The sequence below is a fragment of the Cyprinus carpio genome, chromosome A25 (assembly GCF_018340385.1).
Source record: "Cyprinus carpio isolate SPL01 chromosome A25, ASM1834038v1, whole genome shotgun sequence".
NCBI classification, from domain to species: domain Eukaryota; kingdom Metazoa; phylum Chordata; class Actinopteri; order Cypriniformes; family Cyprinidae; genus Cyprinus; species Cyprinus carpio.
Window position 1 is genome coordinate 14,023,810 of NC_056596.1, and position 72,089 is coordinate 14,095,898.

Below are 72,089 nucleotides of genomic sequence, written 5' to 3' on the forward strand. Positions count from 1 at the left end.
GTAAAAAATTACAATTTAAAATAATTATTTTCTTTTTTTCAAGTATTTTAAAATGTCATTTATTCCTGTGATGCAAAGCATTTTAAAATGTCATTTATTCCTGTGATGCAAAGCTGTTATGTTTTCATATTTTTGAAAATAATGTTTGATTATTAATATAATAGATTTTATTTCATATACTTATATATATATATATCTATATATATTATATATATATATATATATATATATATATATATATATATATATATATGATTCATTTTTTTTATTTTAATATATATAAATTATTACGTAAATCAGATTATTTTTAATTACTAGAAGAGAGAGAGAGAGAGAGAGAGAGAGAGAGAGATAGAGAGAGAGAGAGAGAACTATTTCTTACCACATTTCTTATTGTCAATATTGAAAATGGTTGTGCTGCTCAATAATTTGGGGGAAATCAAAGTTTAAATGAACAGCATTTATTTGAAATATAAATATTTGTAACATTATAAATGTGTTAACTGTCAATGCATTCTTGCTGAAAAAAAAGTACTGAAATAAAATAGATTTTATATATAAAAATGTATTTTTATATTTATATATAAAAACATATAAATTCAATAAATAATGGCATTAAATTAATACAATCAAAGGTTAAGGCTGTGTAAGTGTGTGTGTCTGTCAGTCACGTCCAAATGAGTGTTTATCAGTGCTAGAGACACATTACTCTCACGAGACAAGAAGCAATACTGCGGCAGCCTGAGTCCAATAACAATATGCAATTAGTTTAGAACCAAAACAGCTTTGTTCTGAAAAAAGACCATTTTTGAGGCAATGATTGCTATTGTTCAGATTTTTCATATTTTTAAATTACATCCATTAAAAAAAAGGAGAAGAATTAAATTGATTGTTCCCTCTAACTTTTATTGCTATGGCAACATGGCAGGCCAAAGCCCATCAAGAGCACTGTGGAGAATTCCTCAACCGCACAAACAATCGACCGCGTGAAAACTGCTGCCAGTCAGATGAAAAATAATAACAGACCGTATGCATCAAATCTAATCCAAACATGAGCCTTATGCTATTCATATGACAATGTGCCTTATTTCTTTTTAATTAATAAAAAATAATTATATGTCAATTTGTTGATGTCTGAGCAAGTATTTTGGGTGTATTTTAGACCTCAGACATTCCTCTGAGGCTTAAAATATTAGCCATCATAAGCAAGATCTAATAAAGTAAATATTACTCCTCCAAAGCGACTGCTTTAATTCCTAATGAATTATTCACTCTGTCCTTGCAGCTATATGCTTTGAAAGAGGCGACGACAGCATCCTGCAGTTCAGAAACCCTTCATTTCACATTCAGAGCAGCAGAACTATCTCTACATCAGGCTCAGCCGAGATCTGATCCGTTTCCGTCAGTCCGGGGCAGATCGGGACAAAGATGTGAGGGGAGAGAGACTGACAGATGGGGTAAGAGGGCTGTGACACCAGATTGGCCGGTGACTGTGGTGTGTGGTACGCTCTGTGCTGTCTTTTTTATGACAGCATCAGTATTCAGCACACAACCTACTAAACACAGCAAATGGGGCTTCAGAAGACTGACAGGACTTCTCCACACGGAGCTCAATTACCCTCAGAGCAGGACGACGTCTCCTGAGTCTTCTTCACCGACACGCTCTCTCAGACTCCTTCACTTCATTTGTCTCCTTTCCCTCTTTGGTTCCTATTTTTTAAATATATTATATTCTTTGACTTAATAATTGAATACCTTTTAGTGTAAAAGGTAACGTAACACAGTCACACCAACCCTATATATATATATATATATATATATATATAGATATTATATAAATAATTTAATAATTGTAAAAATAAATGGTTTAATTAAAAATATTTACTTTATTTTATTTATATTTTACTTTTTTTATAGCAACGCATAACCTCTATATGTAAATGACCCGCGTTATGAATTGATTAACCATACAGTATGTTAATTTCCTCATGGTTCTGACATCATATCCTGATTAACCAGCAGCCTACAGTTGTTTCAGAAAATCTCTCTAATTCCATTATGTCCTTTTAAGCAAAACCTTAATATTCAGAGTTCAGTGGTGTCAGATGATTGTCTAATGATTCATGGTGGTGCTTGATGAATATTAATATGCAGTAACCTTTGGCATGGGGAGAGGAACACATTGTATTTGGAGGCGTACAGGTGTCTTGCTGAGCTGACAGTCACTCGCAGAATAAGGAACAAGCTCCTCACAGCATGAGCACAAGCCATTAGCACTCGCTGCTCATCAATCTCCAGACCAAACCAGAGCCTTTTCAGTAAACAGGATGGTGCCCCTTTAGGACAAAACAGCTATAATTCAATATTATATATATATATATGATATATATATATGTGTGTGTGTGTGTGTGTGTGTGTGTGTGTGTGTGTGTGTGTGTGTGTGTGTGTGTGTGTGTGTGTGTGTTTGTGCGCGTGCTTGTTGTTTTTCTGGATTCACATGCACACTACTGTTAACATTTTTATTTTATTCTGATTTCCAAAGGATCTTGTGACACTGAAGACTGCCAGCTTTGCATCACAGGAATAAATTACATTTGAACATATTCAAATAGAAACCCATAAAACAGATCATGTCTGATTACAACTGACTAAATAATTGTAATTTGATTTGAAATTAATAATTTTATTCATACATTTATCATTATCATTATTATTTTTCTACAATGTATCTATGAGAACTTGATCAACATCATAATTGTGTGTTCTGTTTAGCAGCTATTAAGTTGCTAGGCAGGATTTGTGTTGTGGAAACCCAAGGTCTGGTTGCTAACATAGTCAGAGCTGTCACTTCATCCAGCCATCCGTTCAGCTGTTTAATATTCCTGTGAAGAGCTCTGAACCATCCAGCCTCATGCAGAACTCAGAGAAACCACCGGATGAACCTGCGGGCGCACAGGTAACCTGCCAGCAGACTCTGCAGCTCCGATGTAATTTACTACTGACCATGCTGTTGAAACTACAGCCTGATTTTCAGCTATCGCTACTGCTTTTTGTTATTAAACATACTGTTTGTTTTTCTCTCAGATGGAAAGGGATTCCTATGATTTGCCGTCACATGACGCTCTCTCAAAGATACTGCCAGAGTATCTGCACCTCCTCAAAAAGCCTAAAACTCAGACCAGGACAGAATCTATACCACAGAAAAAGTCTCAGCTCAACCGAACATTTGATGTTCATTCACCTCTCAAAAGGTAAATGAGTATCACATGATGTTTACTACACTTATCAATTTGATTTGAACCTATTATTACGTTTATTTGTTGTTGTAAATAATTACTTTTCAGTCCACCAATACCTGTTTTTGAAGATGCCCCTCATGCAGGTGAAGACACTGAACATCAAACTAAAGTGAGTAACAAAACTGTAGATTTCTATTGACTATTACTGCTAGACGTTTCCCAGAAGTTCTGCGTTTCCACAAAAAGATTTTCATTCTTCAGAACCAGACTATCAGCTACTGGCACAAAGTCTGGTTCACTTTCCATCTTTAAAGAATAGTTCACCTAAAAATGAAAACTTACTCACCCTCAGGCCATCCTGAGGCCTAAGTGTGAGTACATTTTCATAAAATGTTCCAGTGAACTCTTCCTTTTAGCCCAAAGCATCCTTCACATTTGACGTGACCACATATGCATAGCTTTCTTCAAAGTGTTCTCCATTCAGTAGCGTGCACAAACACAGGTGCTCGACACGAGCATTTGAAAGATTCATTCTTGTTCAGTGTTTGCGCTGTTTCTCTCCAGAAGTTATGAGCGATTAAATTGTCTTTGTACTCGTTTAAACTAGAGAATAACAAGAATCTCTTAACTGATTCATCTCTTTTGTTGCTATTTTGATTGCGAAACAGTAGGCCACTAAGTAACTAACTAATTAGTTAGTTGGCTTTTCTTTTCTCATCATGACTGAATCATCGCAAAGCATCCCGCAGAGAAACAAAGAGAGAAAGGCAGGCCGGCCCATATGTGCTTTTATAATGTGATTGTTTGGAGCAACAATACAGACTACAGAGGGTTTGCAGGGACCAATCTCTCTCTCCATTCACTCTTTCATTGGGTTGAGATGATTCCCTCCGTCTCGTCCCCTCCGAGGGGCCCATCTCATCACCGATCATCATTCTCACCTTGCATGTGTGCCCTTTCAATTAAGCGCTCAATTTCTTTCAGACGACCCCAGGGAGCCACTAGCACACTGGCCCAGATTGGAATCGCCTAATCGGTCCCTCTCCCGCCCCTCCCATTTCTGCACACCCGACCCCCCATGTGTCTCTCTGACGGACCTCCTTCCTGCACACAGTGACCCTGAGCGAAAAGCAGACGCCTCGTGGCATGTTACATGACGTGCGACATATGACTATCACAAAAGCACAAAAGGATGCTGGGAAGTGCGGCACATCCCACAATGCCCCTGGTCTGCTGTCTGTTTAGGACAATGCTAATGTCTCAATGCCATTGTTCAAATAAAGACATGTCGACAAATTTAGATGTGCCAAAATGACCCATTGATCCTAATTGTGTGAGTATACCCTTGTGAAAAAGAAGTACACTTAGCATACTTTTAAAAAGAGTACTTATTATGGAATTAATATACTTCAAGTGTGAACTGAATGTAATGTTTTCAGGCACTTAATTGCATGTTAATTGAAATCGCATGACATGTATTAGAGTTTGAATTTATATAAAATGCAATTAGTTGAACTCAAGAGTGTTTTTTGATATACTTAGAACTTTACTTTATTGTCTTAGAAATATTGTTTATATACATTTATAGTAAACTAAAATATACTTTCATGTAATTTCTGTTTAAACGTGTATGTCATGTATTTATTATAACACTAACATTTTAAATGATAATCAATATACTTTAGTATGTTAGTAAACCAATCAAATTAAGTAAAGCACAATAAAAAGATAATAAAAGATAAGTAAAACTTTTGCTTTGACATTTACAGGGTGCACTTTTTAAAAGTGTACTTAAGTGTGTTAGAAGATATACTTAAGTGTGTCATGAAAGTGTGTCTCTTTAAGTATTTAAGTTTTATTTGTATAGCGCTTTTTACGATACAAATCATTACAAAGCAACTTTACAGAAAATTAAGTTTCTACAATATTTAGTAGTAGCTTATCAGTGGTGACTGTCAGTTCATGTGCATATAGCAGAAATGTTCAGAAAAAATCCATAAAAAGACGTAAACAAACAGACGATTAACACTATTAACAGCAATTATGCAAATCAAACTTATAGCAAAATGTGGTAGTTCTGTATGTTGTCTCTGGGTTAGCATCATCTGAGGTCCTCTGAGGGGGCTGGCATCATCTCTTCTCAGGTGTTCTGGATCCAGACTGGAGCTTGTGTAAATCCTAGTTACCACGGGATGTAAATCCCGTGGCAAAGCAGAGAAACAAATAGACACATAATTAGCGTAGCTGCTGTTCCAGCCAAGTAAAATTAATTCGTTTAACCCAAGCTAAAGAATAATGAGCATTTGATCAGATATAACTGCAGTCCAAAATTATGAGATGCATTATTTGAATGCTTGGCCAAAGAGGTGTGTTTTTAATCTAGATTTAAACAGAGAGAGTGTGTCTGAGCCCCGAACATTATCAGGAAAGGCTATTCCAGAGTTTGGGAGCCAAATGCGAAAAAGCTCTACCTCCTTTAGTGGACTTTGCTATCCTAGGTACTATCAAAAGTCCAGCGTTTTTTGACCTTAGGGAGCGTGATGGGTTGTAGCGTGGTAGAAAACTAGTTAGGTACGCAGGAGCTAAGCCATTAAGGGCCTTATAAGTAAGTAATAATATTTTGTAACTGATACGGAACTTAATAGGTAGCCAGTGCAGAGACTGTAGTATTGGGGGGTAATATGATCATATTTTCTTGACCTGGTAAGGGACTCTAGCCGCTGCATTTTGGACTACCTGTAGCTTGTTTATTGAGGATGCAGGACAACCACCTAGCAGTGCATTACAATAGTCCAGTCTAGAGGTCATGAATGCATGAACTAGCTTTTCTGCATCAGGAACAGGTAACATGTTTCGTAGCTTGGCAATGTTTCTAAGATGGAAGAATGCTGTTTTTGTAACATGGGAAATAAGATTTTCAAAAGACAAGTTACTGTCTAATATAACACCCAGATTTTTGACAGTAGAGGAAGTAACAGTACATCCGTCTAGTTGCAAATTGTAACCTTAGTTCAATAAGTAATATCTCTGTCTTATACGAATCTAATAGGAGAAAATGATTGGTCATCCAATCTTTTACATTTTTAACACACTCTGTTAGCTTGGATAATTTAAAAGTTTCACCTGGTCTTGTTGAGTATCATCCGCATAACAGTGGAAACTAATCCTGTATTTTCTAATAATATTACCAAGGGGCAACATGTATATTGAAAATAGCAGAGGACCTAGGACAGATCCTTGTGGCACTCCATATTTTACTGGTGATAAATGAGATGACTCCCCATTTAGATAAACAAAGTGGTAGCGATCGGACAGTTAGGATCTAAACCATCTTAAAGCCTGCCCTTGGATACCTGTATAGTTTTGTAATCTATCTATGAGTATGTCGTGATCTATGGTGTCAAACGCAGCACTAAGATCAAGTAAAACTAGCAATGAGATGCAGCCTTGGTCTGATGCAAGAAGCAAGTCATTTGTAATTTTAACAAGTGCAGTTTCTGTGCTATGATGGGGCCTGAAACCCGACCGAAATTCTTCATAGAGATCATTTTTTTGCAGGAAGGAGCACAATTGAGCAGACACATCTTTTTCTAAAATTTTTAGACATAAATGGAAGATTTGAAATGGGTCTGTAATTTGCCAGTTCCCTAGGATCTAGTTGTGGTTTCTTAATAAGAGGCTTAATAACCGCCAGCTTGAATGGTTTTGGGACGTGACCTAAATATAACGACGAGTTAATAATATTGAGAAGCGGTTTTTCTGCTACAGGTAACAACTCTTTCAGTAATTTAGTGGGTACAGGATCTAATAAACATGCTGTTGGTTTAGATGCAGTGATAAGTTTATTTAGCTGTTCCTGTCCTATAGTTGTAAAGCACTGCAGTTTATCTTTGGGTGCGATAGATAAACCTAAAGTATTAGACGCTGTAGAATCTACATTTGTTATTGTATTTCTGATGTTATCTATTTTATCAGTGAAGAAATTCATAAAGTCATTACTATTTAACTGTGAGGGAATATTTAGATCGGGTGGCGTCTGGTTATTTGTTAATCTAGCCACTGTGCTAAATAAAAACCTTGGATTGTTTTGATTGTTTTCTATGAGTTATGCAAGTACAACCTTTTTAAAATATACTTTTAAGATTTGAAGTACACTACAGGTACACATTCAATACAATAGCTTATTTTTCACAAGGGTATATGACTGTGACGGTATGATTTTAGCTCTATCTAGCTCTGTTGTGATACTGTCTGCCTGCACATTTTGATCAATGTCCAGCAGTTTCAGAAAAGGGATTCTGGGGGAAAAAATACCTTTGACTCGGTGGATTTCATCCTAATCCCGTCTATATCCTCTGTGTACCACTTGGGTTTATATCTGCCAGAAACTACAGCCCCAGGATTGATTTCTTTCTACTAGCATGAAGCCTTTTCAGCCTGACTGATAGTAGGACACCGGCTGTTTTAACCCAAACACTATTTAAAGTGACAGTTTAGGCTATTTGTCTGGCCTTTTAAAATGATTAAATGGTTTAAGCAAAACATTCAAATGAATGTTAATTAGGCAGATAGTCGAGTTCAGACAAATGTCACATACAAACAGTCTGATGTTAATTCTGTTTTGACGCTGTGAAGCCCTCAGCATCTCGACTGAACATGTGACTTTGATTCCACCTAGTGGTGGGAAACTGCTAGGTAGCGCCATATTTAATTAATATTATTTTTATTTTTAATTTTTTTTTGACAGGAATGAAAACGTGGCTGTGAGGGACTGAAGTACAGAGCGTTCAGTGGATTGCACTGTTGTTTCAACATACGGATTGTTCAGCTGACAAAATGTCTTACAAAAAAATAATAATAATAACATTCAGTGGACAAAAATCCCTAATACAGTTACAATACAATACAATACAATACGAATGCAGGATCTTTAAACTTGTTGATGGTGACCCCCGAATATCATGGTTACCTTGTGATGATGAACACCCTTACCAAAATATACAGGCAGCTATAATTCATTTATTTTAATTAAAATTATTCATTAAAAGAATAAATATTAGCGAAATCTGGGGAATGTAAAAAAAAAAAAAAATCATTAATATTTTAAGTGTACATTTTACCTTTGAGAACCTTAAATAGTAATTGTTTTGTTTTAATAGTATCATTATTTTATTTATTTATTTTATTTTATATTTTATTTTTATTTTTATATATATATATATATATATATATATATATATATATATATATATATATATATATATATATATATATATATATATATTATTAATTTTTTTGCAGACCCCTAGCACCACCTTCATTAAGGAATCTTGAGTATTAAAGCTTTCAAATGTTGTCATTATGAATTAATAATTGATGATTAAAAAATCTATTGCTCTTATCTCAATAAAGTCAATGTTAAGATAAACAGCAAAGCACATGAAAGATCAATAGCATACTTTGAGCCATTGTGGAGTACAAACTGAGAAAAAACTGTGGTATATACAGGAAATACCATGGTATCTCCATCTGATACCATCCTAATTTCTAGGGCTAGGTTTCTTCTGTTCTTGTAATTAAGGCTGTAATATACTTATTGGAATTTGCTAAATGGAAAGTAATTGAAATCCATATTTGCAGGTCATGTATGTACAAATCCATTTTTATTTCTCCTGCAGGAGCTGGAAAACTATCGCATGGCGATGCATAAGATGGCGGATGACATCCTGTCGCTGCGCTCTCAGGTGAGCACACTGGAGTCTGAGAACAGTCAGCTGCGGCGGGACCTGTCCCTGAAGCAGGACCTCACCCTGCTGGACGACACCGACATTGACGTCATGACCAAGACCGAGATTGCTGACCGGATCGGTATAATTCCTCCCTCTATAATCTCATTTAAGCATAAAGATTAGTCAAGGCATTGTTCTAATGCATATACACCTCAGCAGTTAACCTTAGCTGATCACCAGCCACAGATAATGCTGCCATTTCTTCAGCCCTTTTAGTAAACTCTTACCACCACCAATATTAACTAGCTGGTAACCAGTCGAAATCATCCCAGGTAGAAAACCCTTCGACATAAGATTTTCATTTCTAAATTATAAGGTTCCTCACTAAATGGAAACAAATATTACTGGGACAGTTCCTGCTTTGTTTGTTACTACAGTTAACAGGGAATATAATGCAATTATTATTATCATTATTATTTTATTATTATTGTTAGTATTCTTGTAAGGTGTTTAAATATTGCTGGAACACTTTGGCTGAATGTGTTAGATAAAGTGGGATTCAGGTAAAGTGGGCTGACCTTTAACCTTCAGTAATTATACTCAAATTCATAAAATAAATAGACATTCACTGGTTATTTTACAGATGACGTACAGTATAATTAACTTTTTTAGAAAACAGAAATGAGTCTGCAGTCAGGAAATTCAAGTTAGAGATGGAAGAAAGGAAAGAGAGAATAGAAAGAAAGTCGAGGCATTATGTTCAGTTTGTGGAGTGAAGAAAGGATGAAAGGAGCAAAATGTAGATGCAGAATATAAAGCTTGTAATATTTGAAGACAATTAAAGTCATTTAAAGTGTTTAGAAAACATAGACAGAAAAACATTTTTACATATGGTTACCATTTTAAATGTTTTTTTACCTATTTATTGTTGCTTGTGTTATAGTCACAATTTAATATATTGTAGAGTTCATGTTTTATCAATATTCTGATTTCTGAATTTTCTGATATTCAGATTTCATCAAATGTAATGTTCTTTCAGCTCTTTGAAATTTCACGTGTGAAATGAGACGAGGATTTACACATAATTTATTTTACTTATAACCTATAGGTTATATAATTTTGGGTTTGTTAAATACGTTTGTCTGATAATATGTGTTAAAATATTATGTGTTTTTAATTAAGATGCAGAATAATTTTTGATAAATAAGGAATGTCCCACTTACCTGAAAATACATTTGCAAAATGTTTATTGGTATATAGCTTGCAAATTACACTTTATATGAAATATATTCAAAATGAAATATTAAAGCTGGACCTTAAAGTATGAATTAGCAATAGTTAGCTTGCTTGGCTAACGCCACTGTTTCTCATACTGATATTATGGAGAGATGGCGTATACATTTGTACATGCAAAAAGAATTAAAGGCCATCAGACAAAAGTTACTATCACATTATAAAATTACAAATATAGTATGTACATACCAGAACATAATTTACTGACGTGATTTGCACAGGTGTCATGTTCTCACTGAGCCGTGCTGAGGACTGATAAGACTTCTCATTTGGCAAAAGGAAATCTGATAAGCACTTACTGTCTTATCTGCTGAAGGACAGTTTGTGTCCCTCACACACTCACACACACACAAACTCAAGGCTCCGCTTGAAGGACACGTCAAATACCTTTGAGGCCTTCAAAGCAAATGCAGGCCTTAATTTCCTCTCTATGGTGAATGCACTGCGTGGCTTTCAGGGGTTTAGATAATGTCGGGAATGTTTTCTCAAAAAAAATCTCCACAGTGTCATGGTCACACCATTTGTTGATGTTTTTGCAGTCCTCCGAAAGTGACATACAGCCAAGTATGATAACCCATACTCAGAATTCGTGCCATGCATTTAACCCATCCAAAGTGCACACACACAGTAGTGAACACACACACACCGTGAACACACACCCGGAGCAGTGGCCAGCCATTTATGCTGCTATATACATTAGACAATGCTATATCTATATATATATATATATATATATATAAATATATATTATATATATATATATATGTTCTCTATGGCTTTTTTTTTTTTTTTTTTTTTTTTTTTTTGCAGCCTCTCTGAAGTTCAAACTGTCCAGTGAAAGCAGCAAAGCAGTCGCCCAGAAGGACAGAATCCAACAGCTTCAAAATGAGCTCATCAGGGTGGGTCAATCAAGACTACTTTCCCTCAGATCATTTAAAGTTTTTAATAAAGGCAGCAGCAGTGCTCAGAGACCATCTGTTTCCTCTTTGAAACTCAAGGGGTCCATTGACTGGCATACAATTGTGATGTTTGCTGGCAGTAAGGAGATGCTGTATCAAATGCATTAATGGTTTTCTCCCAAGATCATTGATTGTATCAGGTCATTGAATTTGTCTCCAGACTGCATGGCATATTGCTTGTTGCATTTGATACAAATCTGAAAAATACACAAGGCAAGCAGAAGTCCTATTAGACCCCTGGCTATTGAGTTAACCCACTGCATGAACTCATTAGGGTTGTGTGCAGAGTTTTAGCTCTTTATTTTAATTATTGCAGAAGAACGACATTGAGAAAGAGTTTGTCCAGCTGCAGAGAGCACATCAACAGCAGCAGGCTGTGCTAAAGAAATATCAGGCCCGTAGCGGTAAAATATCTGCACTGGAGGATACAGTCCGCCAACAAGAAAAGGTATTTGGCTGTTCTGTACATGTACAACATGCTGGGTTTTTTTTAAAATTAATTTTATATTTTATTTTGAACAATCAAGCTATAAATACACTTCTCGGTTTGTTTGAGCATCCCAATCAGAGCAACCAATTTCACAAGTTTGGGACAAAAGAATAATAAAAAAATAATAATAAAAATAATTTTTCATAATTTCTCATTCCAATGTAATTCAGTGGTGTTATTTTAATATTATTTGTATCTTATTAAAATATTTATTACAAAAACAAAATTATAAATGCAACACTTTTGTTTTTGCTCATATTTTTTATGAGCTGAACTCAAAGATCTAAGACTTTTGTTCACAAATCTGTCTAAATCTGTGTTAGTGAGCACTTCTCCTTTGCCGAGATAGGTGTGACATATCAAGATGCTGATTAGACAGCATGATTATTGCACAGGTGTGCTTTAGGCTGGCCACAGTAAAAGGCCACTCTAAAATGTGTAGTTTTACAATGCCACAGATGTCGCAAGTTTTGAGGGAGCGTGCAATTGGCATGCTGACTGCAGGAATGTCCACCAGAGCTGTTGCCCGTGAATTGAATGTTCATTTCTCTACCATAAGCCGTCTCCAAAGGCGTTTCAGAGAATTTTGCAGTACATCCAACCGGCCTCACAACCCAGACCACGTGTAACCACACCAGCCCAGGACCTCCACATCCAGCATCTTCACCTCCAAGATCATCTGAGACCAGCCACCCAGACAGCTGCTGCAACAATCAGTTTGCATAACCAAAGAATTTCTGCACAAACTGTCTCAGGGAAGCTCATCTGCATGCTCATCGTCCTCATCGGGGTCTTGACCTGACTGCAGTTCGTCGTCGTAACCGACTTGGGTGGGCAAATGCTCACATTCGATGGCATCTGGCACTTTGGAGAGGTGAACGGATGAATCCCGGTTTTCACTGTACAGGGCAGATGGCAGACAGCGTTTATGGCGTCATGTGGGTGAGCGGTTTGCTGATGTCAACGCTGTGGATCAAGTGGCCCATGGTGACGGTGGGGTTATGGTATGGGCAGGCATATGTTATGGACAACGAACGCAGGTGCATTTTACTGATGGCATTTTGAATGCACAGAAATACCGTGATGAGATCCTGAGGCCCACTGTTGTGCCATTCATCCACGACCATCACCTCATGTTGCAGCATCATAATACACGGCCCCATGTTGCAAGGATCTGTACACAATTCCTGGAAGCTGAAAACATCCCAGTTCTTCCATGGCCAGCATACTCACCAGACATGTCACCCATTGAGCATGTTTGGGATGCTCTGGATCGGCGTATACGACAGCGTGTTCCAGTTCCTGCCAATATCCAGTAACTTCGCACAGCCATCGAAGAGGAGTGAACCAACATTCCACAGGCCACAGTCAACAACCTGATCAATGCAAAGGAGATGTGTTCCACTGCATGAGGCAAATGGTGGTCACACCAGATACTGGCTGGTTTTCAGACCCCCCGTGACCCCCTAATAGAGTAAAACTGCACATTTTAGAGTGGCCTTTTATTGTGGCCAGCCTAAGGCACACCTGTGCAATAATCATGCTGTCTAATCAGCATCCTGATATGCCACACCTGTGAGGTGGATGGATTATCTCGGCAAAGAAGTGCTCACTAACACCGATTTAGACATTTTTGTGAACAATACTTGAGAGAAATACGCCTTTTGTATATATAGAAAAACTCTTAGATCTTTGAGTTATGCTCATTTCCATATTAAATTTCTATTTTATTTCTATTTATTTTGTATTTTTAATAGTAATTTTTATTAGTTTTAGTTTACAACATTGCATTTAAAAAAAAATCACATTCTACTTTAAAAAAATTATTACATATATGTTTTATAAAATATAAAGTAGCCGTCTCAGCTGCTTTTCTTCATAGAATGAAGAACTCTTTAAAAAAAAAAACATACAGACAGCATGAAATTAATCCATGCCCTCTGAAGCTATATGACAGCTTTTAGTGAAAAAAAAATTGCATTTAATAAAAAATAATTATTATACATTAAATATATTTATCTTCTACTTTGTTCACTTATGTGGTTCATGAAAAAATCTCGCATTTACTTGGTTGCTTTAAAAGAATGGTTGTTTGAACTATTCCTTTACATATCTAACAAGTATCTAATGCATAATGTATTGTATTTGTTTAAATTCACTGAGCAGGTCATTGAGAAGATGGAGAAAATATTGGATGCAAAACTGAAGGAAAGAAATAAAGAGAATTCAGAGAAGAAGAGAGCAGTCGTGAAACATAATGGTGTGTGTCTTCTTCTCACCTGCTTTTGGTGTAACTACACACACAAACCATATTAAATCAATTTCAATTTTAATTAATTAGGCAAAGTCATTAGCAGTTGTAGTGCTCATCCTGGAAATTTGGGTTTTATTCAGGCCTGCGTCAAAAGCCCACAAAAAAATGACTGACAGGTAAACATGCTGTGTTTGAATAGATGAAGAGAAGCTCAAGAGGAGAGAGATCGAGTCTGTGCTGGCGGCAGAAAACTCTAGACTCAGAGCAGAGCTGGACAGACTGCGTAATCTACCGCCACCTGTCATCATTCAGCAGCCTGTGCAGGTAAACCCGAGACCACCGCTCGTTACACCCTAAACATGCTGCATGAACAAAACTCTTTATTGTATTAATGCTTCTGATCTCAGTCTCTTCAGCCTTTCTCAGACCGCGAGAAGCTGGAGTTATTGACACAGCTGGCGAGAGCTGAGGGTCGAATCCAGACACTGGAACAACAGGTTTGATCTTTAATGCTGTCAGAAGACATTTCACTTCCATACATAGTGTAAATTATGGGATGGGCTGTGGTGCAGTGGTTGGTGCAAAAGCTCTTGACACATTGAGTTGTGGTGATCGTGTTGGTGATCATGTTTGTGCTTTCTGTTCCCAATAAATTATGTATCACTTCATGAAATGCTGAAATTTACACAATCAGCAGTTCCCTTTTGAAGCAAATTCAAGTAAAGTATTCAAGTAAAGTAGCCACAAACTGTATGTTTTTGTTCACACAAATATTGGAATAAGACATTCCATGCAACACAAGAAATTGTAATAAACGTTTTGTGCACCTTTGATTCAGCTGAAAGAAAACTCCAGACAGTGGGGGAAAGAAAAACAAGAGATGTTGACCAGACTCAGTGAATATGAACATGGATTCGCTCGAACATCAACCATGATTCTTCATGATCTGTCCGTGGTATGTATGACTGCTTTGTGTATTTAAACACAATAATATTAGTAATAATAATAGTAATTCGACCTAGGAAATGTATATCTATTTCAGTTATGGAACTCTAGTTGGTTGAGGCTTTCAAGTTATACAGGGATTTCCAGCCTCAATGTCTGTCCAAACTTGAAAAAGGCTTCAGTGAACATTAAAAGGCGCATGGAATAACTCAAAACATCTGATATTTGATCACCGAAGCAATTTATTGAAGATCTTCCACAAAACATGTTGATCTTCTTAATTCATTTGCTTAAATTCAGTGCTTAATTCAGAGGTTTAGCTTAATAACCAATCCAGAAAAACACGAATCATACAAAAATATTATTAGGCCTATATGAGTTAGCACACACAGTTTTGAGATCAATAAATACATTGAAAAAAACATTGTGGCTTTTCCCAGTCGGCCTCCAATTATTTCCACACAAGGTTCCAGCTTCTTTACTTCTCCCACGTTGCACTATGTGTTCACAACCAATCGTTTTCATTCTTTTGATCTCAGGGCTAAATTCATTTTATCCAGTAGATTTTTTCTTTAATTCCAAATTTGGCTCAACAGGGGCTGATATGCCCTTTACATGCAATCTGCTAACAATTAATACATGGCACAAGCTGGTTGATCTGATTGGTTGATTCTGCAGCCAATGAGCTTGCTTTCTTAACATTTAAATAAACAGTTTTTTACTGTAAGCTGGTCCTGCAGCGGTATCAGTTTATCTGAAACCCTCCACCTCCCCCAGCACCACCTGTCTAATGGATTTATGAATGCCTATTCATGCCTATTCACAGCAGCATATCTTACTTGCTCACAGGAGCATGTCTGTGTATCTATAAGCAGTAGCAAGTCCATACTTGCATGCGTAGCATGTCTAGTCATATAAAACCAAATAAATTCACATTGTCACATCCATTAACATGCAGTAACTATTCTGAGAGTTGTCATGATTGAACTATACTATACTAATGGTATCATCTATTGAAGAAGTCATCCTTTTTTATTTCTTAACAGAAAAGTTTGACTGATTCTGAGCTGGGACATACTCGACACAGGCAACTGGAACCTCTAAAGTGACCACATCTCATCAGTGTTAGTATTGTAACAATTACTGTGGAAAAGAATCTGTGTATTTCTCTACATAAGAAAAATTATAACATTTATAGTAATGTAATTTATTTTCTTTTATTCATTCAAAACATTACAGAATAGTTTCAAGTCATTTTATAATATATATATATATATATATATATATATACTTTAGAATACTTGGATTTTTTTTTATTATTATTTGCTTTTCTGAAATACATATAACAAGACAGCCTAGTACCAGTCAATAGTTTGGGCACACCTTCTATACTCACTTTTATTATTAATATTTGAAAATTATAGAAATGTAAAAATACCAAGAAAAAAATCGATTTTAGGTTCTCAAAATATTTGACCTTTTTTGTCATTTACTCACCTTCAAACCAAAACTTTTCTTTCTTCTGTGGAACACAAAAGAAGATTCTTAAAAAAAAGACTTTCCCAGCATTCTTTAAAATATATTCTGTACTCCACAGAAGAAGAAAAAACTCATACAGGTTTGAAACGACATGAGGGTGAGTAAATGATGACAGAACTTTCATTTTTATTTGAACTAAAATCACAAATAAACAAACTGAGTCCAAACATTTGACAGGCATTTCATCTCAGAGTTAAATTTTTTTTTCATCTTCAAAGCTCAGTGTTCCATCCAGTTCTGTCTTTGACATCATTTCCTGTTTACAGCTCCGCTATCTGCTGGCGTTCAGCGGTTTGATGGTGAGCATGATGGGCTTCTCGGGCAGCAAGATGAGCTCAAACGTGCTCCTGACCTCCACCTGCCTCTGCTTCTCAAACCTGAAGTTCTCCAGCATCTATAAAGATGACAAAACAACAAATAATAAAGAAAATCCACCAATATTGTTTTAACAGTTAAGAGGATATGATGTTCCTCCCTTTAGAAATCCACATACGTGAATAAGGAAGAGCTGCATCTCGGTCTCAGCGATCCTGCGGCCCAGACACTGGCGTGGTCCGAAGCCGAAGCTCAGGCTCCTGAAGTAGTGGCTCTGGGATCGGAGCCAGCGAGAGGGACGGTACTGCTCAGGGTGCGGGAAGATCCGGTGATCACGACCCATAGCGTAGAGACCCAGCTGAACTAAGGTCTGATGCACACAGAAAGAAGAACCCATGAAAACAGACACACAAACAATTGAATTCTGTCAGTGATTTCCTCAAATTCACGCTCACCCCAGCTGGAATGTGGTAATTTTGAAGGACAATGTCTTCAGTTATGTATCTTTGTAGACTCACTGCTACAGGATGTAACTCAAAAGAGAGTTAATGATTTTAGATAAGATAAAGCCAGCTGCTAGACACATTTTTTATTTGATTTGTGGGTGTTTATGAGTACTTTTGGCCTTGTAAACTAATGAACTCTCTTACGATATAATTTTTACACACTATTTAATCTAAGCATGCTCACCAGTCTGACACTGTTTGTATCATTAGTAACTAAGAAAACTAGCAAACTTTTTGAGAAAGTCATTAGTTTCATAATTGTCAGTTGTGGTGAAATTGACAACAATGAACATTAAATATTGAAATGTTTTTTTCGTTGTCACTTTAAAAGACTTTTTTGAAAACATAATATTTTTATGATGGATCTTTGTAGTTTAAGATTGAAAGTCTGAGTCTATTACACATGTAAATCAATAAAATCTATGTGTTAAAGACATTTGAAAAAGTTTTAATCAAAAAAGGTGATGATGATGATGATAGCCCAGGTGATAAAAAGTAACACAAAAGTAATGTAATGCATTACTTTCCATAAAAGTAACTTTCCCCAACACTGAATATGCTGACATATTATTATGAAACAAACTGTAAAAATGATTTTTCAAAGTAAATAAATATTATTGAAACACAATTTTACAAGACAATAATGTTTCACTCTTTCTACTTCAACATGTCATGTTTAATTCAACGTTTCTTGCCATTTTCTGTAATCATTTGTGTAATTTACTAGAAGTTTCTGAGTGAAAATTGTTTCTACACTTATTTTTGTTTGTTTTTTAGTGTAGTGCAAATGTGATGCATTTGTTTTCAGGATTCTTTGAAGAATAGAACATTCAAAGCAACATCTATTTAAATAATAATTTAATATTATAAATGCATTCACATACATTTAATGCATTCTTGCTGAAAAGAAGTATTAATAAATTTAAAAAAAGAAAAATATCTTACTCACTCCAGACTTTTACACAGTAAAGTGTTTAAGATATAAAGGTTTCCAAGACCATTTTACTTTAACTTTGAAGAAAACAGAAAATAGAAGGCACACCTAGGCTCTAGAAATACAAAAAATTCATAACAGACTATCACACAAGTGATGTTTCGAGCACCCTGTTGGAGAATTTTTTCCAGTGATGTGTGTGCTTTTACTTTGATTTTGTTTTTACTTGAACAGAAATTGTACCTCAGAGTTTCCTTCAAGGCTCCTTTAAGCAGAGGAACCATCTTGAGCATCTGCACCACGTCTCCTTTAGAGGCGATACGAGCGGCTGAGATTTCGGCCCGGATCTCCTCCTGCAGGTCCGGATGTCGCGCCAATTCATAGAGCGTCCACAACAGTGTGATAGAGGTCTAACACACACAAATATTTCGATTAAAGGGATATTTCACACAAAAATACAAATTCTGTCATCATTTACTCACCCGCATGTCATTCCAAACCTGCATGAGTTTCTTCTGCTAAGCACAAAAGATGTTTTGAAGAATGTTGGGAACCAAACAGTTGATGGTAGCCATTGACTTCCATAGTATTTTTTCCTGTAGAAGTCAATGGCTGCTGGCAACTGTTTGGTTCCCAACATTCTTTAAAAAAATATCTTCTTTTGTTCTCAGCAGAAGAGTAAATGAACTCAATGCAGGGGAGTAAATGATGAAATTTTGTTCTTTGGTTCTCTAGCACTGATTATTTCTCGTACCGTGTCCACACCGCCGGCCATCAGCTCTGTGATACTGGCCTTTATGTCCTCGATGGACAGTTTGTCCAGCATTAGGAGGCTGGCCAGCACACCAGGGTACTTCCCACTGGCTTCTGGATTTTTCCTCAGCTGTCTGTAGATACTCTGGATACATCGGTCGGCTTTGGAAAACCACGGTGAAGCATGAAAATTCAGGAGGAAGTGTTTCCCACCAAAAACCCCAGCATGAGTTTTATTAAGAGTGTGGTGTTACCCTGGTTAAAGATGCCGTCCCAGGCCTCCACGTGGTCCTTCCAGATTCTGGCCCCTGTGTGGCGGAGCAGGGCCGGCGGGAGGTACAGCATGGGTGAGGTGGTCTTAAACATGAGGGTGATGCAGTCGATGAAGTGCTGGGCGTCTGGATCGATGTAGTCCAACAGCAGACCCAAACGCTCGCCGTACAACACATGACTCACCGCTGACAGAAACACACACACACCAAACACTCAACACTGGTCATTTGATCAAGTTTTAGGTAAAGCTCAAAGGCCAACATATATATATCTTTTTTATATATATATATATATTTGAAAAAATATTGCTGCCTAAGATCAAGAAGTGTTTTATTAAGTATGGAAAATACCTTTTTTTAATTCCAGTGGAGAACTGATAAGTAACAGCCATTAAACTGTACACAGTAGGCTGTTTTAATGTAAATATTATTTAATAATTATTATTAAAATGTAATTTAGTAATTATTAAAACAGTATAGGTAATAATTAATATATTTTACAAAATATATGCATAAAATGCATAAATTATTAAATTCTATTATATAATGTAAATATTATATAATGTAATTTTAATATTATTAAATAATTATTTTTAAAATGTAAAAAAAAAATAGTAATTGAAATGATCAAAATATGTGAATAAAAATAAATACATTATTTTCTTATATAATTTTGGATAAAATGTGTGTGTGTGTGTGTGTGTGTGTACACTAGTCACTTTCTTCACTTTTTTGCATTTCAGTGTACAGACAGTAGAGTTGTCTGAAAGCTTACATTCTAGTGCGTACTTGAAGAGCTCATGGGACAGATCTGTGGTCCATTCGTTCTGTCCACTCCTCTCGATCTTCTTATAGACACGAGCCACAAAGTCCTGACCGACCTCATCCAGCAGAGGCACAAAGTTCCCCTGCATCTTTGGAGAAATCACTTCCTTGTTTAGTATGATCCTGTTCGATTTCCAGTCCTCTCCATCTCTGCAGGAACAAATCAATATGTTTTACTGTTGCAGTAAGTGTACTTATATCAGATATGGATAGACGGTGCCTACTTGAGCAGGACGCCATATTTGCGGTTCCTGTAGTCCCTGTAAGAGGTCCACGCTTCCACCCTGAGCCTCTTGGGATAATGACCCTCAGCTTTGAACAGGACAGCAGCGTCTTCAGGCTTGATGATGTTCACACTCTCATAGTATCCAACCTTTTCCCTGTTCATTACAGCCATTATATATGTTTATTTTTTATTTTTTGTATAAAGCTCACCCACCCCACCCACATTATAATAATAATAATAATAATAATAATATAATAATAATAATAAATTATTATTATTATTATTATTATTATTATTATTATTATTAATGTAAACAGAAAATTAAATGTAAATATAAATGCAAATTTAAAAAAAATTATGAAGAAATATCAAATAAAATACATAAATATATTAATTCACAAGTTATTTTAATATACTATTTAATTTTATTTCTAAATTAAAAGTCTTTTTTTCAATGTTTGTGCTGTGGTGTAAAAATATTTAGGGAGGAGAGGAGAGGAGAGGAATTTTGTCGTTATGTGACAAAATAAAACAAAACATGGACTTTAGATACTTCCTCCTGTTTTTTAATAATAATTATTTTTATAATTATATAAATATTTTTATATAACAAAAATATAGTTCTTTTTATAATAAAATAATAATTATTATTATTATTATTTTACAAGTCAATATTATTATTTTAAATGTTTTGTTCAGATCAAATAAAAAAACTTTTAGTACTTTGTATTTCATTAAATCCATTTTTACAAAATAAACATTTTCCAAAAAAAAAAAAAAAAAGTTAGCTGAAAACATCTCAAATGAAAAATTTCACAATTTACTTTTTTACTTTAATCATTAATTATATAATATTATTGTATTGTAATAATATTGTATTTGTATAGTAGTAAAAAAAACAACAACTAAATACTGCTAACTTCTTTCTGCAAGCATGTTTTTGGATATTTTGTTTTGTTTAAATCTGAGAGCTGAACTGAAAATATAATGAAGACGTGTGCAGCATAATAACCTTGTGTATATGGCACAGACTATCATAAGTCTTAATGAATGTCTTTTTACCTGTAAATAGGACCATGCATATTGAAATTGTGCACCATAATCCGGTGGATATTCCTGAGGCCGTCCATTTTCCAGAACGTGTAGAGATTGGCCACGCTGTTCTTCCATTGTCCAGGAATCTCACTGAAGGGCTGTACGGCAGAACTGTCCTTTCTGACTGCAGGTACCCGTCCCGTGTGAGTGGTTCTGACCTGTCTGGACAGACTCTGAGCCAGACGGGCCCTCAGACTACAGCCAGACATCACCTCTCTCACACACTTACTGTCCCGCTCTGCAGCTCCTCTCCAGCAGACTCGTGATCAGCGGCCTTGTGTTTTTATACGATTCCCACTCCACGTCAACGATGATGAAGTGTCCCAAGGACATTTGCAAAGAAACCACCCCAAACTTATTTGGACAAAATTACATATATATATATATATATAATATATATATATATATATTATATATATATATATTATATATATATATATATATATATATATAGATAGATAGATAGATTTGAATGTTTTTAAAAGAAATCTCTTATTGTTCACTAAAGCTGCATTTATTTGGTCAAAACCAGTAATAGTGTGAAATATTACCATGTAAAAAAAACTGTTTTTTATTTCAGATTATTATGAAAAATATTAAAAGTTTGGGGTAAGATTTGAAAGAAAGAAAGAAAGAAAGAAAGAAAGAAAGAAAGAAAGAAAATGAAATTAATATTTTTATTTAGCATGGATGCAAATTGATTGAAAGTAATAATAAAGACATGTTACAGAATATTTTAATATCAAATAAATGCTGAACTTTCAATTCATCAAACAATCCTGAATAAAATGTAACATAGTAACATTAAAAAAATTCCCTAAAAATATTAAGCAATAAGTCCATAAATATATTAAGCAACTGTTTTCAACATTGCTAATAATAAGAACCATTATTAATAATTGAGCACCAATAATAACTGATAATTGAGCAGCAATTCAGCATATCAGAATGATTTCTGAAGAATCATGTGACAGTGAAGACTGGAGTAATGATGCTGGAAATTCAGCTTTGATCACAGGAATAAATTACATATTAACATTTATTAAATTAATAAATAATATTTAACATATAACATTTAACATATTTAATATATTGCTGTTTTTACTGTATTTTTATACATATATGCAGTAAGAGTACTGATTACTCATTCAAGTGAACAAAAACATATACACTGAGATATTTAAAGTGGAATAACCTTGAGTCGTTTTCTGTATAAACATCATGCAGTGAATCCAAGAGCAGCAAATATGAGGGGGTCAAAGGTCAAGAGACAGTCAGCCTTGAGCAAGGCAACGAATCGGCCTACAAACACAAACCTCAAGGATGTTGCTAAGTGTGTGTGCAATAATCCAAGACTTTATATACATTTATTAGAAAATATATTTCTGTAATGTCAAGACAAGTCCGTAATTATTAGATTTTGAATAAACAATCTATTGTGTACATGCATGATTTGAAATGCTCGGGTCACTCCACACTATTATAAATAAATGACACACCAGCAAATGAAATTCTATGCATTCACAATAAAATGAATTAAAAAATATAATAAGTCCTATATTAAACATTCACTGTGTAAATATTAAATATGTAACAAAAGGCCTTTGATTAAATTGAAATGAAACCACTGCAAACTACAGCATTATAACCATCTTTGGTGGGGACCTTTTGGCAGGAAAAATTGTGTGAAATCTCAAAATACTTGGTATACAGAAAGATGAGTTTTTAAACATAATCTGACAAGCACTGTTATTTCACTGTACCTTGCATGGTGGGACGCTGAAGGCTCTGGTCCGCAGGTCATCTTTCTTCCACTGATCAATCAAGGGCAGAACCAGAACCACTCCTGGACCTTCAGGAGGACGGATCCGTCCCAGATGAAAAACAACAATCCTCTCATAGTTTGGTACAACCTGAAAATAATACTATATATTTAAAAAGCCCTTTAAAAAAGGCTAAAACTCTCCTAAAAATGCACTGACCTTTAGGACGAACCATCCAGATATGGGAAAAGTTATGAAAGTAAATAGGAAAACCAGGAATGTTACGATCAAGTTGCAAATCCAGGACAACAATCCTTGAGATTTATCTGTTATGAAAAGAGCATAATTATTAATTATCAAAGAATTATAAGTAATATGTATATACAAGCATTACATATTAGTACTATTGCTATTACTATTAGTACTACAAGTAAATAAAAAATGACTATATGAATATATAATTTAATATAATACTAATAAATATACACAAACATATATAAAAGCATAAAATAGTATATTACATATTAAACATATACATAATACTAGTATTATATATAAAAACTACTGAATAGAATATTATATATATAAATAGACATAGCTATTATAAAATAATGTGCACATAATATGCGTGTGTATTAAATATTAATATCATTTACAAAAATTAGCAACAATTCTTTAAAAAAATTAAACTATGTATATGTAAGTATTAAATATATAATATTGTTCTATGCTATAATCATATTTATATATTTAATATGTGCACCGTAAAGTGTGTGACCGTGGAGTGAATAACTGTGAATTCGTTTTGAGAGACTTTAGGCACATAATCGGATGAAAGTCCTCTCTGATCATAATTATTGTAAGTGAATACAGCATGAGATGAAAAGAGTCCAGGAGTGTCACTGCACACTGTATCTCTCTGAGACAGACACGAAGACTTCGTGCCGTGTCAGAAGAGCTCGTGCTCACTGTGGGATGACTATGACTGTATATTATTGTGCAAAAGGCTATTTTGAGCTCAATCCACGGCGAGGCAGTCAAAACAAGAAACACTTCTGCGTTTTGCGACGTCTAATGTGACGTCATGCGCTGAGGGGAAACGCAACCATAGCAACGGCGCCCTCTAGATTATCGAAAGTGACATGCAACACGGTTGGAAAGGTAATATTGTCATTAAAAATGAATGTTTCGGGAAATAAAATAAAATTCAGAAAGATGAATAATAAATTTTATTTATACATCCTACAACTTTTACAAAAGTCCCCCCTTCAAAAAGGGTATTTGTTAACAATTTGAATTTGATTTAAAAACTGCTCACCATCATATTGTAAATAATCTAGTATTATAATGGCCTTGAAAGGCAATTTGCGTTCTCAACATGATATACATAAACAGGCTCTGCCACATATCTGAGATTCCACATGATGGAAATGCATAAACTTATAAGCTCAATAATATATATATATATAAGTGTGTGTGTGTGTGTGTGTGTGTGTGTGTGTGTGTGTGTGTGTGTGTGTGTGTGTGTGTGTGTGTGTGTTTTGCAAATATGATTTATTCTGAAGCAATATTTTCATCAGTTTTCTATCAGCTGTGACATGTTAATCTGCATGTTTTATATATTTTTGAATATACAAACAAGAAATGATGGTGGAAATTATACTTTTCAATTAAATTAAAACGCCAGTAGGTGCCATTAGTGAGAGTTTATTGAGTGAGTCATTGAGTCGTTCATTCAAACGATTCGTTCAAACGGCAGATTCATCAGATGTTTATGCATGGGCTAATTAAACTTTGACTCACTCACAACCTTATACTGTCAATAGATGCATTATATACAGTAGCTATAGCCACTGGTCGCCACTTACTTTAAATGTAATAAAATCAGAATAATTGTTAATCATGTTACTTGTCTGGCGTTAATGAAGCGTTAATGTCAGCCCGGACGGCCCTGCTCAAATTTAAGCCCTGGTTATGGGTATAAAAACTACAGTGACACAAAAAAAGAGAGTCATAAAGTATGACATAATGAGGCAAAATAACCAACCTATGCAAACAATATTGTGGCCTATATACATTTGCACTTTTTTTTAGCATTCAGGCAGATTCATTGGCATCATAACTAACATGGCAGTAAAGCAAAGCACCTAAAGTCCTGAGGAGTTTACTCCTCTAAAAACAGTCTTTCAGAAAAAAGCTCCTCAGTTTTTGAACATGTCACACAAGAGTTTCTCCATGGGCGTGTTCCCGATGGTTCTCTGGAAGAAAAGTTGCTCGATTCTTTCTGAGCTCACAAAGTGAAGGGATGGAAGGAGAAGCAATAGTCTGCCAAACCTGCCAAGGAAAGAGATTCATCAGAATAATTTGCATTAGTTGTGTTCACTCTCAAAAAGTCTTTTTAACTTCTTTATGCAAATGCATGCTTGTATATTTGCTCACCTGGCGACTTGACTTGGGTAAAGAGTGTGGATATGTTGAGCTAGCAGCACTTGGGACTGATCTTGTAGGTTCTCCACCTGTTCTGGGTCTTTAAGTCCCCGTGTTTCTGTAACAGAATGCAAAGATTACTCACCCAGAACACCAATTCAGTTCATGTAATATAGGCAAACATTTATGCCCCCTTGTGGCAAGAAGAGAGAAAAACCTACCTGGTTTAAACAAAACAATGGCTTTCAAGCATGCAAACTCAGTTGGATCCACCTGCAGGGGCTTGAAGCGGCTAAACACTTCTTGCAAGACCCTCACGTCCGAGGCAGAAGGGCTTCCCTTGCCCTGGCCTGGGGGTGAGAGGTCCGGCAGGGACAGCAGGGGGCAGTTGTCCAGAGGTAGCCACCACTGAATTGCACACAGAAGAAACAGCTCACTCCATGCTTCCTCAAGTAGAATCACCTAAAATCACACAGAGTAAAACGTACGTTCAGTCAGCTGAAGTTAGGCAGATTAATCAACAATATTTGCTATTCTGAGAACCCCTGACAGATAACTGCACGATACAGATTATACAGTATGTCTGAAAATAGTACAGTTTGTGGGCAAAACAACATAACTATGGTTTCTTTGGCTTTAAATCTCTCTGTTTCTGGATTAACAATCAACAACTATTATGCTAATGGTAACAAAATTTGCTGTCATTTTTTATCTAGTCAGAAAATACTCATCCGGTGGTAGTAGAGTGAGAAATAATAGACTCTCACCTGGTCTCTGAATGGTAGATGGGAAAACACCGGCAGGTTCTTGGCCCATTTAACAGACATGAAGAGTAGGCGGGCTGAGGTCTCATATACACTCTCGGGTCCACGCGAGGGGTAGAGAGCACTGCCGTACTCCGGAGAACTCCTTTCAGGTTCATTACTGGTCACATCAATGTTCTCATCCACTGTTACAAACAAAATATTGAACTGATAAAGTATGGATTAAGAGTTATTAGCCTGTTGAAAAGGCCAGTTTAGACCAGCATAAACTTCCCTGCTGCTGGTTTATACTACTGAAGTGTTGGTCTTGTAGGCAGACCAGCATAGCCACAGAGCACTACTGCCTCACTATCTAGTCAGTCAATGACTTAACAGGTAGCATTTTGTCTATAAAGGTACCTCATACACTGTCAGAATATAACTGTACATTTAGGAGTACAGCAACTTTCACAAGGCAAGTACCCTTAAAGGGACATCTTTGTACCTTATATACCCCTAAAAGGTACACTCTCAGAAAAAAGGTACAATATGTACACCTTTGCACTTTCTTTACCCCTAAAGGGTGCATTTTAGTACCTAAAGTGTTCATAATATTGTACTTTAGAGTAGTGATATGTACCCTTAAGGTACTAATATGCACCTTCGGGGGCAAATAAGGTACAAAGTTGTCCCTTTTTAGGGTACACTATCAGGTACAAAAGCTGTCACTGGGACAGTACGCTTTTAAAAGACACTAAAGACATTACTAAGGTGTTTTTAAGTACTAAAATGTACGATTTAGGTACTAATATGCACCCTTTAGAGATAAATAATGTACAAATGTGTACCTTTTGAAGAGGTACCATCACAGTATCAAGCTGTTGTACCACTAAAAGTGCAATATTTGCACATTTTTTTTCTGAATGTCTAAAGAGGTTTTAGGCTGCATTCCAAGGCACCATAACATCATAAAAATATCTACAACAAATTCAGAGTTCAAAGGGAGTTGTAGGTAAACATTAGATGTACCTTGTTGCCATCAGATCTCCAAGGTTTCGGACATATGCATGGTGTTTACCAACAAAACTTTTCTAGGTTGAACAAGGTGGTCTCATTCCTTACCGTCCTCTGGTTCCAGCTTGGCGCAGGTCTCTGCTGTCATCAGGCTGGCCATGAAGCGATGTCCATTCTTGGGGCTGTTGGAGCACTGGCTAGTATCTGTTGAGCTGATGCTGGAGCTGATGTTGGAGCCCAGCAGTGGACGGTTGATCACAGTGCAGGTGGACGAGGAGGTGGGCTCCAGGGTGGTGGTGAGGTGCTCCTTGTCCTTGCCCACATCAAGAGCATCTAACCTGACTTGAGCAGTGCTGCGGGGCTGACGCTCATTCTGAACAGCTGAGAGGAAATGGAAGGAAAGGTTTAGAGTGTGAAGACTACGAGAAAGACAATGAGGAATCCCTTTAAGTTGACTCACCATCCTTGTTCATGCCAGCTTGAAGGCATTTCTTTAAGCGGCAGGCCTGGCACTGATTCCGATGGGCTTTATCCACTGGACACATGCCTGTACCAGCTTGACATCTGTAAATTTCATTCAGGAAGGTTATGAAAGGTTCTACTTTCAAGCTTCTCTGCTCCCAATTTTCCCAAAAGCTAAGGTACTAAAATGCAGCCTTTAGGGGTTAAGAAGGTACAATAGTGTACCTTTTAAGTGGGTACTGTCCTAGTGAGCTTTTGTACCTTTTATTCTGAGAGTGAATATGCAAGGTGTTTTCTCACCTGTAGATGAGTCTGCGCCTCACACTGCGCTTGAAAAAGCCACTGCAACCATTGCAAGCATATATCCCGTAGTGTTTCCCGCTGCTGGTGTCAGAACACACTTTACAGAGAAGTCCCGAGTTCAGGACCTTGCCAGGAGCAGGGCTTTTACCTGGGAAAGCACAGGAAACAACTATTTGTTATTCCAAGTCGCAATTGCTTATTCCCAATCCAATCATTAGGAGTTGATAATCACAAGACAGCATTTACTTGGCATGCCACCTGCCATTTCATACTTGCTGAGGTAAACCTTGCTTGAGAATATTGTATTTTGTGGCTTTCTGTAAGATATTCAAATGGATATTCAAAAATACCAAAAAAATGTTTTAAAGGTCCTTGATTGTAAGAGTCTTTACTCTTTGTTGCATGTCCACTACAAGCCAAACTGAAGAAGCAGTTACTCACCATCTTGGCTGTCATCCGTAGAGTTGCTTCTGGAAGACTCTGTTGGTGATGCAAATGTTATCATGGACATTTCTGACATTGGATCCTCCATTTAATGTAGTGTCCAAGTGTAGAAGGATTAGGCTTTTCAAGGCCAAAATATCTGTCCCAGGTAGGTTGACTGGAATACTAGAGGGTCGTCAAAGAGATGCGCCCAGCCCTGAGAATTGCACCAATGTTAGATGGTTCTTCAAAGTCCTTGAGTTTTTATCCTGATGGTCCACTCTTGACTCTGGGTATCTCTGTCCTGTAGAACTTCTTGTCTGTTGCTTTTGTAAAGTGCAGTGAGGTCTGTCACCTCCTCCTGGTGCCAGACAGTGAGTGACTCTGAGGCTACCGTGGGCTCCCTAAAGGAAGACAAAGGGATTAGCAGCAAGCGCTGTGTAAGCAAGTGCCTATTTGTCATCCTCTCTTAATCTTTACTGTCCATCTAGGGGTGGATCAATCAGTCACACTCAGTATTAGCTCCATCTACAACAAGTGTGGAGAGAAACGAACAAACAAAAGGATTGGGGTTAAGTCATAACTCTCCATCTATCTCTCTCTTCTCTTTTGAAGTTTTCCAAATTGATGACTTAAAGACTTCGGTTAGCATCACAGCTTCCAAAAATAACAGTGGCAAACTGTTGATTGATTTTTTCTTTTTCTTTCTTTTTTTATTTGGTGACTTGGCTACAAGTGGCTTCTAAGTGTCAGTAATCAATACTGATTTCATGGGTCAACACCTGTTTTTATTATGATCATTGATCCATAAGGACATTACTTACTTTTGACTACACACAATACAAAATATGAAGGAATGCTAACATTTATTATATCTGTATCTGAAACTATGTCTCTTCATATGAAAATGAATCACATTTCTTTTGTACAGTACATAGGCTGTAGGGAACATCTGCTAGGGGATCCTTCCCTAAAGTTTTGTGGTATTTTATCAGTTTAATCCTCAACTGTCTACCAGTAACAATGAGACAATGCTAATCTGTACTGGCTCCAGTTAGCCAAATCTGCTGGATTTAAATCTTGTCGCTACTCAAAAAAGGTTTTATGTAATGTAATGATTTTTAATCACATTTTAGCTTTTTTACATTTTACATAAATAGTCCTGACATAACAAAGGATTTTGAAAACATACAAATATTCCATTTCATATTCCATTTCTCAGTCAATATAATGTCATAAAGGTGAACTGATGTGTTCATTTGGGCACATTTATATAAAATTATACATTTTATATATATGTTTTAATTTATTGTGGTGGAAGGGGGTGGGGGATGCACAATTTTGCATTTGTATGAAGCTTTTTGTAAATGCCTTGGAAAAGTTGATTAAAAAAATGTGTGAATAACACTTATTACATATATAAATAATAATAATAATAAGCAGGATAAAATAATATAAAGTGAAAAGTGAGGTGATGTGTAGCCAAGTATGGTGTCCCATACTCGGAATTTGTGCTCTGAATTTAACCCATCCAAGTGCACACACACAGCAGTGAACACACACCCAGGGAGCAGTTGGGGGTTCGGTGCCTTGCTCAAAGGTCTCGCCTCAGTCATGGTATTGAGGGTGGAAGAGAGCGCTGGTCATTCACTCCCCTCACCTACAATCCCTGCCATTACCGAGAATCGAACCCACGACTCTCTAACCATTAGGCCACGACTGCCCCTAATATTAATACTAACATATATATATATATATATATATATATATATATATAGATATATATATATATATATATCTAATATAATTTATATTACTTTTATATGTTTCTTATTTGTATATTTCTTTTTCATTACTTTGTATACTTATATATGAAATATTCAAATAAATGTAATATAATAAAATATTATATATATATAATATATATATATATATATATATATATATATATATATATATATATATATATATATATATATAGTACAAGAAAAATTTTATGCATGTATATACTTTTGTATACTTCTTTTTTTTTTTCATTACTTTGTATACACTTATATATGACACATTTTTTAATTAAACAGATACAGTACATACCGTAGATGGCGTATGACTATAAAATTCTGCCCATTTTCTCTTCAAGAGTCATACTACAGTGTACACTTTATTCACCAGATCTGTCAGGTCAACATCGCAAACCAAACTTTCACTGTCAGGTCAACAAATGTGAACTCTCTCTAACTTTCAGAAAACAAATATGCATCTCATCACCAGGAGTCCCGTCCACTCCTGTACCCCCACGAATATCCACCAGCACCCATTTCAAATCAGCTAAGCGGCTTATAGCCTGCTATAAAACGTGTCCTCTCAAGATAACAAAGACCTCAAATGAAAAGAGGGGGAGCAGGGAAAGAAAACAATTAGCCGCTTGTGAGTCTGTGGGAGCCGCGCGGGGCCCGACAATGACTCGGCTCCGGTGCCATATGGTGGCTGCTCTCTGGATCCAGCTCTGCCTAATTAGTGACCCCAGCGTGATTTACTGGTAATTAGAGGGCTGAAGTCAGTGATTTGCTTTTTTCTTTTGATTTGTGTATCTATCTTATTAAAGTCTTAAGCAGTGCAAGGTCACACACAAATGCCAGACAGCAACACATGCCATCTTAAACCCATCTTTCTCGTGTCTCCCCACCGGCGGAGGGTCTTCCATCGATCGCTCATAAACCACAATCACGTGACCTTATAATTGCAAAAACTTTGTTTTGACTGAACACAAAACAAGCCTTATCTTTAGTCGGTTGATGCAAACTCTTCTCTAATTGGTTTGTTTAAACTCAAACGATGAATGACCAGCAGACAGCATGTAGTCTGATGAGGAGATGATCTATGTGAACCAAGAATCCTCCTTAATACTCGGTTGGCATTAAACTGGTGTCTTAGTCCCCTTGACAGAGCCCTCTCTGTTGACCTAAACGAGTGTGTAAAAAGATTACAGCCCCTTGAGTAGGTTGGGGTCTTCTTGGGGAGCAGATGGAGCCGTTTGAACTCTGAACTGGAGTCTTAAATTCAGTTCTGTCGCCCAAAGGCCTTGAAACGTAGACCTGTGTGAACAAGAATTCTAGGATTTTTTTGGATTTCTGTGTAGTTTGTGATTTGCATATTGTCATATTTGGTGTAAGTTAGGTGTGTCATTGAATGTGTTTGGCAGGTGTGGGTGGTTTTTGATTACTGGGTGCAACAGAAACTGCCTTGTAGGAGTTTCAGCTGAGTGAATTGACGGGGTTACCAAAATCCCAGATGTTTACTATACAGTGCTGTTTTGGGAAGCACTTTATTTGACAGTCCAGAGGCCCGTTTCAGAAAAATACAAAATTTGTCATTAATCACTTACCCCCATGTCGTCCAACACAAACACAATTTAAGATATTTTGGATGAAAACCGGGAGGCCTGTGACTGTCCCATAGACTGCCAAATAAATAACAGTGTCAAGGTCAATAAAAGGTATGAAAGTCATCGTCAGAATACTGCCAATCTGCCATCAGACGTGCAATCTGGGTTATATGAAGCGACGGGAACACTTTTTGTAAGCAAAGAAAACAAAAATAACAACTTTATTCAATAATTCGTCAGCGGTTTCCTCTGTGTCTCTCCATATCACCGTATGCTGCGTATGCTCTTCTGTGTAAGTGATTAATGACATAAAGTGATAAAGTGTTAAAGTGATAAAGTGATTAATGACATGTAAGTGATAAATTTTCATTTTGGCATGGAGTATCCCTTTAAGTATGTTAAACCTGAAATGAAGGAAACTCTGGGTTTTCCATTTCAGAATGGGAGGTTTGTTAAACCAGAGAAAGCAGGGTAAGTCAAGCCTGCTTCTGAAAGAGAGGTAACTTACACTGTGAACCTAACCTGGTCTTCATTAAACCCAGAGTTTGTTTCGGTCTCCTCCCCCTTTTTAAAGCATAAGGGATGCTTAAATACCTCATTAATTGATTCAAACTGCAAACATGCATTTCTTACTGAGTATTTTTGTTTTATTTAAAGCACAAATATCTAAAAATTCTTAAAGCTAGATGCGTTTCAATATAAGAAAAATGACATAAGATATATTGTTTCCTATAGGTGAAAAAAAGTAACTGCATTTTACCTAAAACAAGTAAAATAATCTGCCAGTGGGGTAAGAAAATGGAAAACAAGATTATTTTTGTTATCCTATTGGCAGATCATTTGCAAAATAAGAAAAATGCACGTACTTACTGTAGTTTTTTTTTTTTTTTTCAGGAAACAAGACAAGGCATAGAAATTGCATCTTGATTCAAGAGTCTTTAGATATTTTGACTGGAAACAACATGACAAATATACAAAGTAAGAAAAGCATTTTTTGCAGTGCAGGTACATTCATTTATTGTGCATCTTTTCAACATGTAGACACCGTGAAAGTGACAAAAATGGCATGTCTATGTAAGGTCAATGGAAGAACAATGGAAGGGACACTTTTCTTTTTGCCTTTGACCTGCTGATCTAGAATGACAGTGTTTACCTGACCTAAGCACCTACTTCATTGTGTGTTTTATATGTTTTCAGACAGCGTGTTGCATGAGAGAAAGAGGGCTGAAAACAGGAGTGTCACAACATGTGACTGCGAGTTTCCAGAACGAAAGCTCGGCTCATGACACATTCCTGCGGATGTCATGTGTGAGTGACACACCTGAGCGAGTGTGCGCTTCACAGCCGGCATTAGCTGCGTTTATGTAACTAGCAGGTGGCAATAACGCATAATGTTCCTAGTGGCTTTTTAGGACAAGACTTGCTTAGATGAGCAGAGCAGAGATTACCATAAAACAAAGAGATTGGACTGGCCTAAAAATAGCAGGAATATTATACACTATGACTGATAAGGTTTATCAGTAACCCTTTAAGTTCAACTTCAGATCATTTCAGGTCAAGGCTATTCACTAGGATGCTAGTTAAGCATGTTTGCTGTCCAAATGGTATTTCATAAGCATCTTTAGTGCTCAGGTTCTGTATCTACACAACCCATATGGAGATTGTATTTAAAAAATAAATAACAGATATATTCCGAACATATATTTAACTTTATATATATATATATATATATATATATATATATATATATATATATATATATATATATATATATATATATATATATATATATTATAACCCAAAATATAACATTATTTAAAAAAACATTAAAAAGTATAAATAATATAATGAAATAAAAATTACTAATAATACAAAAAGATAAAATTGTAAAATAACTAAATTGAACTTATTTTGACAAAATTGAATTTATTTTATTATTTTATTTATTTTATTTTATTTTTTATTTTTTTTTTGCATAGACAGCATATATTTGAAATATAGTTCGGCCAGATGATGATGATGATTAATTAATTTTTATTTATTTATTTATTTATTTTGTTGTTGTATAGTTTAGAAATATAATATAATTTAGAAATATAAAATTATGTTAAAAATATATAAAAATAGAAATAATATAAAATAAAATAAAATATAAAAATTATACCAATAATTACTACTAAATAAAAAGATTGTAAATAAAATACAAAATAACTCATTTAAAAGGATAACTAAAGCTATGACTTTAAATGAGATCAGGCAATACGCAGCTACTGTCATTTCATTGTTTTCAGTCACTTTAAACACTGATATTCAGATAAAATCTATTTATTTAGCTGTTAACATGCCTTAAGTAACAGAAGACATAGACTGATCACATGGCGTTTCATTTTCAGGGGGTTAGTATAGCAGAGCGGTCATGGGGCACATTTAAGGCGTTTAGAGTCTGATCTGTGCAGTGCTGACAGTGTAACTCAGCAGCTGTTACATAACCGTACGCTGAACGTCTCTCATCTGTTTGAGACCAGACCACGAACGCCACAGATTAGCCTCCCACACGTCACACGAAAGCTGTTGATGTGCTGGACAACACAGACACTGTAGAAACAAATCATTTTAAAACAATATATATATTTTAATATATATTTATGTAAATAAAAAGGCTAATTAAAACATTTTTGTATTGTAACTTTACCCACACTGTTAAAATATTTGTAATGTTAATTTTAATGGAGGAAAATGTAAAAAAAAATGTTAATTGCATAAGTTATCCTTCAATATACAGTAAAAAAAATGCATGCAATCTTGCTGTAAAATGCTGAACGTACAATATATTTCATATTTGAAATTTATATGATACATTTAACAAGGCATTATATTTTATTTGTATAGAAAAATATAGTAAAAATTGTAGGTTTTTTTTATCAGTTATGCTACGGCTGAGTGTTTTGTATTTATGATGCATTTCAAAAGAAAAGGAAAATAGTTGTTTTGATTGTTGATTTCATTATCAACTATGTACAATTTAGTGTTTTATATTATATTTACATGATGCATTTCACAATACATTACGCATACCTTTATAGAAATATATATATATATATCATCAGTTATGTACAGTAGAGTGTTTTGCTTATGTTGATTTTTTTCGTCATTTGATGTTTAGGAGGTTTGTAATCTAATGCAAGTAGTGATCATCTTATCAAATATGCATATTTGCATATCACTTAATTGATATAATATGCAAATGATGACATCAGTATAATATGTAAAATATCTTATGCAATATAATGCAGATTTTATAGATTTTATATAATAAAAGTGATTTAGACACATCATGTATAATTAGTGGTCTCTGTTGTTAAATATGAGATTTTATATTGCCTTTCAAAACTGCATACAAAAAAATATTAATTTGTTTATTGTTTATTTGTTTATTTACATTAACATTTCATTCACTACTGTTTTTTTATGTATTCTATTTATGTGTTTTGAAAGTTTGGTAGTTGCAGTTGCTAAGTATTTTCACAAGTTGAATCTAAACAAAACGATGAAACAATCGCTTACAGTATGTCTCCTGAACACGTCATTAAACGTGCCGTTCTGTCTGCGTTTCTCAGTTTCAACAGCAGCTTATGGAGAGTTCTGGAGGGAGAACTGCGTTTAGTGAAGAGTGAACACTCCGCGTGTGTCGCGCAGCGCAGCGTTCCTGACCTAGATCTCTGACAGTAAACAGATGCCGCTGCTGCCATCAGCAGAACGCAGCGCTGGGCGGATCACTGGCGGATTACCGGCCGCTGAAGAGCCGCGACGCGACGCGACAGACGCACGCGTCACTCACTCCGACACGAGCCGTCGCAGAAAATCAATAAAGACTTAGTTTAGATAGATAGATAGATAGATAGATAGATAGATAGATAGATAGATAGATAGATAGATAGATAGATAGATAGATAGATAGATAGATAGATAGATAGTATTAATATAGCACATTTTAAAATAGTATATCGCTATTACCACAGTCATTTAATATACACCATGGTATGTATTAAAAAATAAAGAATAAAAAATAAAATAGTAAAAATGTTACAAATATTTAAATAAAAAAATAATAAGTAAAAAAAAAAAAATTACAGTAGTATATCCTATAATATAATAGCTATAATGTGTAAATATTGTCTCTGAATATATTTAAATATTATTGTAAAAAAATATTGTAAAATAGTGTTAAAAAAAAAAAACACCTAAAACTACCTGACAATTAACTATTGGTTGGTGAAGCATAAAATCAATAAAGGCGTGTCATAAAGACTTTAAAATGAATAAATAAATAAATACTATGCTGGAACCATGGGAAATTAAATAAGAAAACTTATTTAAATAGCACATTTTTATCATATGTATACTACGGTCCTTTAATATAGCATCATACTGATTGATTACCATATTCATGTACCATGGTATTTATATGATATTCAAGCAATGTGAAGCAATTTAATGATACTTATATTGTAAACCCCAAAAAGTTATTATAAATATAAAATCATAATATAACTGTACAAATATATATATATATATATAAAGTGTACATTTGAAAAAGAATTGTTATTGTAAAATAAATGTTAAATATGAGATATTATATTGCCTTTCAAAAATGCACAAAAAAATGTGTTACTTTTTTTTTACTTTTTATTCTTAATTTAATGTATTCTATGAGTGTATTTCAAAAGTTTGGTAGTTGCAGTTGCAAAGGTGAAGCATAAAATCAATAAAGACGTGTCATATAGAGAAAGACTTTAAAATAAATAAATATATATTTTTTTTTTAAATGTATTTGATGCATTACCATTTACCGCAGTCCTTTATTATATACCACCATACTGATTGATATGTTGTAATATATTGTAGAAAATAAATGACAATTGACTGTTCACTGTGTTATTATAATAAACAACAGAATCATTCAATTAATAAATAATACATTTATTTACATTGTAGTGTTGATTATTTATAGATTAGTCATTTTAAGGATGGGATGGGGAATGGACCGATACAGCGGTCAGCAGTGAGAGTCAGCGGCACCTGTGCAGCAGAACTAGTCCGCGTGTTTTCTGCAGCTGAACTCAATGTCCTTGAAGCTATATTGACAGAAGTTCACATCTCCGTGCATCACATAAGGCGCTTTGTCTATAATCTCTCTGAATGTCAGCTCTTGTCAAAGAGTGCGGCTAACTTTTACAGTGTGCATGAACATGTGCCTCACTAAATACAACACAGAGACTTCATGAGAGACTTCAGCGAACATATCAGTTTAACTTCGGTCTAGCTATCATTAATGTCTGATTATGCTTTCACTACAGTATAGTTATCATCACAGTGCTCGACCGACATTCAAAGCAGTGGTTTTTTTTTACTTTTTAACATGTTTCCAGATGATTTGCCGACCTCACAAAAACAAGGTCACATTTAAAGACAACAACAAAACCTACATTTATCAAAGCCACTTTTTTGTATTTATTTATTTATTTGCATTACAATATTGTTTTCATGCCAACTAAGATGATTTCCCCCAAAATTCTCATGAGCTTGTTTGTTTGTTTTTATAATTATCAATAATCTCACTGATGATTTTAATTAAATTCTAAGAATATGTATTTGCTTTACTGTATTCCAATGTTTAAAATTACTGTACTTTTTTATGTAGTAAAGGCAGAATAAATTAAAGGCAATAAACTAATATGATAATATTTACAATTTCAGTATTATATATTTATATCACATTATATTAATAGCAAAGCTTTACAGCATTCCAGTAATGAAAATGGCAAAGATTGTGCCTAATCTCCCTTAAAATAACAAAACTGAAAAAATAATACAATGCTTGCAAAATAATAATAAAAAAACCTTAAGCAATATAAAAATAGGAAAAATTTCCCTTAAATAAAAGTTCTTGAAAATAAACTAAAATATAATTTAAATCAAATCCCATTTCTTATTGATTGAAACCTGGACCTGCTATGCCTCCGATGACCTTTTGTACTGAAAACGTGCACAGTTCTTAGTATAGTGCAGCTTTCTGTCTTAAATCAGAGCTGAGCGCCGGTGAAGTCGTCCCCTTGATAAACTACACACAGATCACTGAGCAAAGCAAATTAGACACAGACCGGATTATCACTGGAGGATACGGATGTGAGTCTTCAACAAAACAAACTGTGCAAACAATGAAGGGAGAACAATCACAGATCCTACAGCTGCAATGTCATTTACTGTATCTGAGTTTATAAAAATAAATCTAACACACTTTTTGCATCATACTTATACATAAGTTTTAGTACAGTTAGAGAGTGAAGCAATGCAGCTGTCCTTCTTACAATACGGCTTATGGCATACAGTTGCCAATAATAGGCTCTAATCATGAAATAATAACTAATAAGCTCCAAAATCTAATTAGGGCCATTTAGCATATTCAGAAAAGGCTCTAATGCCTGTCATGGTGGGCGGAAGCCAGCGATTTATAAATCTATGACTCATCGAGATTAATCTTTGTGTTTGGGATTAAACACATTGATGGACACAAGCGCCATATGCTGCCCGCGCTCACGTTCAACTGTTATGAGTGGGCTACTGAGCACAAAACAACACACCTCGTTTTAGCACTGATTAACTAATAAGATTAATAAACTAGATTTCCGAATATTCATTAATCGACAGAGAAACTGCAAGTCGCTTGCCAAGTGAGGACAATTTGGCGGGAAATCTCTTCGACTGTGCACATTACATGTCAGTCTTTTGCTGAAAGTATATTAATCATATGCAGTTTTGTTGGACGACATTTTATCATCACTTTTATATTTGCGAAATATATGAGGCAGTATTATTACAAAAAAAAAAAAAAAAAACGTAATTAACGAGTGAATCTCACAAAAACATGTCCAGGTCTTACAACACACACACACACACACACACACACACACACACACACACACACACACACACACACACACACACACACACACACACACACACACACACACAAAGAACATATAATATGTAATATTAATATAATATATTTATAATTTATTTATTTATTTATTTATTTGTTATGGGTGGGAACAAGTTTACTTAAAACAACTTTTAAAGTCTTTTAATGTTTTTAAAGTCAACTTTTAAAGAACCTTTAATTCCCAATCATAATTAATTAATTATTTAATTTACCAATCGGCTAAAAGAATGTCTCAGGCAGTGTTGATATTGGTAGATTTTTCATAAACTAAAAAAAGATGTCATTTAAGATGGTATGAAAAAATTATTCGATGAAATGTTGTCTAGGCAATAAACTGAAATAAAAAAAAGTTGAAGTACTAAAATTACTAAAACAATAAACTAATTGAACTGTAGTTAATATGTGCAAAATTTGCTTAATATGAGACACTTCTAACATATAAACACAGTACTTCAACAAAACACAAAAGAACAAAAAAACTGAATATATATATATATATATATATAAATATATATATATATATATATATAATCATAACACACATACACATCTATAAAAAAGTACAAACGGTTCCAGGTCATTCCAGGTTATCATCGTCTCACACATACACATCTATAAAAAAGTAAAGGTCATGTAGGGGTCAGTCTGGTCCTGAAGGTTCGGGGGGACAGAGCAGGGCAGGTGGGAACAGGGCGGCAGCGCTGCCTTCTGGGATTAGCCAATCCCTGCCATCTGCCAGCGGCCGCATAATCCAGTCAATGAGAAAATCAATTGTCTAAGTAAATATCAAAGGCATGTAAGCTCATTTTGGCAAGTAACTTAAACATTAGGAGGACTTAAGTTAAAAGACCATGTTAGTGCTGAGCAAGGGATCGGGAGGCTTATTCATTTGCGTGCAACTTGCTGCTGAATCGCCAAAAAAGGATCAAGCTGTTATTAAGTGAGAAAACAAAAAATGAACTCACAGTAATAACGGCTGCTGAAATAAACTTTGTCTTTATACAAAATTCAAATAGTAAATATTTTGTCTGATAAACATTTGTCTGATACAATATTTTCTAATTTCATTTTATTTTTTAAAATAACATTTTGGATATTTTAAAATCTTATTTACTGAAATTCTTTAATATTTAAATACAAAATAACATAATTTAGATATTAAATAATTTTAGAGAAGGAAATAAAAATTTAGAATATATATTTATACATAATGTATAAAATATATATACACATACATACATACATACATGTATATACATATACATCTCCAAGCAGTGTTGGTATTGTTAAATTAAAACTAAAAATATAAAAAAAAAATGTGTTAATAAAAAAAAAAAAAAAAAGGATGAAAAACTTTAGAAATTGGCAACTAATTGAAAAAATATAGGCAAAAAAATTTAAGGTAGATAGAAATACTAAAAATAAAATAAAACTGACAAAAGCACATAACAATATTACTAAAATGTCAAATAAAATATAATAAAATATTATAAATGCTATATAAAAAATTCTAAAAGAACTCTGACTGCACTTGCTTTCTACAGCTACACTAACAATAACAGCAGCAAGTTTTGGATGTTCACACCTCTCTCTGTCCTACTTTATCTTGTGTATAAAGCCCATCAGTGTTAATAGGATCTGCTGCTGTGTGGCTGTGAGACGGGATCGGTGTCATAGTGGCAGGCGACTTCATTAAATGTGTAGGTACTTTACATCAGCCATTTACCTCATACTCTCCAAATGAGGAAAATCAGGTCCAAACCTAACCTTTGTTAATGAAATGATGAATTAGCTGACTGAGATATGCATTTTACCTCTGCCACTACGATAATGACTTGATTTTTTTTATCTACAGTAGTTTTAAATGCAACTTTAATGTCCAAATACTTTTTGGGGTCATTGTATTTAGGGCTTAATATAATATTCATGTTTATAATATTTTTATTATTATTAAAAAAAGAATATTAACTTGTACTTAATACACAACTAAATCATTCTTGAATAGATCTTTATTAATAAATTTAAAATTTCCTTTTGTAAAAGTCAGTTTACATGATCATTAAAAAATTGTTAGAATTAAAAAATATATAGAGAGTACTGTGCAAATTCCAAAGCAATATCGCAGTGCATAAACACATCGCTCTTCAGTTTTAGAGGCTCTTCAGTGGATTACAGGCCATCATACTCATGTTTACAATGACCAACAAACAGAGGCTCCGCTTGAATACCCCGCCTGCAGCAACACAAACAGCAAGTGCTTGTTGAACAAATTGTAGAACAATTAACTCTTCAAAACTACATTCTTCAGATATACTTGAATAGTATTCTTATACAATATATATAAGCAATAAAGCATGTATATGTTTTAATAGTACTAAATATTTCACTTTGAATGTGCACTGTGCCACTGAAACGAAGCAGAGGTTGATAAAGAATGATTACAAACATATTTCCAATACCTTAGAAGTTCACAGCGAAACTCTTCCAGGCGAGGGAAGGCCAGATCTGCGTTCAGGGTTTTTTCTTCATTGCTCCACAACCTCTCCGCTGCAGCACAGGCTCTAGGCCTTCACAGACACAAAGATCACAAAGATGGAAGATTTGGCATTAATAATAATAATAATAATAATAATAATAATAATAATAATATGAATTATAATCTTGTCTGTGTATTTTTTTCATACCACAGGCGTGGGGTTAGATTGGTGGCGTCGACATATTCACCCCACATGGCGACCTCTCCACCAATCACCAACTTCTTCTGCTCTTCCGTCCCTAAATCAGAAAAAAAAAAAAAAAAAAAAAAAATTAACCAAATACAACACATACAATTTAAGTATTAAATTTAAAACTAAACTGAAAAACTTAATCGAAAATTAAAAAATTTTAAATGGAAAAAAAAAAAACTCATCCAAATAAAACTTAAATAAAACAAATGGAAAAATGCACCAAATGACACCCCAAATAATATAATAATTGTTTTTTATGTATTTTATTCATTTTAAATATCTCTAAAGCTTTAATAAAATTAAAATTAAAATTAAAATATTTGAAATGGATAAATAAAAATCTTTTCCTGCTCTTCTGTCCTTAAATCATATGGAAAAATGCACCAAATGACCAAAATAAAACAGATATAATTTAAGTAAAAACAAATGTGTTAAAATTAAATTAAAAAATATAAAAAATGTCAATTGGAAAAACTGCTATGGCAGCTAACTGAAATTAACTAAACTTAAGCACTAAAAACGTTAAAACTAAAACTGAAATAAAATAAATTAAATCTATTTAGAAATATTTAAAATTAATAAAAACATTTTAAAAATATTCTCTTTTGTTTCTAAATATTACACAAAATGCACAAATGTAACCAAATACAACAGATTCAACTTAAATAGAATTGAAAATGTTGCTTTGGCAGCTAACTGAAATAAAACAAGTTTAGGCTAAAGTACTAAAAATACTAAAACTGAAATAAAAATAATTTAAAGTTAAACAGAAACATTTAAAATGAATTCATAAAAATGTATTTCCCTAAATCATAGAAGAAGAAAAAATTTACAAATTTAATCAAACACTGCAGATATACACTGAAAACACTCCAGCACTGCACTACAAACAGCAAACAAAACTTAAAATTATAATTATAATTATAATATAATAGCCAAATAATCATTAATTAGAGTAGTTAAAATCATTTATTAGAGCTAACTGACTAATTTTCTACTGAATTCACTAAATTAAACAATCTAGAACTCAGTTAATTTGAATCTGAACCAGGAAACACCATCAGGTTCTCATCAATCACCCATTTGCTTGTATATTTGTATCAAACATTTCAGATTGGACCGCAGACGAACATGCTGCTCCACACACCGGAGAAATTCTGGGGCTGCACCGCGTAGGAGTTACGCCAGTCCTGGCCGTAGCTGATGTGGTTGATGTACCAGGGGGCAGAGAGCAGAACCCTGTGCCCGGCCTGGGTCATCCTGCTCAGTTCAGCCTGGTATTTCTCACCCTTCCAGATCTCCAGAACCGTGTCCTGTGGAATCTGAGACAGCAGCAAACACTGGGTCACACGCACTGCACTTTCCACACCACCTCTGCTTTATTAATCTGCATAAATGCAACATTTTGAGGCTTTCACTGAGCGTTCTGTGGAGCGAGGACAGAAAATGATGGGAGGAAGAGGTGGAAACGAGATTTTTAAAACGTTGCAAGCTATATTCAAACTCAAAAAGCCCAAAAGAGCACCAGAGCTCAACGTGTTAATCACTAGACCACGGTTCTGACATACAACAAAAATGATTTTGATAAATTTTGCTTTATTTCTTCTGACAGGCTGGGAAACTATTTGTGTCACACATACAGTCTGATGACGGTTTCACCTCACACTATAAACAGTCGACTCTTGATCGACATCTTCTGGTTAGAAAGTGCAATGATCGTGACAACAGGATTTCATGCTGCATTCTGAGGCGCTTCATTCATTTGTTAAGGTTTTTTTCCCTATTGTACTAGTTATTTAATTTGCAGTGTTATTTTAGTATCAAGATACTATACAGTTTTCCTTAATAATTAGAATTAATTTCTATTTTAATATTTTCTATTTTAATTTCAGTTAAAGTTTTGGTACTTTTTGAATTTTTTTTATTTTATTTTAGTACATAAAGATAAAGTACATAAGAGATGTTGCCTTGGCAACCACCTGAAATAAAATAAGTTTATTATTTATTTTTTTTTAAGTTAATGTTCAAGTAATATCTTTTTTTACGGTTTTAGTTTTAATTAACTATAATATCTCTGCTTAACTCATGCAATACGAAAATACAAAGTCAAGTGTTGTTATAAAACTAAAACTATTAAAAATTGTTTTTGGTCATTGAAATAAAGCTGAAATAAAATGAAATATAAATACATAACTAAAAAAAAAAAAATTTAAATCTATATTGTTACTTTTTTATTAAACAAAAACAAAACAAAAATTTTATTAATGACCAGTCCAAACCATGTCTTAACTTCACAAAATACACTCTGATAAACCTATAATAAAAAAATATATATATATATATTTCAGAGCTTTTGGGATGGATTTTCAGGAAGTTGCATGCATACTTCATTCACCCATGTTCTTTTGCAAGAAGTTATATGGTGTATCTTTAAATTGAAGTACTAAAACTAAAACTGAATTAAAAAAAAAATAAAAATAAGTACATTTAAAATTAACTAATATATATATATACATTATATATAGATATATAGTATATATATATACTATATGTATAGATATATATATAACACAGTACAGACCAAAAGTTTGGAAACATTACTATTTTAATGTTTTTGAAAGAAGTTTCTTCTGCTCATCAAGCCTGCATTTATTTGATCGAAAAATACAGAAAAAAACAGTAATATTGTGAAATATTATTACAACTTAAAATAATAGTTTTCTATTTGAATATACTTTAAAAAATAATTTATTCCTGTGATGCAAAGCTGAATTTTCAGCATCATTACTCCAGCCTTCAGTGTCACATGTAACATCCAGTCTATCACATGATCATTTAGAAATCAATTCTAAAATTCTGATTTATTATGAGTGTTGGAAACAGTTCTGCTGTCTAATATATTTGATGAATAAAAGGTTAAAAAGAACTGCATTTATTCAAAAAAATAAATAAATTCTAATATATATATTCTCATAATATATTTTCTTTACTATCACTTTTTATCAATTTAACACATCCTTGCTGAATAAAAGTATTGATTTTATTTAAAAAAAAAAAAGAAAGAAAAAAAAAATTACTGATTCCAAATTACTGACCAGTAGTGTATATTGTTATTACAAAATATTTATATTTTAAAACGATAGCTTCTTTTTTTTTTTTTTTTTTTACTTTTTATTCATCAGAGTATCCTAAAAAAGTATCACATTGTTCTGAAAAAATATTAAGCAGCAGAACTGTTTCCAACTTTGATAATGAATCATCATATTAGAATGATTTCTAAAGGATCATGTGATAATGATCCTAAAAATTCAGCTTTGCATCACAGAAATAATGATAATTTAAAAGTATAATAAATTTAAAAACAATTATTTTAAATTGTAATAATATATCACAATATTACATTTTTTTTCTGTATTTTTGTTCAAATAAATGCAGGCTTGATGAGCAGAAGAAACTTCTTCCAAAAAACATTAAAAATAGTAATGTTTCCAAACTTTTGGTCTGTACTGTATATAATATATATACTTATATATATATATATATATATATATATATATCTATATATATATATATATATATATATATCTATATATAATAATATTATATCATATATATATATTAAAATAACACTGATAAAGTCATGCTTATCAATGCATGTTTGTTTGATTCTCACAGAACACATTTTCACGCTGGACAGAATAAACATGTGAGAAAAATCAGCACTACACTGAGACAGCACTGCAATCTCTAGTACTTGTTAGTGTTTTGCACTCATGCTCTGAACCCTAAAGGCTAAGTGCCGCACAATGTAGTAACGGGCCCAGCTGTGTGTTGGTATCGGCAGGTCGAGGTAGAAAGGGGCTGCCAGGATGACCTTTAACCCTGCCTTAGTCACCCGGCGCATCTCACACAGGTAACAACCCTGCTTCCAAACCTCCACCACGTACTTAGATCTGGGCTAGAAGAGAAGCGTCTCATTCCTGTTACAATCACACATACATCTTTTCAAAACGCAAGTGTGTTTCAAAACTGTGTGGCAGAGCAGACGGCTTGTACTCACTCGCTCATGATAGTCAAACACGTCCTGCCAGACTATGGAGGTTCTGTTGAGAGCGTCATTCACATTAAACATAATAAAAAAAAAAAAACACTCATGAACATGAATATGCTATTTTTATTCATCAAACACATAAATAAATATTTATTCTACGAATCAACTGTCACAAGACAAAACAAAAAATTTAAAAAATCAAATTAAAACATAATTTAAATAAAAAAATAAATATATTATTTTGAATTGTTCATTTAATTTACAATTTGAAATATATTATTAAAAAATAAATGTAGTCAACAAGTTGTGCTGTTAAGTTAGAATGTGAAAAATATTAATAATAAAGAATGAGTAGTTATGTCCAAACTTTTTTTATTTTTAATTAATACTTTCATTCAGTAAGTGATTCAAAAGTGACTTTAAAGACATTTCAAATAAATGCTGTACTCCTGCAAAAAAAAAAAAAAAAAAAAAAAAAAAAAGTCACAGTTCCCACAAAAATATGAAGCAGCACAACTGTTTCCAACATAGAAGAAAATAAGCAAATTTTAACAAATCATCAAATATCATGTGACACTGAAGACTGGAACAATGATGCTGAAAATTCAGCTTTGTCAACAAAGAAAAAAATACATCTTTAAAAAACAATAAAAAAAAAAAAATTTACAGTATATTACAATAGAACACAGCTATTTTCAATTGTAAAAACATTTTACGTTATTACGGTTTTTATTTTTGATCAAATAAATGCAGTCTTCATGAGCATAAGGGATCTCAAAAACATTATAAAATCTTACAGACCCCAAACGTTTGAACATTTTAAGTCAGCTGTGTTTTTAAACACTCTCACATTTCCACTCACCTCTCCATATAGAATGATTCCAGTTTGGTAAAATCCTTCCCAAAGCCCATCTTTTCCATAAACTTCCGCACATTGGGATTCGACTGCCTGTTTGAGAGGATAACACTGCTGAAGTCTCTAAAGTCACTAAAATCCATTTTTTTGTTTGTTGTATAGCACATAAAATCAGGCACCAAAAAAATAAAACAACACCACACGAAAAAAACTTACCACCAGCAAAAAAAACTGACCTCATCCCCTCCTAAATGAACATAAGAGTCAGGAAAGACAAACTTCACCTCTTTCAAGAGGCTTTCCATGAACTTATAAGTGGTGTCTATCGTTGGATCGACAGGTCCGAATGAACCAGAGGGCACACCCCCCTTGTAACAGGGAGTCAAGAGACCTGGCTGTCCTGAGAAAAGAGAACAAATGACATTATTATTTATAATCTCTGATTTCATGTTTTTCCAGTAGATGTGTGTGTGTACCTTTCCCCCATGACTGAGTGTGTCCAGGAGAGTCAAACTCAGGAACGACTCTAATGCCTCTCATTCTGGCATGTTCTATCACCCTCATCACATCTGACTGTGTGTAGATGTGAGTGAACGGATGAAAAGCTCCCTACAAGAAAAAGACACGGCAGTGATGTTATTGTTCAAACTATGAAAAAGTGTTAACTGAAATAAGGGTCAAATAAAATACACACATTTCATATTTTTTTAAGAAAAATAAATGAAAGTAAATGGAAATGTTTTTTAAAAACAATATAAATTACAAAACCACGTACCAAAATACTATAACGTAAACTTTATTCAATTAAAAGTGAAAAATAAAAAACATTGAGACATTAATAAATACTATAGAGGTGTATAAATAACACTGTAGCTGCCTTGAGATATAGAGTGTAAATATTACTTATACAGCATTTTTAAAGCCACTACAATCAATATAAACAACAAATGCATACAAGTTTACTGTAAGCAGTTCTGAAGAATGAAGGTAAAAATGCTGCATTAAAAATGAGGAGTGTGCAAATTTTTTTGCAGTTTTGGAGGTGATTTTACTGCATCTCTACCTTATTACTGAGGTCTGGAAAGGTGCGGCTCTGATACGGGAAAGAGGGATCATCCACGATGTGCCAGTGAAAGACGTTAAATTTACTGTAGGCCATAGCATCCTAAGAAAAATACAAATATGATTTATTTTATTTCATGATACTGGTTAGCAGTTGTTGTTTTTTTAAGAAATGAATGCTTTTATTCAACAAGGATGCATTAAATTGATCAAAAGTAACAGTAAAGACATTTATGATGTTACAAAAGATTTAGATTTCAGATAAATGCTGTACTTTTGAACTTTCTATTCAGAAAATGTTTAATGAGCAGCAAATCAGTATATTAGAATGATTTCTGAAGGATCGTGTGACACTGAAGACTGGAGTAATGATGCTGAAAATTCAGCTCTGCATCACAGGAATAAATTATATTTTAAGATACTGTATATTCAAATAGAAAATGGTTATTTTAAATAGTAAAAATCATTTCTGATCACATAAATGCAGCCTTGGTGAGCAAAAGAGACTTGAACTTGAACGGTAGTGCATAATTCATTTAAAAAAATTAATTATAACTTTTTAGATTTTTATTTTATTATTTATCAAATACACACCAGGGTCTTCAAAATAGCATGAAGGGGTAAATAATGCCTCGAAGTGTCCAGTAAAAGCCCTCTGAATGCAAAACGTGGGAAGTCTACAATCTCTGTCTTGTTGATAAAATACTGTATGGAAAGATTAAGTAAATTAACATACAGTATATTAGCATAAAGCTGCGCTATAGCGATTTATTACAAGCACATGCCTACATTCTGTCACACAATACTTACAGAGCCATAATCATCCTGGTACACAAGCTGACTGAAGGACTCCAGACCTGATTTTCAGGTTTTATACAGTATGTTGAAAAAGACACAACTATTAGTGTTAGTGCTTTTAATTCAAGCAAAGAATAAAAGAGACAAGGAGCATAAATTCACACCTCTCAGAGCACCCCATACAGTCACTGATCTCAGCACAGCCTGGCCCTCGGACACACTCAGGTTATCTGCAACAAGACGACAATGTCACAATGTCTTAGCATATTAGATATCAAAATATAAAAACCACAAAAAAAAAAAAAACAATCAATAATAACAAAAAATACACAAAAGTACCTGTAGAACAGAAATGGCTCCCCCTGTTGGATGTGGACAGTGTAATTACACCTTATAATTTAGTGGACTTTCTCCTGACTGGAGCAATTAAAAGGTCAAAGGTCAGCAGCGGGTAAGTCTTAAGATCACATGATCAGGAAATACTCACAGCTCTCATCTGAATCTTCGTCAGGGTAGCCGTCACATCCTCCGGTTTTGACACTCACTGACACGACAAAGGGTTGAGGCTCCGACCACACGTACTGAAGCCTGTTTTCTGTTCAAATAAACATGCAATACTCACATCAAAACAGATCAATACTCATATTTTAAAATTAAAAAATATTATTAATATAAAAACAAGAACTACTACCAATATGCACACAATAAATTCAACCAACAGGGTCAAATTTAATCTAATTGCGCTAATTAAAATTGATGTACTGTGGGTCTATTTGAGGTTGAAGCACAACATGAAGTAAACATTTTTTTTTATAATTGTCATTCATTTTTTGTGTTAGCTTGTTGCACTAATTACGTGTTTAATCAAATTACTTATACTCAGCTTTCTTGTCTGCACTTGAATTGCCTTGTTTTTGCTGTTGACATTTTAAAGTTATGCATGCATGTATCTTAATTCCTTGACTGTCTTTTGAAATATTGATATACTTTAATAGTTTCTACATGTTTCGGGTAGCAACATATTTTGACATATTTGCACATTTTGTTTTACTGTATTTGCCAAGTTTTGATATGTTTTTCTGTTGTATTGTTCTCATGGCTGAGAAATATATTCTTTAAATATATATATATATATATATATATATATATATAGAGAGAGAGAGAGAGAGAGAGAGAGAGAGAGAGAGAGAGAGAGAGAGTCATTATTCAGTTTTAAAAAGCTAAAATTGTCCATATAATTGTATCACTTTTTTTTAATCGCTATAGGATCGTCTATCGCTAAAGTATTGCATTCCCCCTGAGAAGTTTTGTGTTCTCTTGCCAAAGTGTTCCCACAAGAAACATTAGCATTTGCTAAACATTAGCATTTCTCAGGGGATCCGACGTGTATTTGGCTTAAAAGCACGAGTGTTTTATAATGAATGCTGGCTGAAGGGGTTTTAGATTATGCGCTGGTCAGTGGTTTAGTAATTCTGAATGGATCCGTACAGTAGCATGTACAGACAGGTTAAAGGGTTACTCCACCCCAAAATGAAAATTTTGTCATTAATCACTTACCCCCATGTCATTCCAAACCTGTAAAAGCTTCTGACACAGAAGAGCGTACGCTGCTTGCATTCAGCAGATATTCTCCAAAATGGCGCTACGCTGATTTGGAGAGACACAAAGGAGACGAACTGTTGAATAAAGTCATTATTTTTGTTTTCTTCGTGTACAAAAAGTGTTCCTGTCACTTCATAACGTTATGGTTGAATCACTGATGGCAGATGGATTATTGTGATGATGTTTTTCATACTTTTCTGAACCTTGACACTGTTATTTATTTGGCAGTCTATGGGACAGTCTCAAGCCTCCCGGTTTTCATCCAAAATATCTTAAATTGTGTTCCGAATATGAACAAAGCTTTTACAGGTTTGGAACAACATGGGGGTAAGTGATTAATGACAAAATTTTCATTTTGGGATGGAGTATACCTTTAAGGCTGCAGGTTTAGTTGTCTTTTGGCGTCTCCCTGTGTTCCTGTTTGGTATCGCAGCTTAATTGGTGCTTAATTGTGTAAAAAATGCTCTAAACAAATTTTTCTTTCGACATTATATATACATACGTTAGGAATTTTTCCCCCACTTCAAGCACTGGACAGAACGCATATGTCTAGCGAGAGAAAGCAAACTTTTTCGGGGGAACGCAATACTTCTGCGATAGAACGCAAAATGTGTATGTCAAAAAAAAAAAAAAAGTCTAAAAAAAAAAAAAAAGATGTTTTCCCCTCCCACCTCATTTCCATCACAAAAGTTTTGTGAGTGAAGGCAAAGCTTCTCATATTTTTATTCCTCATTTTTTTTTCCCAGTTGCCATGTGCCCTTAGGGGTTCTTTACAAAGAGCCAAAGGAACTGAAAAAACGTGTTTGTGCACAAATCTACATTTTTTTTTTTTTACATTTATTCTTACATGTAAAAAAATAAAAAAAAATAAAAAAAACATAAATAAAATAATACAAACGAAATAAATAAAAAAAATTAAATAAATAAATAAGATAAAAAAGAAAGCGGATAGATTTTTATTTGGCTTGTCCTTGCTTTTAAATCATCAGTATACTGGAACAGCTCCATTTGAATGATATCACTGACTGGTATGATGCATTTATTAATAAAAAATATATATATATTAAATACCTTATCATTAAATATTTTTAAATAATGACTTTTAAACAAGTTTTATGTTACCGTCTTGTTTATATGTTACACAGTAACGTTGTACATCCATCCAACTACACGGAAGTACATCTGTTTGATTGATTCTCACACATCAACAGACCTGATCCTTTCGTGAAGTCAGGGAATATGATGGAGAAGTATCTTTTGAAAGCAGCGTCCAGGACGGAGCATCCAGTCTGCGCGGCCGAGTCCCTCCCGTAAGTGAAGGAGAAACGCTGAGGACTCAGACAGCCCCGGTCCGCGGACTGATGGAGCTGCTGCGGCAGCGGCCAGACTCCATGCACCTGCTGCACGCACACACTGACGACTACTAAGAGCAAACAAGACCGCACGGGCTGAGAGTGTGTGCCGGTGTGGGCCATGCTACTGCACACCTCAGTCAGTTTCAGAGCTGTCGGACTGCTGGTCTGCACAATGAAATGACAGTAAACCAGCGCTGAAACTGTCAAAACGCGAGTCATATGACAGGTGACCAGGAGAGCTGTCAGTCTCATTGGCTCAGCTTGAGTCACATGGTCTATTTCCTGGATGGTTTGCATATTAAAAGGTCATATGATGCGATTTCAATTTTTCCTTTCTCTTTGGAGTGTTACAAGCTCTTGGTGCATAAAGAAGATCTGTAAAGTTGCAAAGACTAAAGTCTCAAATCCAAAGAGATATTTTTTTATAAAAAGTTAAAGGTGCTGTATGTAGAATTGACACCGAGTGACACAAATAGGTATAACAATTTAAATCAAAAAAAATTCAAAATATTTTATACACCCTTCCCACCCCCCCACACCTCCTCAGATTTGATGCAGGTTGCCAGATTGATGACACAAACAGAAACCAGCGCACTTGACGATGAATGAAATGAAATGCGTTGTGTTTTCGGCCAACTGGCAACCAGGGGTACCGAAATACAATTGGGTAAACTGGAAGTGGGCGGGTTTCACAAACCAAAACAAAGACCGACATCCCGGCCGGAATGCACATTTTCAAAGGAGAATAACTGACTGTAGCATTAATTTTCAGATAAACAAGTATGTTAACTTAGCATGTTTCTTAAATATCTGCAAACATATTATGGTATTTTTATGCTTTAGTAGAGTCAAAATCTTACATACAGTACCTTTAAGAGTCAACCACGCCTACTTAAACGGCTCGTTCTAACACGCCCCCACATGTCTACATCAGTATGTGGGAAGATTTGCACAACGCCGCCCAGATGTTCATGAAAAAAAAAGAAGACGTAATTTTATTCTCGCTGTTGACAACCGGCGCCATGTTGTGAAATGCTGTGTGTTTCGTTGTGAAAGCGAAAACTACTTTTTTTAGTCTTCCAAAAGAGGACACGACAAGAAATCAGTGGTTAAGTTGTATTTACAACAGTTCCAGCCAAATATACAGATGTGTGCAGCGCATTTTATGGAGGACTGTTTCCTGATCCTGGGAGAGAAGACTACAATGCCGTTTTTCTGACTCACAATCTGTAAGTACGTTTACATATTTAAATAATTTGCCACTGATGATTCAAATGTGAGTTTTGAGCAGTGTAGAGTAGAACTTGTTGTTTGTTGTTTCTCCAATACGGCGTGATACACAACGCGTAAAAAGACGCGGCACACGATTCGCAGCGCATAAAAAGACAGTTAATCAGTAATTATATCCCCACTGGATGCAACAAATGTCTCGTTTATAATGGGTTTTTTAATGTTTTGTCTCGTCGCTCCATGACAGTATGTTGAGGGGCGTAACATTTCTGTCACACGTTTGAGGTATTCGGCCAATCACAATGCCCTGGATAGCTGGCCAATCTGAGCACACCTCGCTTTTCAGAATGATGAGCTTTGTTAAAATCGATGCATTTCAGAAAGGCGGGGCATAGAGGAGAAAAAAACTAATGTACAGTATTTTTGAACCTTAATCCGCATAAACACATTTCATTACACCAAATACACAAAATAATGTTCTTTTTAGCAACATCATATGACCCCTTTAAGTAGGCTAATATAAAGGAAGGTAGATTAAAAAGATTATAGATCATTAAGTGCACAAAGCAAAGTTAAAAATTCATACATTTAGTGTGAAAGTAATAGGTACAGTGAATTATTGGGAAAGAATTGTGAATACTAATGCTTATTTTTTTGATCTGTTCGTTCTTACTCTGCGCTGTTATTTTATTGTTAATGTTACTTGTTTTCTTTATATGCTATATATATATATATATATATATATATATATATATATATATATATATATATATATATATATAGTATATATGTAGTCCTATGTATTTATATGTGGGTGTGTGTGTGTGTGTGTTAACATGCTTTTATATACTGTCTATTGGATGCAGGTTTGCTGCATATATTTTGAAATACAATTCCTTGTTTATTATCAGAGTTTCTTGTCTATTGTTCTTTATTATAATAAAGCATACAAGTGCAAATGGTCAGTCTATTATATTATATTATATTATATTATATTATATTATTACATTATATTGTTGGCACAATATTTTTATTACATTGTTATTTTTCTCTATGTTTATTGTTTGTGATTTATACAAAAAAAAACGTATTTTATAAATGTAAAATTTATAGAGTAAACTAAACTTGAGAATCAGAAAAAGCCTCTAGAGGGCGTTAATATACAGTAAAACAAACTCCTAAATACCAGACTTAACCAACTTTTCGGCAACATTGGGAAAGTTATGGAAACTATCAGTAATTTTGTCCTTTCATTGAAAAAAAAAAAATGACAAAAAATAATGAATGATTAAATTATTCATGTTAAAAATCCACCGTATTTTTCTGTATTTTGACTTAATGAATATACATAACAAAAGTAACAGCATTCTGAAAGGAAATTGCATCTATTGGCATCACTTAAAAAATGAAGACGTCATCTGATTTAAAGTATGTCATCTGAATTAAAGATGACACGCTACAACCATCATTGTATTGCCTGCAGAAAACATGAAACAGCTTAACTGGATTAAATTACCAGCAGTCATAACACCATTGTTCCATGTAAGCATTATGTAATTGCTTTTAAACAATCATCCCTGGATATCCCTTATCAAGCATTATCAGGAGTGAAAGTCAAAGCCCATGTGGCCAACCTGAATAGACAAAATCAGGGTTAACATGTAATAAACCTTTGATTTAAGCTTTATTTAGCACATTAAAGAAGTCTCTTAAAATTTCAAGAGTTACTTTCTTCAATGGAACACACACAAAAAATGCACGACACCAGTGAATTTTTTTTTTTTTATTTTTTTTTGCTAGTATTGTATAGCTGGTTGTTCGGGCTGCGGTGGATCAAGGCTCCTCTGTTAGGTGTGTAAAATCACACATACACCCCTTCCCATTCTGGAAACCCCTCCCTGTGTGTCATCGATCATCTTTTCGCAGAATCAAGTGAACTCTATGTCACAATCGTCGTCTACTCCCTGTTCAAGTTCTCTGAATGTCACTAGCCGGAAATGCCATACTGTACTGTGACCTTAATGAAATATGACTCATACAAATGTTATTGGATCCTTACCAAAAGATTTCAAACTATGAGATTTCCTCACTGTCATTAACATGCTTATAATTTTCCATTGCATTCACTGTCACAACGAGGAGCGGGAATAGCTTATTGACCCCTATGCAATTTATTAATAAATATAATTTATAGATAAATATTTATTTATAGATAAATGACGATTTTTGCCTTAACGTTTCTAATTATTATTATTAAGTAAAAAGTTTTGCAAAATATTTTTATTGTATTTCTTGTGTTTTATATACATTTTAACAGAACCACACCCAGTGAAACCTGTGAAAACTGGTTTAAGCTCTAGTAAATACACAACACACACTCTGAACATACTGTAAAACTAATCAATCTTTGTGAGTATTAGGGAGTTTCGTTTGTCCACTGGACTGGAATTCCAAATCTTAAATTCTAAATGATTACTTTCTGAACTACTTCACTTTTAATTATTCAATAAACAGGTTGCTAAGCTTGTTCAGATGGTCTGTTTACTGTAGTTTCACAACTGTCTTTACAGCATCTTGTTAATAACATGGTTCATATCACTCAAGATCATAAAATGGTTATCTTTGTCTGGATCTCTTGCCTTGTATTTTAATGTTTTGTCTTGATAGACTCTGCCATATAATCTGTTCTCAAAGCCTTTGGTAAAAACAGAAACTTACAGTAATAGTCACCACGGAATAACTTTTTATCAGATGCTTCAATCACTGATGTGTACATGTTAATAATATTTCCACATGTGCAAGTTAATCATAATATCTGTACATACAGCCCATCTGCAGTTATTGAGATTTTTTTTCTTTACAATTTTTTTTAGATATTGTTTGTGTTGTTCTTGATTTCTTGAACCCAAAAACTTCAAAAGATCGTTCACTTTAAAATGTCTAACGTCTAATGAATTTTTTGTAACCACAATAATCACATGCCATAACTAGGATGGGGAAGAAATTCTGTGGTTACTGTTCTTTAGTCCTTGATCTAGTTCTGAAGAAATTAGTCATTGCAACTGTCGTAAACCCAAAAATGTCGTAGTTTGAGATTGCACACCAACTGAAATATTTTTCAGGTCTTTTATTGTTTTAAATACTGAGTGATTTTGGCACTACAGCTCATGAAAACCCAAATTCCCTATCTCAAAAACATTAGCATATAATTATGTTCAGGTATGGCACTCAAGCACTTGTCGGGAGCTTGATCTACTAGCCTATGCTTTGGTGTTATGGATGGCCCAGGAAAATCCAAAAACAATATCCCACAATGGGGTTCAAAGAGTTGCATGCCAATTGAGCACACCATGGTCAGTACCACAGTTGGTTTTGGCACTGTGGAGCAGAGTGCCAGGTCGTGCTGAACACGAATCTTCATCTCCATAAAGCTTTTCAGAGATGGAAGCATGAAGTGCAAATCTTCTCCTGATAGCTAGCTGCATTGACCCTGCCCTTGAAAAACACAGTGACCACAACACCAGCATTGACATGGCAAGACCATCACTGACTTTGGGTACTTGACACTAGGACTTCAGGCATTTTGGCATTTCCTTCTCTCCCAGTCCCTTCCTCCAGACTCTGGCACCTTGATTTTCCGAATGACATGCAAAATTTCTTTCACCGAAAAACACCACTGAGCAACAGTCCATTCCTGCTTCTCTGTACCCCAGTCAGGCGCTTCTGCCGCTGTTTCTGGTTCAAAAGCACACGCCCGTGCACGGTGGCTCTGGATGTTTCTACTCTAACAGTCCACTGCTTCCGCAGGTCCCCCAAGGTCTGTAATCGGTCCTTCTCCACAATCCTTCCTCAACCGGCTCACCTCTTCCCTCGTTTGTGCAACACTTTTTCCTTCCCACAAACTGAGGTGCCTTGATACAGCACTCTGGGAACAAGCCTATTCCATTCAGAAATTTCTTTCTGTGTCTTACCCTCTCGCTTGAGGGTGTCAATGATGGCCTTCTGGACAGCAGTCAGGTCGGCAGTCTTACCCATGATTGCGGTTTTGAGTAATGAACCAGCTGGGATTTTTTTTAAAGCCTCAGAATCTTTTGCATAGTGTTTTTAGAGTTAAATTAGTTCATCAGAATTAGGTTATAGCTCGTTTAGAGAACCTTTTCATGGATATGCCAAATTTTTGAGATAGGAATTTTGGGTTTGTCATGAGCTGTATGCCAAAATCATCAGTATTACAACAATAAAAGACCTGAAATATTTCATTTGGTGTGCAATGAATCTAAAATATATGAAAGTTAAAGTTTTATCATTACATTATGGAAAATAATGAACTTTTTCACAAATGCTAATTTTTTGAGAAGGACCTGTACTATCAGCAAAAAAAAAAAAAACACACACAACACAAAATAAAAATAAAAAACGAAAACAAACACAACACCAAGAACAAAACAGCACAAAACAAAATAAACAAAAACAAAAAACAAACAACCAAAATAACACAAAACACAAGACAAAACAAAACTCAACAAAAAAAAACAAAACAAAAAAACAAAACAAAACAAAAAAAAAACAAAACAAAGTAAAAAACAAAAAAAAAAAAAAAACAATATTAAAATAAAAATAACAAAAAAAACAAAAAAAAACAAAAAAAAAAAAATAATCACAAACTGCAACACAAACAAAACAGAACACAACAAAACAAAGCAAACAAAGAGTTTAAAAATATAGAGCTTAATTAATTTAAATGAAATATTTAAAGAAAATTTGAAGGTACAGTTACAAAGAAATCTATCCCATAAAGCATTATACAATTATTTTTCATTTAGATTTTAATCACATATAAAGTGGCAGGAGTTCAATTTGTTAAACCGTATATAAGCAGTTTATGATTTTCAAATGGTGTCTTCATGCTTTGTGTATGTGACAGTTGTTTATATTAGCATAATGTATCTACTGTGCATTTCACAGAGCATTCATATTTGAAGGAAGAACACGTTTAAGTTGTCGGAAACCACGTTTAAGGTCGATTAAGGTGAGATGAAAATACTTTCGCATAGGGATGGGCAAGTGATTCTGTCTTCGACTGAATTAGAATCTGCCCTGGCCTCAGGAAATCTCTACAGAATATGTGACTTTCCTTCTCAAATTACTCATGTGTAGCACTGAAGTTCAGCACTGTATAATCATTAGCAGATGCCACCCTACTGATACAAAACACTTGAGTGTCTCATAAGCGTGATTAAAACAACAGCATGACCACTGGAAGATTTTAATTACAATATTTCACTCTGTGTTCCAATTAACACACTATAATACGTTCAAATAAAATGAAACTTTGAATGTTGACTTGACAAAACAATGACTGGAAGTTTAAAGTTCACTGACGCTAGGTTAGTTTGAAGCTGTGTTACTATTATATACTGTTTTAAAGGACACACCACCATCCAAAAGCTTTTTTATTTAGTTTTATTAGTTTTTAATAAATTAATTAAATTACTTTTATTAAGCATTAAATTGATTAAAAGACATTTATAATGTTTCAAAACATACATATTTCTAATAAATGCTGTTTTTTTTTACTTTCTATCCATCAAAGAATCCTTAAAAAAATACATTTCACATTTTCCCACACGAATACGAAGCAGCACAACTGTTTTCAACATTGATAATACTAAGAAAAATAATGTTTGAGATAATAAATCACAACAATAATGAAATTGGTGATTAGTGAGTTCATCTTGGTCGCTGCACAGATTAGTCCTGTGTACTGTATCTGAACCTGCATGCGGCTTTACAAGACAAAAGAAGAAACAACTAGGCTAAATAAATACAGTAAAACACACTTTAAAAATTATTTGAACTCTTATTGGTCACTGCACTAAATATTGACCATATGAAACACAAAACACACAAAAAAAACACAAAACAACAAAACATAAAACAATAGTTTGAAATGGGCTACATTGCATGGAACAGTATTATGCATATGATCCTGGGGTTTTACTAAACAATACAAGACAAAACAAAATGAGAAACTGGTGATAAGTACGTATTATCTTGCTGGTCACTGCACGGCACGTAATAGTTTTGTGGGGTTTTAGGGTTGTCTGTGCTCCTTGTCTGACGTCTGCATCACACTCCACGTGCAGACTCACCCACTGTGTGTGTGTGCGTGTCTCTGCTGTAACTGTCTGACACAATCACACACACCTTCTTCATTCAGGGGATCGGTAACCAGAAAAGTGATCTTGGATGCACCCACGTGCATCTTTCTAATGTGATATGGGCGTCGTCACTGCAGAACCTATATCTCCTTGCCCCTCTGTGACACCTCTCTCACTTTAACAAGCAGTCTGCGAGACAGCACACTAAAAACATTTCCTCAGCTCTGGAAATATACCCTAAATCAGGATCGGGCTTTTGGTGAGTAAAGAAAAAAACAAACATTTGAACTATTTGTTTTCAGCATATGCTAGTCAGTTTATGAACAAGCATGATTCAGTTTGTGAACAAGAATGATTCAGTTTATGAACAAGCATGCAAATGCTGTCTGAACATTAATCACATCACAGTGACTCTGAGTGAGGTTTTTTTTTTTTTTTTTTTTTTTTTTTTTGTGATTGTGACAGTTGAAAACCTTAATTTAGCATATTCTATAAATTATGACTTTTCAAAAATAGTATAAACGTAACAATTCTAAGAAATAATAGAAACACATTTCAGGGTTTTAAATACATGTAATTGTTTTAAATGATTTAGAAGTGCATTTGCATTAATAAACAGTTAACTTATAAGTGGATAAATTAATCACACTTAAATAAAAAGGGGTATTTAAACGCAGCTTATCGAGTTTATTGGCTATTTTAGCCTACTAATCAAACTGAGTTTATTTGATACTGGTAAAATACGGCTGGAAAGTGTTATCATTTCTCATCAGATGTCTGTGTTCTGTAGAAAGCAAACCGTTCGTGAGTTTTTTAGATAAAGGCGAAACTTACCAAAGAGCGTGGATTATAGTTTCCGCGCTTCCTGCGTTGCTAGGCGACGATACGACACAACAACATCCGGTATAAACGGAGACGCACGTCACCTGCGTGTCAGAGCACATTCTCTGAGATGAAGAGATGTCTGAAGAGTGAATGAAAGTTTCACTGTCTGAGACTTTACTGAAACTATACTGTACAATATGCATATTCACGACTAACGAGTCATAGGCTTTTATTTGGTTAGATTCCAAATACACACTGGTAAAAAAAAAAAAAAAATATATATATATATATATATATATATATATATATATATATATATATATATATATATATATATATATATATATATATATATATTTGTCAGGTCCTAAAAAAGTTATTAAAAGACTTTCTTGTTTATATACTGTATTAACATATTTATTCTTGACATGCTATTTACATAATAAATCATTTCTATATTACTGTCTGTTGTACAGCCCATTTTACGTTAACAATAATGATAATAACCAGGTTACACTTTATTTTACAGTGTATTTTTACATTTAAGGACTGAGTAGTTTTAATTAAACAGGGTTATGGTTTTGTTTGGGATTATTGCACATAGTTATGCATAATTTACTGTTATAATATAATAAGTAGGCTACATGTAACGTGTAACGAACACTAAAATAAAGTGTCTAATCTAATCTAATCTAATCTATCTATCTATACACATTCTTTTGGGGAAAACTTTGAGCAAATGTAACTTGGACATAAAATGATTCACACAAATAAAATAGAATTACACACACAAAAAAAATCTAATGCAAAAAAAAAAAAAAAAAAAGAAAAAAGAAAGCCAGCTTTTGTGCGTTAGTGAGTTTACCTGTGTCAGGTAACCGATGACTCACCGCTAAGCCACGCCCACTTTACCTCCCACCTGCGGAAAAGCCGCAGAGTTCCGAGCAGCCGTCAGTAAAGCGTCTCCTCGCAAATCCAGCGCGGAGAAACACAAGCTGACTCGCTGAAGACGCCTGTACTGGTTTGTCTCGCGTGGATCCACTCTCTGGTGGACTGGAACTGTTTGGTCTTGGTGGTTGAACTCGGTCACATCGTCGCTGCGCCATGAGTGTGACCTCGGAGAACGTCTTTCTGACGGCGCTGCAGCCCAACTTGACCGTCAGCACTTACGCGGTCCCCTCCGAAACCGAGCTCGCGCACGGCGGGACCCACGCCAAGGAGGAGGCGAGGTTCAAGCGCGTGCACCAGCAGGTGTCCATGAGACTGGCGGAGAAATCCACGCTTCCGCGCCAGAACGGCTCGTCGTCACAACACGCAGCCTCAGGTGTGTCACTGCGCTTTGATCTCATTGTAATACATCTACAATAACACAACAGCCTTTGAATTATTAATCTCCTCATCATCTGCCAGCTTGACTTCACATAAAAGCCTGTGCGCTGTGCTTTTATACAGTATGTGGTTTCATTCAACAATGACCTGGAGTTGAATTTCATCTTCATTGACCTTTGGGAGCGTTATTATTTGTTAGATATCAATAGAAAAAAAATAATTATTAATAAATTCGCACGCACAAGGCTGTACTGTTTTGTTTGCAGCTAAGTATGCAAAACAATAAATAGTTATGGTAAAACTGCCTGGAGCAAAATTGTGGTCACATGGTTTCTGTTATTTGGATAAGACTAAATACAAACCCCCCCCCCCCCCTTTTTTTTTTTAGTGTGACTTGACCTGAACTAGTTTGCATTTACCTTTGATTTCTGGCGATAACAAAAAATTCTGTCATACAGTAGATGGTGGTCAGTTCACATCAGGCGTGGTAGATTTAGTTAACATTAAAAGTGGCCATTTAAATTAAGAAAATAAAATGTGAAAAGTAATAAATTCATGACCCCCCCACCCCTGTATTTATTATCACAGAAAGTGGCACTGGCAGGACAGACGTACAGAAGTACAGTGCGACTTCTGGTTTGTGTTAATAGTTTACAGAAGGGAGTTGAGCAAGGTTCAAGTGTGATCTGGTTCCTGTTACGTGACTAAAGTGAGAGTGAAAGTTTCAAAGCTCTCCTTTGAAGAAACCCAGCACGCTCTAGACAAAAAGAGTGCTTAGGACTGCACAAAAGGAACGTAATTTGGCTCCATCAATCATAATGGCGTAAATATCAAGTGGTGTGACCGAAAAGCTGAAGAATACACAGTATTTGTTTTAATCTGCAACCTTATATGCAGCAGTTGCTCAAAGTTTAGTTTTTAAAGACAAGTAAGTCTTGCAGTAATGTACATTTGTAAAAGCGCATAAGTATACATTACATTAGTGTGCACTTGAAAGTGTTTAAGAATTTGTGGTTGATTAGAGTGGTTAAGACCAGAAGTGGTTGAATCCCTGGCTTTATGAGGGCCTGCCGCAGCTGTTTTCAGCACTTTAACCTCTGGTGCTTAGCTCAGACTCTGGTTTATGAGGTTTACCTGCATTTGACAAGTTAGAACAGCCTTGTGTCTTCCTTTTACTGGCCCAAGGTTTTCAGGAGGAGATGCATACCATGTCTTGAAAGTGTTTAAACTGGACTTGACATTAAAATACCAAGCAATGTTATGAACTCGAGAGAGATGTAGCTCAATTATTATTATTTTTTTTAATTGTTTAATTCTAGTGATTTGAAGCAATGCACTAGGGCAGGGTGAGGCAGGGCAGAGGGTGTGTGTTTTTTGGGTAGGGACATTGGGAGTGTCCCACAGACCTATCATACCAAAACAAACTCTTAAACCACCCTGAAACTAAAACATACACAAAACCAAAACCACTTATACCAAACGCTTATGCCACTCCCTAATTCACACACTCAAACACCCAACAAGCCAAAACTAAAACCCTTAAAAACACATAAAAAACTTTCACTGGATGAAACAAACCTGGATGCCTAAGCCCCATCTGCTGCTGAGCCAGAACAAAAATGCTGTAAAACTGTGGTAAACTTGCACTGCAGTAATTCATTTAATTCATGCAACTCTACAAGTTTGCCTCATACTTGAAGTGTCATCAAAGACACATGCTGAGCATACTGACTTAGCTGTAAAGTTACAGATTGGATGACTTTACTGGGCAGAAAATCTTCGGCTTTACATTTGACGTCCAAACTTGCATACAATAGTGTTATAAGCCTGACTACAAGGAAGCACACAAAATAACATTCAAGTTTACAAATAGACATGTAAACTTCTGTACATACATAAGTATCATGAACATGAAAAAAAAAAAAAAACTTTTAATGTTTTTTTTTTTTTTTTTTAAACAACAAACGTGCATGTTTTCGTACAAATTTGTGTACAAAGGTATCATAAACATGGCTAAAAGGAAATAAAACAGCACATTGAATGTTTTTAAATGTTTAAAACAAGCATGTTTACATACAAACATGCGTACAAAGATATGAACATGACCTCAGTGAAACAAAACAACACTGTTTAATTGTTCAAAGAACAAACGTGGATGTTTACATAATAACTTGCATATAAAGTTGTGTAGTAAACATGATAGAAGTGAAACGAAACAAAACATTTTCTGTTTAATTGTTCCATCAAAGAACAAACATAAATGTTTGCATACAAACTTGTGTACAAAGGTATCATAAACATGGCTAAAGGGAAACAAAAAAGCACATTTAATGGGTTTTTTAATGTTAATTTTTTTAATAAAAGAACAAACATGCATGTCTGTTTACAAACCTATGTACAGTACAAAGGTATAAACATGGCTAAAATAAAACAAAACAGCAAAGTTATTTGTTTAATTACTGCATAGCATGTATGTTTACAATAATCTGTGCTTAGTTTTTAAATTTATAGTTTTGTAGATAGTTAATAGTTTTATGTTGTAAAACAGAAGCATTTAATTGGTTTAGTCTAGCTTTGTTGTTTACTGTTACCTGATTTGCCATTTCCTTTTGAGAAAATGTATTTGAACTGAAGAAAAGCAGAACAAGTGCAAGAATTGCTAATCAAAAGCCATTGTTTTTAAATGAGGATCTATGATTTAATAACTAATTACTAGTTACAGACTGAACCAACTAAGGGGCAATTTAATATCGTGTTGACATAATTATTTTCTTGACTAAAATGCGTTGTAGCTGAGCTGTCAGTTGTGTTCAGAAACGTGCAGAATGTAATGGCACATCGAGAAAGTTCACTTGTAGGAATAATCACGATGAGTTATTTTCTTACTCATTTTCACAGTCAGAAGTTCAATTTTAAATGTGCATTTATATTAATTCTCTGTATTTTTCTTCTTTTAGAGTCTGGGAATTATTCGACGATGACAAAATATTCAACAATGAGCCAGAATTTCACTCCAAATTTCAGCTCTAAATCCTTCGTCTATGCCCCCGGCAGATCAGTGATGGTCAGATTCTTTCCTTTTCTTCATAAACATAAATATTTTATAGTAGTTTACTTTTTGAAGGACAGTACTTATTGAGCCAAGTTAAAGAAAGCTTTTGTGTGTGTGTGTGTGTGTGTGTGTGTTAGGTGGTATGGATGTGTATCTTGTCCAAATATTGAAAATGAGTAATGAGGATTGTGTAAGTTAGATGTGATATTTCACAGGTCAGCTCTACCCAACAACCACATATGAAAAATCACAAGTTGAGAAGCCTCTAAGCATCACTTTCAGTTACATTCCTATTGAGTGATACTATGTTAAGTAGAGTTGTTGATTTAATGTATTAAAAAAATGCTAAAATGCAAATTTAATACAAAAAATGCATGAATTAATGCAAAAAATTATAAATTCATGACAAAAAATGTAATTCAAATGTTAAAAATGTGATTTAAAACAATGTAGTTAAACTTCTCCATTACCTGGACATTATTTTTACCATGATTTTACCATGAAAGTGATTCAAATCTTATCTAAATTATATTAATTTGGGCCTTTCTCTGGAAATATCGATGTGATTAATAGCAGTCATATTGATTAATTAATTGCCATATGCATTTTAAATCATATGCAATTATATATATATATATTATATATAATCATATAAATATATATATATATATATATATATATATATATATATATAGTTGATAGCGCTGTAGATATTCAGTGTATGCAGTTTTCTCTTTTCTGTTAGGCCCAACGTCCATCCCAGTACTCTAGTGGTTACTCATCCCGTTCTGCCATTGATTTCGGCCCAAGAACCAAAGTCAGTTACACAGGAGGTGGAGGTGGTGGTGGCGGCGGGGCGTATTACCAAGAAGAGTTTGGCAACGGCGGTTACCAAGGTGGCAGTTTCCAAGTCAGTGGTTACCAAAGTGGTGGCGGACAAGTTCCACAGCAGCAAGTCAGCTCAATGACTCGATCCTTCTGTCGAATGGGGGGCGACCCGGAGACCCTGTCGATGCATTCCATGCGTTTGCCATCTGTGCCGCGCCAAGTGGTTTCTTCATGGGTGGCGCAGGACGACAGCGATGGCAGCCTGGTTTCAGAGCGTGACGCCACTTACATGCAACAGGCCTCCATGCAGAGCATGAACAACGGCTACGCCGTCAACACCTACCCACGCCAGTCCATGTATTCAACCACTAGGATGAACGGATTTGAAAGCGGACAGCAGCAGGTCAGTTCCATGACGCTGCCGGCCATGAAACACTCCCTCAGTGGGACGCTGGGCTCTGGCGGCGGAGGCATGGAACAGGAAGTCTACGTTAGGTCTGCGTCCTTCAAAGGTCCCGCCCACCGCACCATCAGCCGAATCAACAACCGTCAAACGACTCGCGGATCCAACATGTCATCAAGCATGTACGGAAGTGCCGGATTAAGCGGCTCACAGAGCAACATGGGGATGATGCAGCAGGGAAGGCTGTCACGCGCCGGCTCTGTCAGGAGCGTTCATAGTGTCGGGAGAGGCAAGGATGTGTTTGACGGCATGGACATGATGGGCAGCATGGGCAACCTGAGCGGGTAAGAACAAATGTGCTTTCATACATGTGTGTCAAATACAGAGCGAAATGCATCCCAAATGAGTCAAGACAAGGAAGAAAGTATTGAAACGGAAGTAGCGGCAGATCTTTTATTGCGTATTGTGATTGGAAAAAAAAGTAGGGCGTAGACTTGGTTCTATCCATTAATTGTTGACTGAATACAATTTTTAGCCTATTGTAAGAAAGGGGCGGAGTTTGTGGACAAAATGATTGCAAAAGTCCGGCATATGTCACCAGAGAGATGTCGATAAATCAGAAGATTGTGTTACAAAATTTTGATTTAAAATTACAATATTTAAGATATGGAACATATGCATGGATGAATCAGTCACAATAAGATCAATAATATTTACGCAAAATATTAGTTTGCATTTCATGCTGACTTTAAGGGGTGTTGTTAGACAAAGCAGAGTTTAACTTGCCAAATTAAATTTGAGTTGTTGAACAGAAGCGCGGTCACATGTGTGTTTATATTGGCTATTATACAATGCTGTTGAATGTGACTCAGCCACTCATAATTTTTTTCTCACTCTGAAGTTACATAAGGTTTATAAAGTTGTTGTGTATTGTGCTCATACCAGACTTTCATTAATTTGTTATGACAATCTTATCTTTTGGTTTGCAGCCATCAATTTGATGATTATAAAGTGAGAAAACATACGAATTAAATCATTTAATGAAGTACCTTTCAGTAGTTTATTCACTGGATCATTAAAAAAATTTATCACTTTAAAGATGTATAAAAAAGTAGCATGGTAACACCATTAGCGTAAAAGACCACTGAAATGTTGGCTTAATAGCTTGAAGTGCACAAATAGCATGTGTTCAACCACAAATGACATGTTTCTTACCAAACGCTTCCTCATTACTGTCGGTCAAAAATTCCCTGAATTATGTATCATAGCCATTTGAGCCATACAACAAACACTGCATATTACTGATTGCAAACTAGCCAGTTAGCTGTTTTCATTAAGTGTGTGTAAGTATGGATAACAGTGATTACAAGCAGTGAGTGCAGGGGTGACCTTTGAAGCGTAAAATTATTCCTACTTTGCTTAAACAGCCTGTCTGTACACCCATATTTAGCTTATCTGTCCTTGTTGCGCTAACTGTGTGTGTGTGCGCATGTGTAAATGTGTTTGGTGTTGCCCTGCCCTGCCTATATGTGTGTTAAAAGTGAAGAGCGAGTCTGTTGCGCAGGCACACCCAAACCAGTCCAGCCACCTCACACTTCACACACCCTGGGAAAGAAACACACACTTCCTAGCACTCCAGCGACATGCACCAGCAAACACAAACACACATGAAGGAATGTCCTGTTGAGCAAAAAAAATTTCAAATAATGCTGACTCGCAAAATGCAAGTAGTACAAGTTAAGAAACTAAGATAAGCTAGTATATGAAACAACCTTTTTATTCATGCTTCCACTTTAGGCTTACACTGCAGATGAATTTGTTTAAAAAAATATTTGGGGTATTTTAATAGTAGTGTAAAGTAAGATATGATGGGTAGGAAAGTTGGGAACAGGGTTGAAAAACTGCGCAGACCAGATTCGAACCCAAATTTCCTACATGAGCTCCAGAGCTCAATGCTAAGACTATGACTAATGAATATTAATCGGCTATTGAATATTATCTTTACAGGATAATGTATCTTTGGAGTGTTACTTTTTAGTATCGCCACTAAATAAAAATTTCCTGAAAACGGATTCATGTGGATTCCTATTGAAATGACTGGATTTCAGCCGTGGAAAAATTCAACGGACATCTGTAAATCTGACCGCACCTTAGGACCGCATGCTTATAATGTGTCCCACAGTGTCAAATCGAGGAAGAACGTTACGAGGCTGCGATGAAACCGAAGTAGCAATCTGATTGAGTTACAGAAGACCACATGCTAATAACAAACCTCATTATTGACTGATTTGGAACGCTCTAGAAAGCAATACTGTGTGCCACACAAATAGACTTATAGTTGATTCCAATTAAGTATGATGATTGCATGTTACTTAGCTAATGATTTAATATTCCAATTTTCCATTCTTTCCTAGACTCAACACTTTGGACATTGTGACTGCCGTTAACTATCTTGATGAGTCCGATCAAAATCTTCAAACGTTGGGAGCTGCCTACATTCAGCATGAGTGTTACAATAACAAAGATGCAAAGAAACAGGTATACAATTGCTTTCCGTCTGAAGAAATATTTGAGTGAAATGTGTGTTTTCGATACAAGTAGAACTTCTTTTTCTTTCAGGTGAACCAGCTGAAGGGAATTCCTGTCCTGGTGCAGCTGTTTACCAGCGAGAATCAAGAGGTGCAGCGCTACGCCACCGGCGCCACCAGGAACCTCATCTATGAGAACATGGAGAACAAAGTGGCTCTTATTGAAGCTGGCGGGATCCCCAAGCTCATAGAAGCCCTTAGAGAAGGGGACGACGAACTCCGCAAGAACATCACAGGTGGGCATTTTAGTCATAACTGTAACTTGTAACTTAACTGTAATGCCATTATAATCGCCATTGTGTCACAAAATTCACAGAACAACTTTCACCTTAAAACCCCATGCTGACCTCATTAATGACTGATTTGGAACCTTTGTACATAGAAAGCAACTCCATGTGCTACACATATAGATTCACAATTGATTCCAGTGGAGTTTGAAGTTTGAATGTTGCTAAGCTAATGATTTATCTGCCTGATTTACTAAACAGAGCAAATTAGTGTGAGACCGCAAAAACGTCAATGGGAGTGGAGCGCTCTGTGGTTGATCAAAAAACAGTTAAAAACATCACAAATGAACAGGTGTTAAATAATGGCGTAAATACAGGCACAAAATAACAACCCTGTCCAAGCCTCCTCCCACAGATTTCATTTAAAAGGGAACCTAACAACAAATCAGGCCTTTAATTTACTAAACATCACAACAAATAGATTTTAACGCCTAATGAGGGTTTGCGTTGATGTAACCTCTCAATAAATCTGGCCTTTAATGTTCTAATTAGCATAACATATACATAACACAAAAATATTCTCTGAAACATTAAATTTTTATTAGTTCAAATACTGTTTTTATCAATTCTTTGCAGTGCAGAATGATATTCAAATAGATTTTCAGTAAATTGAGATCTGCCATGCACACTGGGTCTCCTCTGCCTGAGATACAGCTAATGTTGCTTTCCATTTTTATTCAGTTTTACAGTATGTTTATAACATGTAGAAAATATAGAACATCCTTCAATTAAAAACTTTTTCATTCATGGTAATGAGGTCCAGCGTCCTTTTAGGACATTAAATGACTCCAGATATGATGTACGAAGAGGTTTTGATCATCAGACTAGATGTGTGTATCTGAATGCGTTCCACGCAGGGCGTCGACTGATCTCTCAGTTTTGAATCAAACTACTTTAATTATTGCTCAGCGTTGTCTTGACGTGCATGGAATGAACGGACTCCTGTAGCGAAGGTGGGTGAGTTGGTTGCGGTCTGTGCATGTCTGGATATGCTGGAACTCTAATAAACCAAATAAATCTACCAATGCAAATCTCACCACTAAACATGGGCGCATTTAAGAGGATGGCATCATAACAAAAGCTAAGGACGTTGTAAATCTTCTGCAAGGAAGTTTGATTTGTGAAACGAGTTGAAACGGATGCTACAGTTATAAAGTGTTTGATTTTTTTTTCTCACTTTTTCCTCCTCTTGTTTTTTTTCTTATCTGTATTCAAATTCTTATCTATTTCCTGCGACACTTTCCCATGCTCTTTTCCTCATTCTCTTTATCTCTCTCTCCTCTCTGCTGTCATTCCCTGAAGGTATTCTGTGGAATCTGTCCTCTAAGGATAACCTGAAAGAAAGACTGGCACGAGAAACACTTGCCGAATTGACAGAGAAGATTTTGATTCCCCTCTCCGGCACCGGGGACCAGGACATCATTGAGCTAAACCCCTCAGAGTCCGACATCTTCTTCAACACCACCGGTTGTCTCAGGTAAACACACACACACACACACACACACACACATACAAACACAAACACACACAGACAGACAGACTGTTTTGAGTTCCCCTTTACTTGTTCCTGTTCCTCTAGGAACTTCATCAGACTTCATTAAATGAAAATCCCCTCCATCCACATCCCTGCTAGTAAACCTGAGAACAGGATTACTTGAGAGTTATGTTTCAACACAAAATCCAACCAAACTATATTTTAGAAAATTACAGAAAATGATGGCTATTTGTAGGACTGTCACTTTAAGAAGATTATAGAATATTAATAATTCTGTTTTTAGGACTGTTATTTGTGGAAAACTATTTTAAAAAAAATTATATTCAAGGACTTAGTTTTAGAAAATTAAAGAAAAAACTTCTATTTTTTTAGGACGGTGGTTTTTAGAAACCCATAGAAAATGAATTATATTTTTGGTCTGTTATTTTTAGAAAATGAAGTCGATTTTTAGGACTGTTAATTTTAGAAAATGACTGAAAATTAATTCTGTTTTTAGGTCTGTTATTTTTTTTATAAAATTATAGAAAATAATTCAATTTTAAGACTATTATTTTTTATAAAATTATAGAAAATGAAACCTATTTTAGGAGTGTAGCTTTTAGAAAATTATAGAGAATCAGGAATATTTTTAGGACTATTTATTAGGACTTTTATTTATTTATTGCATTGTGACTTTATTTTCGTGACAATTAAGCAATTTATTTTTGAAAATATGTTTTATAGATTAAAGAAAATGTAAGGAGAATAATGGTATCTTAAAACAATTATTTTGTTAAATTAAAATATAAATATATTATTATTGAAACAAGATCTGCAAATGTTTTTGTGAGATTCCACTTTTTATATATCCTTCTGTTTCCTTGTACAGAAACTTGAGCTCAGTGAACGAGAAGACTAGACAGCAGATAAGGGAGACCCCTGGCCTTATAGATGCTCTGGTTGGCTATATTCAGAAATGCTTGCAGGACACTAAAGTGGAGGAGAAGGTAATTGTGTAGCCTCTGTTGCTGCCTTCTCTTGCGAGGTGTGTGTTCACATGGCCATTCATGAGTGTGTTCCTCTCTCAGGGTGTGGAGAACGCAGTGTGTGTGTTGAGGAATCTGTCCTATCAGCTGTACACTGAGATTCCCCACTCAGTACTTCTGCGGCTGGAGGGTCCGAGTCGAGCTCTGAGCTCCTCAAAAGGAGAAGCTATTGGCTGCTTCACCCCTAATAGCAAGAAGGCCAAAGATGTAAGAAGCTGCTTTCAATTTCCTCCTCAACAATCCTATTTTCATTCTGAATCTTGAGCTTAATCTCATATTTTGTCTTTTCTTCCAGAGACAAAATCAGGACCTCACTACATTTACAGAAGTGTCCCGGCAGCCCAAAGATATCGAGTGGCTCTGGCACCCTAAGATAGTGGAGCTGTATAACCAGGTGCTGCAGCAATGCAAGATCAACTCCACCACGCGAGAGGGTGCGGCCGGAGCCATGCAGAACATCACAGCTGGAGACAAGAGGGTAAGAGTTTCATCTCACATTAAAGGGATACTCCACCCCAAAATGAAAATTTAGTCATTAATCACTTACCCCCATGTCGTTCCAAACCTGCAAAAGCTCTGTTCGTCTTCAGAACACAATTTAAGATATTTTGGATGAAAACCTGGAGGCTTGAGTCTGTCCCATAGACTGCCAAATAAATAACAGTGTCAAGGTCCAGAAAAGGTATGAAAGTCGTCGTCAGAATACTCCATCTGTCATCAGACATGCAATCTGGGTTATATGAAGCAACGGGAACACTTTTTGTAAGCAAAGAAAACAAAAATAAAGACTTTATTCAATTATTCCTTTGTCAACGGTCTCCTCTGTGTCTCTCCATATCACCGTATGCTGTGTATGCTCTTCTGTATCATCCACGCCACAAAGATGCGCTGTTTCTACATGTATTTAGCTTTGATTTGAAATAAAACAGCGCATCCTTGTGGCGCGGATGATACAGAAGAGCATACACAGCATACAGTGATATGAAGAGACACAGAGGAGACCGTTGACAAAGGAATTATTGAATAAATCGTTATTTTTGTTTTCTTCGCTTAGCAGTCTATGGGACAGTCACAGGCCTCCAGGTTTTCATCCAAAATATCTTAAATTGTGTTCCTAAGACGAACAAAGATTTTACGGGCTTGGAAAGACATGGGGTTAAGTGATCAATGACAAAATTTTCATTTTGGGGTGGAGTATCCCTTTAAGTTCACCTCACATTAGCCAGCAGAAAACGCCAGGAGATCTGCTGAAAACACAGTCATAGTACAAGCAGGATGTGTGACTGTTGGTCATTGCCCCGCCCCTCTTCAACCGTAATTAGACGGCTAACTAAAAAGTGACCGTGACGAGTGCTACATTTTACCCAAAGTTAAACATTCTTCAACTCTTAGAAAAATCCAAAGCACTTGGTGTGAAAAAGACAATTAAACTTCTATTTTATATTTCAGTGGGCGTCCATCTTGAGTCATGTGGCATTAGAGCAGAAAAAGATGTTGCCTGTTATTCTGGATCTCCTCG

The 72,089-nt window shown here is 34.9% G+C and overlaps 5 protein-coding genes across 7 annotated transcripts in view; 2 read left to right on the top strand and 3 right to left on the bottom strand.

The window, feature by feature from the left end:
* The first annotated feature begins 2,737 nt into the window (after window positions 1-2,737).
* On the top strand, window positions 2,738-16,849 carry LOC109044857 (coiled-coil domain-containing protein 33-like). 2 transcript variants are annotated; one of them, XM_042715647.1, is made up of 12 exons: window positions 2,738-2,956; window positions 3,085-3,251; window positions 3,345-3,408; window positions 8,918-9,107; window positions 11,072-11,160; window positions 11,537-11,668; window positions 13,877-13,970; window positions 14,164-14,288; window positions 14,372-14,461; window positions 14,803-14,919; window positions 15,956-16,033; window positions 16,715-16,849. In XM_042715647.1, exons 1-11 carry the CDS (start codon window positions 2,912-2,914, stop codon window positions 16,016-16,018), a joined length of 1,176 nt encoding a protein of 391 aa, XP_042571581.1. In that variant the 5' UTR covers window positions 2,738-2,911; the 3' UTR covers window positions 16,019-16,033; window positions 16,715-16,849. The 2 variants fall into 2 exon arrangements, with proteins under 2 accessions (XP_042571581.1, XP_042571582.1); XM_042715648.1 differs by having other exon boundaries at window positions 2,888-2,987.
* Window positions 16,701-21,660, bottom strand: LOC109044858 (cholesterol side-chain cleavage enzyme, mitochondrial-like). Its single transcript, XM_042715646.1, has 9 exons — window positions 21,342-21,660; window positions 20,278-20,433; window positions 20,004-20,203; window positions 19,211-19,414; window positions 18,958-19,118; window positions 18,447-18,613; window positions 17,219-17,297; window positions 16,942-17,133; window positions 16,701-16,842 (listed from the first exon to the last, which is right to left on the bottom strand). Exons 1-9 carry the CDS (start codon window positions 21,581-21,583, stop codon window positions 16,720-16,722), a joined length of 1,524 nt encoding a protein of 507 aa, XP_042571580.1. The 5' UTR covers window positions 21,584-21,660; the 3' UTR covers window positions 16,701-16,719.
* A 3,073-nt stretch (window positions 21,661-24,733) lies between these two features.
* LOC109113467 (photoreceptor-specific nuclear receptor-like) lies at window positions 24,734-28,925 on the bottom strand. Its single transcript, XM_042715649.1, has 8 exons — window positions 28,528-28,925; window positions 28,084-28,234; window positions 27,782-27,885; window positions 27,430-27,702; window positions 26,332-26,513; window positions 25,786-26,026; window positions 25,577-25,682; window positions 24,734-25,471 (listed from the first exon to the last, which is right to left on the bottom strand). Exons 1-8 carry the CDS (start codon window positions 28,616-28,618, stop codon window positions 25,339-25,341), a joined length of 1,281 nt encoding a protein of 426 aa, XP_042571583.1. The 5' UTR covers window positions 28,619-28,925; the 3' UTR covers window positions 24,734-25,338.
* Window positions 28,926-40,885: 11,960 nt separating this feature from the next.
* LOC109070300 (beta-hexosaminidase subunit alpha-like) lies at window positions 40,886-51,673 on the bottom strand. Its single transcript, XM_042715653.1, is given in 14 exon segments — window positions 40,886-41,127; window positions 41,354-41,461; window positions 41,579-41,669; window positions 42,771-42,945; window positions 45,684-45,773; window positions 46,533-46,623; window positions 46,750-46,930; window positions 47,007-47,139; window positions 47,594-47,695; window positions 48,187-48,297; window positions 48,403-48,449; window positions 48,555-48,620; window positions 48,878-48,985; window positions 51,206-51,673. Coding segments are annotated over 14 exon segments (1,806 nt in total). The 5' UTR covers window positions 51,645-51,673; the 3' UTR covers window positions 40,886-41,063.
* Window positions 51,674-58,845: 7,172 nt separating this feature from the next.
* The window catches only part of LOC109070337 (plakophilin-3-like), a 17,398-nt gene continuing 4,154 nt past the window's right edge, over window positions 58,846-72,089 (top strand). Inside the window, exons 1-10 of one of the 2 annotated variants that reach the window (XM_042715651.1) lie at window positions 58,846-58,997; window positions 63,850-63,956; window positions 64,690-65,519; window positions 67,590-67,713; window positions 67,795-67,999; window positions 69,353-69,527; window positions 70,414-70,531; window positions 70,613-70,777; window positions 70,866-71,048; window positions 72,020-72,089. The exon at window positions 72,020-72,089 is cut by the window's right edge and continues 84 nt beyond it. In XM_042715651.1, coding sequence (XP_042571585.1) covers window positions 63,870-63,956; window positions 64,690-65,519; window positions 67,590-67,713; window positions 67,795-67,999; window positions 69,353-69,527; window positions 70,414-70,531; window positions 70,613-70,777; window positions 70,866-71,048; window positions 72,020-72,089 — 1,957 coding nt within the window. In that variant the 5' untranslated portion in view covers window positions 58,846-58,997; window positions 63,850-63,869. Of the gene's footprint in view, window positions 58,998-60,474; window positions 60,888-63,849; window positions 63,957-64,689; window positions 65,520-67,589; window positions 67,714-67,794; window positions 68,000-69,352; window positions 69,528-70,413; window positions 70,532-70,612; window positions 70,778-70,865; window positions 71,049-72,019 lie in introns of those variants that run through there. The other variant, XM_042715650.1, reaches the window with a different exon arrangement.

Coding starts and splice junctions, on each gene's coding strand:
- LOC109044857 (XM_042715647.1), top strand. CDS start 2,912: ATGCAGAACTCAGAGAAACCACCGGATGAACCTGCGGGCGCACAG. Junction 2,957..3,084: donor ATGAACCTGCGGGCGCACAG/GTAACCTGCCAG, acceptor TTTTTCTCTCAG/ATGGAAAGGGATTCCTATGA. Junction 14,462..14,802: donor TCCAGACACTGGAACAACAG/GTTTGATCTTTA, acceptor CCTTTGATTCAG/CTGAAAGAAAACTCCAGACA.
- LOC109113467 (XM_042715649.1), bottom strand. CDS start 28,618: ATGGAGGATCCAATGTCAGAAATGTCCATGATAACATTTGCATCACCA. Junction 28,235..28,527: donor TACGGATGACAGCCAAGATG/GTGAGTAACTGC, acceptor GTGCTTTCCCAG/GTAAAAGCCCTGCTCCTGGC. Junction 27,703..27,781: donor AGCTGGCATGAACAAGGATG/GTGAGTCAACTT, acceptor ATTTCCTCTCAG/CTGTTCAGAATGAGCGTCAG.
- LOC109044858 (XM_042715646.1), bottom strand. CDS start 21,583: ATGTCTGGCTGTAGTCTGAGGGCCCGTCTGGCTCAGAGTCTGTCCAGA. Junction 19,415..20,003: donor CTTCAAGTACGCACTAGAAT/GTAAGCTTTCAG, acceptor TGTTTCTGTCAG/CGGTGAGTCATGTGTTGTAC. Junction 19,119..19,210: donor GGACGGCATCTTTAACCAGG/GTAACACCACAC, acceptor GGTTTTCCAAAG/CCGACCGATGTATCCAGAGT.